The 72,089-nt window shown below is 45.8% G+C and overlaps 1 protein-coding gene across 2 annotated transcripts; it reads left to right on the top strand.

The window, feature by feature from the left end:
* The first annotated feature begins 41,594 nt into the window (after positions 1 to 41,594).
* Positions 41,595 to 71,043, top strand: serp (chitin deacetylase-like protein serp). Of its 2 annotated transcripts, none has more exons than XM_053789681.2 (7): positions 41,595 to 41,747; positions 44,534 to 44,688; positions 55,321 to 55,470; positions 56,940 to 57,039; positions 68,475 to 68,563; positions 68,930 to 69,159; positions 69,457 to 71,043. In XM_053789681.2, exons 1-7 carry the CDS (start codon positions 41,699 to 41,701, stop codon positions 70,286 to 70,288), a joined length of 1,605 nt encoding a protein of 534 aa, XP_053645656.2. In that variant the 5' UTR covers positions 41,595 to 41,698; the 3' UTR covers positions 70,289 to 71,043. The 2 variants fall into 2 exon arrangements, with proteins under 2 accessions (XP_053645656.2, XP_053645662.2); XM_053789687.2 differs by lacking the exon at positions 56,940 to 57,039 and adding an exon at positions 56,264 to 56,363 and having other exon boundaries at positions 69,457 to 70,370.
* Positions 71,044 to 72,089: the final 1,046 nt, after the last annotated feature.

The raw sequence follows: 72,089 nt of genomic DNA, 5'->3' as shown, positions 1-72,089 counted from the left end.
AATGTTAGATATAGGAGGGGTGCCCAAAGAGGTGGGAAGGGCCATTAGATACGTAATAGTTGATTACTTGTATATTTCTTGGGGGATGAGGGAGTTGGAGGGAAATATTAGGATAAAGGCGTTAACGGCGTGTTTTTATAGGACAGCGTGTAGGAATAAACTATTATATGGGGGAAGGTGGGTAACTAGTTTTCCGGAGGGATATCGTGAACTAACTGTTGAACGTCTACTCCGTTTGGCGACGGGGTGAGGGGCAAGGGGTTGGTCTCTTCAGTGGTGTGTCCTCTTGGAGTGATTGGAAGCCTGATGAGGAAGGTAGATTGGTTGGCAAGGTGGTTGATGTGGGTAAAGTTTATTTGCAGGGAGCCGTCGGGGGCACCGGGGTATTAGACCTTATGATTTTGTAAAATCACAGAGTCAACAGTTGTATGTGACCTTCTGTTTTCCTTTTTTGTTATCAGAACCATTTTGCATAGGGGGTTTATATTTATATGTATATGTGAGGATATGTTTTATACTTTTGAATATGTTGATCGAGTTATCCTTGTCATACGTATCTTTTTATATCATATTGAAGGTGTACATTATGAACTATGTACGAAAATATATAAGTATTTTTCTGGGGTTTATATATACCCTTCATTTTGTATGAAAGGTCATATTAATAAATTGAGTTTAATCGGTAACATTAACTTTGTGCGTGTGTGTGTAGGTGTGTTTGTGAGAACCAATGTCTTAGGTATAGTTCTCTTATTGAATGTAATATATTTTTATTTTATTTGGTGACTAGTCATTTAGCGTTATATTTCTATGTATAATCCAGTTTGTTCTGTCCGAACGCGTGCACATACACGTATGTGTGTATATGCATGTGTATATGTATACATATATATATGATTGTAGGACTTATTCATACATGTTTTATAATATCTCCGACTGATTGTTTGGAAGTCGGTATGTTTCTTCTCTTTTTTTCATAAACTGGGTGGGTTATTTTCAGTAGAATTTTGTTATATTTAAGTGTTAAAATGTATTTTGTGTGTACCAGACATTGTCTGCCACTTCTGTTATGGATGTTACATATTTAGTTTAGGTCCAGTTTATTTAGTGATAAGTCTTTTTGCGTATTCCTTTCTAGTATAATCTAGTCTGTTCGGGAAGAAAGCATGGTTACATACATGTAGGTGTATATGTGCATGTGTATGTACATACATATAGACATGATTATAGGATTTATTCCTACATGTTTTATAGACTCCGACGTTCTGTTTTGTAGTCGGTATGTTTTACTACGGCAGAATTTCGCTATATCAATATGTTAAAATGTTTTTTGTTTGTTTTTGTGTGTACTGACATTGTCTGACACGGTTTTTTGATTTGCTATAAATAACAAAGTGGAAAATAAATGCATATTGTAGGCTTGGTGCGTCTTTGTTAATAATAATAACAATGCATATTGTAATGTAGTTGTGTAATCTTGCTTAACATAGGTGCATGGGATATAATGCATAGAGGATGAGGGACAGTTTGTGTCAGCACAAAGTTAAATGTCTGTGTGCTTTTGACAATGAAATTGATAATTCTGTGTAAGAACTGATACTGTGTTCTTTTATCTATTTAATGTATTGTATTGTTTTAAATAAAATATAAAAAAAAAATACTTCCCAATTCCTAACGTAAAAATCATTAGGCAACCCATCTACACCTGGCGCCTTACCTAAACTTGCACGAGACAAAGCGTGCGAAATCTCACTTTCCGTGATCGGACCTTCTAATGTTACCCTATCTATGCCATCAATCTCACATTGCCCGAAACCTCCCATTTCCTTTAAAGCCTCATCTCGAATACCTCCGTTTTGTGCATATGACCTAAACCATGCATCTAGATAACCACTCATACCCTCTGTCGTCACTAATACCTGCCCCTCTCTATACCCTTCCATCCCCACATGAACAGTTAATCCCTTCATCTCCGTCGCCACTCTTCTCTTACGCTGTCTCCTCAACACGCATGCCAAAGGCCTGTCCCCCCATAACACCTCTTCCAGCCCACCCAAAACTCGCGCGCCCTCAAATCTTTCATTTTGCAAATCCCTGATACGCTCCTTTAATCCCTCAATATCGTCCACAGGATAACTAGCACTCCCACGCTCGTAGCAAGCTCTCAACTGCCCCTCAAGATAAGATTGGTACCCATACTTCAACCTGTTATATTCCCTCCCACTACGAATATAAAATTCCTTAATACGAGATTTCGCCACAGAGTCCCACCAACTAACCAGTTCACTATTCCCAGGCGCCTCCGCCACCAACTCCTCCCACAATTGAGCAAATGACTGTCGAGACTCTTCTTCCTGCAACAACTTTACATTCAACTTCCAAAACCCCTTACACCTTCTTGGCAACCCCTCCCAACCTATATCCACCAAAACACCCCTGTGATCAGAAAATACTACGTCCATTACCCTCACACTATGTATTACGACTGTCCTGGGCACGTATAATCGATCGAGCCTAGCCGCATACCCACGCTTAATAAATGTGTGCTCCACCACCTCACCTCCCTCAACATCTGTCAATCCTACTCCGGATAACAATTCTCCCAATATCCTCAAACAATGCCCTGCCCCCCTCGGTTCAACATCCTTACTCCTTATCACACAGTTCCAGTCACCTCCTATCACAGCAACCCCCGGCAATCCACGCAAATAATATACCAGAACGTCCCTCACGAATTTATTCTTTATCCTCACATCTCCCTCTGCTGGGCCATACACACACACCGTCATCTGTACCTGACCCCATAACCCATCCACACGGATCACCCTTCCCTCTCCCCCCTCACTATGCCTGACAACCAACGGCCTAGTTTCTTTCACCAAAATGGCCACACCTCCTTTCAATCTGACTGCATACTCAACATACACATTATACCCATCCACCTTCAACTCATAACCCGGTCTATAATTGTGTTCCTGCAAGAACACAACGTCAACATCATGACGCACCAAATATTCCTTAAACCACTCACACTTTCTCTGAGACCTCAAGCCATTGATGTTCAATGTCAGGCACTTAAAACCGACAAAGGGGGTTTCCCTCTTGACACTACCGACTTATCACCTGATCGTTTCATTGCTCCCTTTTCCTCCTTCCCCCCTTTCTGGCCATCCTTACCCAACCCCTGCCCCTGGGCGCCACTTGAACCTCTCCGCATTGCTTCCGCCCATGTTTTCTTCCCAGGTCGTTGTGCGGGCGTAAGCACGTCGTCGGAATCAGAAAGCACTGCTGCGCGCTTTCGCGTCGTACCCTCAACCTGCATCAAGTCATCCAGCTCAGTGCCATGATGAACCTCCACCTCCACAGTTCTCACCAACTTGGCATCCTTACGACACACTTCAGGCCAGGCTGGCATTACCACACCCTCCTCAACTGCAGACCCATAATCCAGGTCTGTACCAACATCCTGACAAGGACTCTCATTACCCAAAATGTTCTCAAACGTCGACACTATCGTCGTTTCCGCGTCGCTACCATTTGCTCCGCAATGACCTCATCCAGCACTTGTACAACGTCCAGGGAATTGATGTCGTCCCCCCACGTAGCCCCTGCCATCTCCTTTTCTTCAGCCCTCTCAACCTCCTCACTCCATGTCAAACTCTGCTGAGGCAGAGTCGAAAACAGTTGATCTTGATCCTCTCTCCTTTCCTCCACATCTCGTCGTTGCTGCTGGTCCTTATCACAACGTCTTCTTTCACATTGCGCAGCCAGGTGATCATACGACCCGCACAAACGGCAAGTGCTTCGCTGCCCAGCGTATGTTACAAAAACCTGAGTCCTGAAATCTTCCATCACCACGTACGATGGAATTGGATGTCTGAGCGTCATCTTGACAGAGAATGCACCCTCAGGTATTCCCATATACGGGCCAGCTGACCACCTTCCTGCAGTGATCGTATGTATTGTGCCGTATTTACACATAATGAACCGGATGTCAGATGCATCTGCCTCGAACGGCACATTCCTTATCTTAACCCACGTGTAATAGCTGGACACATCATGCAGCCGCACCGTCACAGCATGGTTAACTGGTATGGCCACCTCTTGAAACTTATTCACCACTGCCTCATACACAGTCGCCGAACTAAATTTTACAAAAATCCTCTTCGTACCGTTCAGTGCAAGTCCACAAATTTCCTCATTGGCTATTCCGTAGGTATCTCTGATGATTGCAGGCAAAAGCAACTCCATTGATGGCCCCGTTACAGCTCCACTGGTTAATTCAATGCAGACAGTATTTACCCTGCGCCGGCGAGCCTGCGCCATGTTGGTGAAAATAATACTGCCACCAGACAACTCCAGGGGGCAGCAGCAGCACACGTCCTCTCCACTCAAGGGTTGAGAGACGAATGACCTTATACTAATTATTAGTTTTTGTGAAGTCTCCTTTGGCTTAGAAAACATGGAAGAGACGCTCTTTGTGACCTTTCTATACTGTTATCACTCATTTACTTAGTTTTACACTACATTAAACTATACACTATTACATTTTTGCACAGGAGAATTAAAATGAATCAACAGAGCAGTAGCATATCTGATGCAAATATACCAATTATGTCGCTACATTACCGCTTTCGAAAGCTTTACTGAAATCTACATAAACAACATCATATTCTTTATGTGTTAAGTAATCAGGTTGATCTCTTTGCTAACAGAAAACTGCTTTTTATCAAACCATACCACGGGCGGGGATAGAACCCACGATCCGAGAGTCTCAAAACTCCAGACTGTCACTTTAGCCACTGGATCAGCTAGCCACAATAAGATTCGTCCAACTAGGTATATTTCTACACCATAGGAAGGTTAGCATAGGCACCGCTATGACCACAAATGCAAGTTTTTACAGACGAATCTCCAGCTACCGTGGCCATAACGAACTCTAGCTCAAGTCCCCTCAAAGCCGTTAACATGACTCACGAAATCGTAATGACACGATTGCAAACAAACCATACCACGGGCGGGGATAGAACCCGCGAACAGAGTCTCAAAACTCCAGACCATCGCGTTAGCCACTGGACCAGCTAGCCAGTTAGCATAGGCACAGTGGTGCCTATGCTAACCTTCCTATGGTGTAGAAATATACCGTCTGGAGTTTTGAGACTCTCTGATCGCGGGTTCTATCCCCGCCCGTGGTATGGTTTGTTTACAATCGTGTCATTACGATTTCACGAGTCACTGCTTTTTATCCTCTGGTCTTTGTGCTCTTGATTGAACTAACCACACCAGGATATTCTAGCTAAAATCCTAGCCCCATCTGTTATGGAGGTCAAACTTGGTATCACATGTACTTTCCAGCAACATACCGACTTGAAACATGCATCCAAGTCATCACCCAAAGAATTTTGGTAACACAAAATTTTTTTCTTTATTGGTCACTGAACATACCAGAACTAAGAGCCAATAGAAATCAAGTGGTATAAACTTAAAAAAAATGTCTATAAACAAAAGAGCAATTTCGTGAAACTGCTAAAGAGGCTTTACATGGAGTATTTTTTCTTTGTTTACAAGTTAGCCGCTCTCATCTCCAGATCATTTCAAAGTCAAACCAAATACACACTTAACCACTGAGTTAGAGGTGATTGAATGTTTTTCCGTAGAAGTTTATAAAGCTATTGAAAGGCAACATAAATTATTTCCTGAATGTTAACAAAAGCAGATGAGGCTTCACTAAGGACTGCTATCACGTGTTTGGCTAATATTAATGCTGTTTATTTTTCATGATACGTAACTACTTTGGATAGATTTTTCTAGTTGTATACAAAAATAACTCAAGAATTTGTTTCAAAAGATTCCGAGAGCGCACTTGCATCTTTTAATAACCCATCCTTACTTCCAGGTCATCAGGGGTGTGACGAAATATTGCCATTATTCTGCATACTCTCATAAATATTAAGCAAAGTAAAGTGTGCTATACTGTATACCAAAACCTTAACCCCATTGAGTTCGTATTTACAGAACACGCTTCCAATGGTTAGGACGATTAGCATGCCGGTATCACACAACCAGAATATCTCTAGGACTCAGACCACGGAGTCCAGCATCAAAAAACTAGGCCGAACGGTTTTCGTGTATATTCAGAGGTGTATATTTCATGGTTCGCATGCACTGAGAGCAGAAATGTTTTTACACAAATATTGCATATTTCAGTATTTGTACTCTCAGAGTTTACTTTAATCCCTACATTAAGGATTACTACCTAAATTACAGGATGTTATGGTATGACGTATGCTCCTACAAGCTTTGCAGAGCCGTGGATCAGAATCAGAGACTTAAGCCTTGGGGAAAAATGAAGATCTAAATTATATAGCATTGTGAACTATAACAGATATAAGCTTGGCTGATCCGGTATTATAATACTACCAAGTTGTAGAAAAACATGTATACACAGATTAAGATATTTAATAAAGCAACGTTTCGCTACGAGTGACTTATTCGGTCTGACTCAGCATGAGGACTAAAGAAACCAGGAGCGGCCAGGGGTAAAGGAGGGTGGGGAGAGAACTTTCTGCTTTAATGTCGTTGTATCAAACGTCTTGCTAATAGATGACAGTCAATTTTAAAATATACTGTTTGTCTTACCTATGTATTCCCATGTAAACAGGCGACCTACACCCTTAATGACGCTCATGTAGTCGATAAGTTTTTAAGCCAAATAAAGTAACCAACGAGTAGGCCAATGGTGGTTACAGTCATGGTCCTCCATGTGGTCACCTATTACATCACCATCACAATGGTCCTTGACACCATCATCACTGTGCCGCGCCCCCGCCAGAGGGCCGGCACCACTGAACAGGTCATCTTACGATAAACACTACTGTCATGTAATTTTCCCTGACGCAACCAACAAAATAGGACGTTCAGCCTCTCGTGTGTATACACGAAGTAGCACACAGTGTATGTGCTTTCTTATTACCATGTACTTAGGAAGATAGCGACGTACAGTGATAAAAGAAAAATAAATATATGTGCATTACAAGGCAGATATAATAAAGTCCTCATAATGAGAGTGTATCGTGAAAACCTGTATGGCATATAATGAAACATTATAGAGGTAGAGCCTATAAGTTAAACGCCAGACTGACAGTCGGATATATGACCAGGTTGAGAGTCTAGTAGATGAACAACAGCGAGGACAATGAAAGGTACGAAGAGAGATAATACGGAGGGATCAACAGTGTAACATGTTCACAAACACACTTAAAAAAGGTTTCTGATTAAATTGTATATGTCAAAGGAAGATTACTGTTTTAATCTGATACAAACGCGTGAACCAAGATAACACAACAAGACAGGTTCAAGCATCAAGTGAACGCTGACTGATTCTAATGTAATTTAATAAGAGCTAAAGAATGGTGGGAATTATTTTAGTTATTAATTTTTCGAAAAGAAAGAGTGTTCCCTCAGTCTTATGCAACATAAATGTTGTTTTCATTACTTCAGGAACTGACAAGTGACAGATTACAAAAAATGTTAATTTTTCGTATTTCATCCCTAAAGAGAACGTGGATAAGCCACGGAGGATGGAAATCTGAAGCTCAAGTACTTTCACACTTCTCATTGCATCATCAAGAGCTCTGCAACGTTGCAAGAGAGCAGCTAAAGCAGGGAGAGTTCTCAGGGTAGTGTAGTGCGGATGTGTCACCGTTCACAGTTTCCCTTAGAATGTGGTCAGTGGTCAGTGCCAACCCCAGCCTACTGCCATCCCCCTACTCCCCCATATGGGGTAGGAGGGTTTCTGAGACGTCAAGTATGAAATTATAAGAATTAATAGCCAGCCCCTAGCTTTTTCTAGTGGTTTATAACAGGTCATGTGGTTTGAATATATATATATATATATATATATATATATATATATATATATATATATATATATATATATATCTGGAGAGTTTCTGGAGAGAGTTCCGGGGGTCAACGCCCCCGCGGCCCGGTCTGTGACCAGGCCTCCTTAGGTCAGTGTCCCAGGATGCGACCCACACCAGTCGACTAACACCCAGGTACCCATTTTACTGATGGGGAACATAGACAACAGGTGGAAAGAAACACGTCCAATGTTTCTACTCTGGCTGGGAATCGAACCCAGGCCCTCACCGTGTGAAGCGAGAGCGTTAACCACCAGGCCACCAGTGCCAAACAGGTAAAATTGGTCAATTAGCAAGAACTCATTTAAAATTAAGTCCTTTCTAAAAAAAATTCTTATCAGTTTAAAGATATATACTTTTTCATTTATGTTAATGTAAAAATTAAGAACAAGCTAAATTTATTTTGGGCTAATCCAGCTAAATATATTTTAGATAAGTTTACAATCATTTAATAATAAACAAACACAAAAAAAATATGTTTTTTCGTCGTTAGGTTCAGAATGATTTTTTGCGAAATTATTGCATACACAAATTTTCGGCTGCCTTATTCGGCAAGAAGAGCGTTGCTATTTAAGCCAAAATCGCAAGTTGGTACCACACATACACATGACCAGTTGAAGAGGCGGGCCCAGGAGCTGTGACTCGACCCCCGCAACCACAACTAGGTAAGTACTACTATGTGAGTACATATTATATATATAATATATATATATATATTATATATATATATATATATATATATATATATATATATATATATATATATATATATATATATATAAAAGAGAGAGGGAGAGAGAGACTATTGGCTCATGGGGAAAGAATGCATCTAAGTTCCTTAAGGAGCTAGGCAAAAGACTCATCAGGGTAACTAGGGATCCCAGGGCAGCTAGTTTTCTGTTCCAGCGATTCAGCGCTGCTGTTCAGAGGGGTAATGCCTGCTGTATTTTGGCCACGCACCCCAGTTCTGAAGAGCTTGATGAGATTTTCGCATTATAATCATTGACAAACATGTAACAATATGTACTAGACATGTATCTCTCACATCTCATATACTGTATATGCCATCTTTTTATCAACAATGTATCTCTTAAACCTTTTGTACCATATATATATATATATATATATATATATATATATATATATATATATATATATATATATATATATATATATATATATATATATATATTGCAGAAATAATGGTTCAAAAAGACATAAGTAAATATTAATAAACAGAAAAAATAAAGTGAGAGGAAATTTCTAACGGTCTCACCCGAACGAGATTTATCAAGGTAAAGGTCACATAAATGCCAGGTATTTGCTGCTTCTCGTGAATTTCGTCGATCTTTCTACTCGCCTTCCCGTCCAATTCTTCCTCTCCTCTCCTCTCCTCTCTCCCAATGATTTTGCCAAGATTAGGCTTAAAATTCCTACGTTTATTTTACAAGCTAATCTGGTTTATTCTGTCTCATCTCATTTGCAAGCCCTATCAACATTTATGCTAAATATTGTTGTACAGCGCTTGGGGAATGCGAGGCAGTCAAGTTTGATCCAAGAGAAAGGAAAGTAGTTCTAATTCTTTAGGTGAAGATCCTTTGACAGCATCAAGGTGCCCCTTTGAAGGGCTATTAATTTTAGACTACAACATATATAAAACAGGATGAAGGCAGCTTTGAGCCAGTGCTTTCATTTGCTCACCTGATGTAGTTTCTGTAGTGTTCATAATATGAGTATTTCAAAGGCCAATCATCTGTGGAATGTTCAGGTAGGCCGTAATATGCCTCGGAAGGTACAACCAAACTGAGACAGTTAATGGGTGACCGTCGTATGGTGTAAAAGCTGGTTTCAGGCTGCAGTGATGCTGGATCAGGTGGGGGATCCTGAGAACATTGTTTTTATGGACATTATGATCATCGACATAACTTACTGAAAGCTCTGTTCAAATTATTGTTCTGAACATGATGGACCGAGGCAAGAGATGAGTCTCCTTGAATAATCTCTCTCTGCCTTACCCATAAGGGGAAAGGGGACGTTCAGGCAGTGCATACATAACACAAAGGCTAATTCGCTTTTGGTAAAGAATTCTGCAGCCTCTACAGTCCAGCAAGTACAAGATGCGCCTCAGTGCGATTTCTTAAGTTTTCTTGCATTCAAGAGTTTTAAAACGATTATTCATACTCGTTATAAACACAAATTTCACTCCAAGATATTTGCTTCATGGCTGGGGCAAATTATCCTTACAACATTCATGGTCAAGTAATAAATCCACAGTGGTCATAAAATGCCGGAAACATATAATGTAGCGACAATTGTTTGCATCAAGACCCTTCATTAGATTCAAAGCATTTCCAACAAAGGGGCTGGGTGTAAAAAAAAAGGAAAATCTTTCATGCATTATTAAACAAACTCCAATAATAACGTTGTGCTGTCTAAAGATCAGCATTTGAATATTCTGAGTAGCAGAAATAGCCTATCATCGCTTGCCCTAGACACAGTATAGCAGTCATGTTAGATTTTGTAGTACGCTGTTGATGGATAACTTACTGAGAACACTGCTCTCTAAATCAAGACAGCGCATTGTTAAGTTCTGTAATCTAAAGTGCAATCATACGCATAAAAATGAAATTCAGGGGCTGGAGTGAGACAGACATAAACACTGTACACATAGAGGCCAAGCACACTTCCTTGTACGCTAGCACCGACTTTGCAGCTTGCACACAGTTCTACGAAATCAGTCTTGAAGTTACTCAAGTGTAGACGAGTCAGAATTCTAGTGTTTGTAGTTTCGGAGGAGACTACGGTTTCATACCGAGTCGAAAGCACTAGAAGTGTCAAATACAACTACATAATTGATCTTGACGCTTCATAATGTACGGGTTTAACTGGAGATCAGCTGTTTTGTGATCTTTACTTAACAATTACGATAATGTAGCAGCAAGCACCAGCAAAATGGATTGTCATTTACTATGGTATTATTGGCATAAAAGAGTATCAGTGATTAGCAGTTGTGACAGTGATTTGTAGTTGCAAACCATTACTTCCGTATGAGCTCTGACTAATTTTGCCTTCCTCCACAAAGAGAGGAATATACCTGTGATACGCAGAGTTTGTAGATGAACTAGAACCACGATAATTAGTTAGCAGGTCCATTTTATGGTCACCTTGTCTGGCCTCGTAAACTATGTCCAGGGACTAAAGGAAATCTGCTGCTTCCTGTCTTTCTATCATCTTTGAAAAACCGACATCTTTTGCAGCTACTTGGTAGGAAAGCTGACTGCCTGGGTCTAGGAACTGTGTCTAAACATCAAGTTTGTAAGATTCCTGTTATGGATATAGGGAATTAAACCCTGAAGCTCCTTCAAGTGAGCCGTCTTACAGCAGGGAGTCATATAAGGCTTGTCGGTCTCTCTCTCTCTCTCTCTCTCTCTCTCTCTCTCTCTCTCTCTCTCGCTCTCTCTCTCTCTATATATATATATATATATATATATATATATATATATATATATATATATATATATATATATATATATATATATATATATATAGAGAGAGAGAGAGAGAGAGAGAGAGAGAGAGGGAGAGAGAAAGGAGTGAAGAAGTGAAGAAGAGCCAGCTGTGAGTGTGGGGGAAGTTCGTGAGGCTGTGGGTAGAATGAAACGGGGTAAAGTAGTTGGGATTGATGGGATAAAGACAGAAATGTTAAAAGAAGGTAGGGATATAGTTTTGGAGTGGTTGGTGCTTTTATTTAATAAATTTGTGGAAGAAGGTAAGGTACACTTAGGGATTGGCAGAGGGCATGCATAGTTCCTTTGTATAAAGATAAAAGGGACAAAAGAGTGCAAAAATTATAGGGGAATAAGCCTGTTGAGTATACCTGGTAAAGTGTATAGTAGAGTTATTGTTGAAAGAATTGAGAGTAAGACGAAGAGCATGATCGCAGATGAACAAGGAGGGTTTAGGAAGGGTACGGGGTGCGTTTACAGTAAAACACATTTGTGAACAGTGTTTAGATAAGGGTAAAGAGGTTTTTGTTGCATTTATGGATCTGGAAAAGGCCTATGATAGGGTAGATAGGGGGCAATATGGCAGATGGTGCAAATGTATGGAATAGGAGGTAGGCTACTGAAAGTAATGAGGAGTTTTAACGAGGACAGTGAGGCTCAGGTTAGAGCATGTAAAAGAGACGCCGATTATTTCCCATTAAAAGTAGGCCTTACACAGGGATATGTGATGTCACCATGATTGTTCAGTATATTTATAGATGGGGGTTGTAAGAGAATTGAATGCTCGGGTGTTGGCAAGAGATGTGGGGTTAAAAGATGAAGAATCTAACATAAAGTGGGAGTTGTCAGTTGCTTTTTTCTGATGACACTGAGCTTTTGGGAGATTCTGAAGAGAAGTTACAGAGGTTGGTGACCGACTTTGGAAGGGTATGTAAAAGAAGGCAATTAAAAGTGAACATAGGAAAGAGTAAGGTGATGAGGATAACCAAAAAAATTAGTGAAATAATGGATATTAGACAGAAGGGAGTATGGAGGAAATAAATGTATTCAGGTATTTGGGAGTGTACTTGTCAGCAGATGGGTCTGTGAAAGACGAGGTGAATCATAGGACTGATGAGGGGGAAAAGGTTAGTGGTGCAATGAGGAGTCTGTGGAGAAAAAGAACATTATCCATGGAAGCAAAGGGTGAATGTATGAGAGTATATTGGTACCAACGCTCTTATATGGGTATGAAGCATGGGTGGTGAATGTTGCAACATAGAGAAAGCTGAAGGCAGTGGAAATGTCGTGTCTGAGGGCACTGTGCGGTTTGTAATGCAGAAAATCCATAGTTTGGAAATTAGGGGGAGGTGCGGGGTTAATAAAAGTATTATCCAGAGCTGAGGAGAGGTTGTTGAGGTAGTTCAGACATTTAAAGAGGATGGAAAGAAGAAAGTCAGGGTAGAGGTCGGCCTAGGAAAGGTTGGAGGGAGGGGGTAAAGGTTTTGTGTGCGAGGGGCTTGGACTTCCAGCAGGCGTGCGTGAGCGTGTTATAGAGAAGTTAGTAGAGACAGACTGGTTTTTATGACTTGACGTGCTGTTGGAGTGTCAGCAAGGTAACATTTACAAAGGGATTCAGGGAAACCGTTAAGCCGGACTTGAATCTTGCAGGTGGGAAGTACCGTGCCTGCACTCTGAAGAAGGGGTATTGATGTTGCAGTTTTTTACTGTAGTGTAGGCGCGCCTCTAGCAAAACAGTGGTGGAGTGAATCATGATGAAAGTGTTTTTTTCTTTTTCGGTTCACCCTGCCTTGGTGGGAAATGACTGATGTGTTAATATATATATATATATATATATATATATATATATATATATATATATATATATATATATATATATATATATATATATATCTATATAAATTTAGTATCCATCTTTTCTTGGCCATTACCTTCATTTCTTCTTCAACTTTTCCATCCAAACTTTTTCTTCGTGAACACCATCATTTTCATATTTTAAGTCTTTTAAATGACCTTTTATTTTTTTCATTGTAGCTCTTGAGCCTCTTTCTGTTCCACTCAGTTATGAACATTTTCCTTATAACCTTCATTTCATTATTTGTAATTAATGTCTATTATTTGTGTGATATACCAAGGTTGAGACCTTCACCTGTACGTTGCTGAACTCTCTGACTACGTAATGTAGGAGAGAAGACGGAGAGAGAGAGAGAGAGAGAGAGAGAGAGAGAGAGAGAGAGAGAGAGAGAGAGAGAGAGAGAGAGAGAGAGAGAGGGAGGGAGGGAGGGAGGGTGGCAGGGAGGGAGGGAGGGAGGGAGGGAGGGTGGCAGGGAGGGAGGGAGGGAGGGAGGGAGGGAGGGTGGCAGGGAGGGAGGGAGGGAGGGAGGGAGGGAGGGAGGGAGGGAGGGAGGGAGGGAGGTAGGGAGGTAGGGAGGGAGGGAGGGAGGGAGGGAGGGAGGGAAGGAGGGGAGGGATGGAGGGAGGGAGGGAGGTAGGGTGGGAGGGGAGGGAGGGTGGCAGGGAGGGAGGGAGGGAGGGAGGGAGGGAGGGAGGGAGGGAGGGAGGGAGGGTGGCAGGGAGGGAGGGTGGCAGGGAGGGAGGGAGGGAGGGAGGGAGGGGAGGGAGGCAGGGAGGGAGGGAGGGAGGGAGGGGAGGGAGGGGAGGGAGGTAGGGAGGTAGGGAGGGAGGGAGGGAGGGAGGGAGGGAGGGAGGGAGGGAGGGAGGGAAGGAGGGAGGGAGGGAGGGAGGGAAAGAGGGAGGGAGGGAGGGAGAAGAAGAGGGAAGGAAGGATTTGGGGGGACTGATTGTTGAAGAGAGAGAGAAGGAAGGGGTGAAGGGGAACTCGTGAGATGAAGATGATGGGAGGGTTCGCGAGAGGGAGAAGAGGAAGAAACTTTGTGAGAAGAGGAGAAAAAAACTTCGTGAGAGAGAGAGAGAGAAGGAGAAATTTTGTGAGAGGGAGAGGATCGGAGGAGCTGATGGGAGGTAGAGAGTGGTGTTTGGATACACCGAGAATTAGTAAGAATTTTTTTTGAGTTTGACTGGTAAGGCGAAAAGATGATATTAGTGAGCGGAAGAGGAAGGGGATTTGTGAGAAGAGGAGAGGATATTGGAGACTAGAGATGATATTGGAGAGAAGAGGTGGTATTAATGAGGTGAAGGTATATATATATATATATATATATATATATATATATATATATATATATATATATATATATATATATATATATATATATATATATATATGTCGTGCCGAATAGGCAGAACTTGCGATCTTGGCTTAAATGGCAACGCACATCTTGCCATATAGGACAAGTGAAAATTTGTGTATGCAATAATTTCGTCAAATTTATTCTGAACCTAACGAAAAAAATATATTTCATTGTGTTTGTTTAGTATTAAATTATTGTAAACGTATTTAAAATATATTTAGTTGGGTTAGGCAAAAATAAATTGCTCTTGTTATAATAAGGTTAGGTAAGTTTTCTAAGATTCTTTTGGTGCAAAATTATAAATTTTTACATTAACACTAATGAAAAAAATATATATTTAAACGTATAAGAGAAAATTTTAGAAAGAACTTAATTTAAAATGAGTTCTTGCTAACTGACCAGTTTTACATATTCGGCACGACATATATATATATATATATATATATATATATATATATATATATATATATATATATATATATATATATATATATATATATATATATATATATTACGTAATATGGTACAGAAGATTTAAGAGATACATTGCTGATATAAAGGTGGCATATACGGTACATGTTGTTACGTGTGTATCACCGATTATAAGGCGAAAATCTCATCCAGCTCCTCAGAGCTGGGGCGTGTGCCCAAAATACAGCAGGCATTACCCCTTTGAACAGCCGCACTGAGCCGCTGGAACAGAAAACCAGCTGCCCTGGGATCCCTAGTTACCCTGATGAGTCTTTTTCCCAGCTCCTTAAAGAACTTAGATGCACTCTTTCCCCATGAGCCAAGGGTCTATGAGCCTATGGGAACAAACATATAATGATGGGCAAGTTCTCCATATTTTCTAGACTTTTGGGACTTCCTGAAGCTGGCAGCTGCCCCTCCTTCCTCCCTGGTGTATTAGAGATAGGTATCAGCCAAGGTAGATGCACATGTATAGTCCCACACCACCTGCTTCCCGTCTGTCCAGGCTTGAAGGGTGATACCATCTGGACGCTTCTGGCTGCCATCAGATCTGCATAGCTGGGGTGGCTCCCTTACTGCTGGGCATCCGGCTGTTGTGAGGCTTCTCTTGACAATGTTATTAACCTCCTCATGTCTTGCAATCTTTCCCTCGGATTTAATGCAGACAAGACCATGGTACCCGAATCGGTCTGCTGCTTCACTGCCACAAATACACCTGTGTTCAGGGAGAACAGGGGTGGCAAGTCGAAGGGCAACACCGATGCGGATGGTCTGTGGGTCGAGGCGTGTGCCAAGGCTGGAGTTGGGAACAGCCAACAGAAAGTCCCCTGCATGAGGGGCTTTCACTGCCAGGAGTATATATATATATATATATATATATATATATATATATATATATATATATATATATATATATATATATATATATATATATATATATATATATATATATATATATATATATATATATATAAATATATATATATATATTTATTTTTTTTTTATTATCACACCGGCCGATTCCCACCAAGGCAGGGTGGCCCGAAAAAGAAAAACTTTCACCATCATTCACTCCATCACTGTCTTGCCAGAAGGGTGCTTTACACTACAGTTTCTAAACTGCAACATTAACACCCCTCCTTCAGAGTGCAGGCACTGTACTTCCCATCTCCAGGACTCAAGTCCGGCCTGCCGGTTTCCCTGAATCCCTTCATAAATGTTACTTTGCTCACACTCCAACAGCACGTCAAGTATTAAAAACCATTTGTCTCCATTCACTCCTATCAAACACGCTCACGCATGCCTGCTGGAAGTCCAAGCCCCTCGCACACAAAACCTCCTTTACCCCCTCCCTCCAACCCTTCCTAGGCCGACCCCTACCCCGCCTTCCTTCCACTACAGACTGATACACTCTTGAAGTCATTCTGTTTCGCTCCATTCTCTCTACATGTCCGAACCACCTCAACAACCCTTCCTCAGCCCTCTGGACAACAGTTTTGGTAATCCCGCACCTCCTCCTAACTTCCAAACTACGAATTCTCTGCATTATATTCACACCACACATTGCCCTCAGACATGACATCTCCACTGCCTCCAGCCTTCTCCTCGCTGCAACATTCATCACCCACGCTTCACACCCATATAAGAGCGTTGGTAAAACTATACTCTCATACATTCCCCTCTTTGCCTCCAAGGACAAAGTTCTTTGTCTCCACAGACTCCTAAGTGCACCACTCACTCTTTTTCCCTCATCAATTCTATGATTCACCTCATCTTTCATAGACCCATCCGCTGACACGTCCACTCCCAAATATCTGAATACGTTCACCTCCTCCATACTCTCTCCCTCCAATCTGATATTCAATCTTTCATCACCTAATCTTTTTGTTATCCTCATAACCTTACTCTTTCCTGTATTCACCTTTAATTTTCTTCTTTTGCACACCCTACCAAATTCATCCACCAATCTCTGCAACTTCTCTTCAGAATCTCCCAAGAGCACAGTGTCATCAGCAAAGAGCAGCTGTGACAACTCCCACTTTGTGTGTGATTCTTTATCTTTTAACTCCACGCCTCTTGCCAAGACCCTCGCATTTACTTCTCTTACAACCCCATCTATAAATATATTAAACAACCACGGTGACATCACACATCCTTGTCTAAGGCCTACTTTTACTGGGAAAAAATTTCCCTCTTTCCTACATACTCTAACTTGAGCCTCACTATCCTCGTAAAAACTCTTCACTGCTTTCAGTAACCTACCTCCTACACCATACACTTGCAACATCTGCCACATTGCCCCCCTATCCACCCTGTCATACGCCTTTTCCAAATCCATAAATGCCACAAAGACCTCTTTAGCCTTATCTAAATACTGTTCACTTATATGTTTCACTGTAAACACCTGGTCCACACACCCCCTACCTTTCCTAAAGCCTCCTTGTTCATCTGCTATCCTATTCTCCGTCTTACTCTTAATTCTTTCAATTATAACTCTACCATACACTTTACCAGGTACACTCAACAGACTTATCCCCCTATAATTTTTGCACTCTCTTTTATCCCCTTTGCCTTTATACAAAGGAACTATGCATGCTCTCTGCCAATCCCTAGGTACCTTACCCTCTTCCATACATTTATTAAACAATTGCACCAACCACTCCAAAACTATATCCCCACCTGCTTTTAACATTTCTATCTTTATCCCATCAATCCCGGCTGCCTTACCCCCTTTCATTTTACCTACTGCCTCACGAACTTCCCCCACACTCACAACTGGCTCTTCCTCACTCCTACAAGATGTTATTCCTCCTTGCCCTATACACGAAATCACAGCTTCCCTATCTTCATCAACATTTAACAATTCCTCAAAATATTCCTTCCATCTTCCCAATACCTCTAACTCTCCATTTAATAACTCTCCTCTCCTATTTTTAACTGACAAATCCATTTGTTCTCTAGGCTTTCTTAACTTGTTAATCTCACTCCAAAACTTTTTCTTATTTTCAACAAAATTTGTTGATAACATCTCACCCACTCTCTCATTTGCTCTCTTTTTACATTGCTTCACCACTCTCTTAACCTCTCTCTTTTTCTCCATATACTCTTCCCTCCTTGCATCACTTCTACTTTGTAAAAACTTCTCATATGCTAACTTTTTCTCCCTTACTACTCTCTTTACATCATCATTCCACCAATCGCTCCTCTTCCCTCCTGCACCCACTTTCCTGTAACCACAAACTTCTGCTGAACACTCTAACACTACATTTTTAAACCTACCCCATACCTCTTCGACCCCATTGCCTATGCTCTCATTAGCCCATCTATCCTCCAATAGCTGTTTATATCTTACCCTAACTGCCTCCTCTTTTAGTTTATAAACCTTCACCTCTCTCTTCCCTGATGCTTCTATTCTCCTTGTATCCCATCTACCTTTTACTCTCAGTGTAGCTACAACTAGAAAGTGATCTGATATATCTGTGGCCCCTCTATAAACATGTACATTCTGAAGTCTACTCAACAGTCTTTTATCTACCAATACATAATCCAACAAACTACTGTCATTTCGCCCTACATCATATCGTGTATACTTATTTATCCTCTTTTTCTTAAAATATGTATTACCTATAACTAAACCCCTTTCTATACAAAGTTCAATCAAAGGGCTCCCATTATCATTTACACCTGGCACCCCAAACTTACCTACCACACCCTCTCTAAAAGTTTCTCCTACTTTAGCATTCAAGTCCCCTACCACAATTACTCTCTCACTTGGTTCAAAGGCTCCTATACATTCACTTAACATCTCCCAAAATCTCTCTCTCTCCTCTGCATTCCTCTCTTCTCCAGGTGCATACACGCTTATTATGACCCACTTCTCGCATCCAACCTTTACTTTAATCCACATAATTCTTGAATTTACACATTCATATTCTCTTTTCTCCTTCCATAACTGATCATTTAACATTACTGCTACCCCTTCCTTTGCTCTAACTCTCTCAGATACTCCAGATTTAATCCCATTTATTTCCCCCCACTGAAACTCTCCTACCCCCTTCAGCTTTGTTTCGCTTAGGGCCAGGACATCCAACTTCTTTTCATTCATAACATCAGCAATCATCTGTTTCTTGTCATCCGCACTACATCCACGCACATTTAAGCAACCCAGTTTTATAAAGTTTTTCTTCTTCTCTTTTTTAGTAATTGTATACAGGAGAAGGGGTTACTAGCCCATTGCTCCCGGCATTTTAGTCGCCTCATACGACACGCATGGCTTACGGAGGAAAGATTCTTTTCCACTTCCCCATGGACAATAGAAGAAATAAAAAAGAACAAGAGCTATTTAGAAAAAGGAGAAAAACCTAGATGTATGTATATATATATATGCATGTGCGTGTCTGTGAAGTGTGACCAAAGTGTTAGTAGGAGTAGCAAGATATCCCTGTTATCTTAGCGTGTTTATGAGACAGAAAAAGAAACCAGCAATCCTACCATCATGCAAAACAATTACAGGTTTTTGTTTCACAGTCATCTGGCAGGACGGTAGTACTTCCCTGGGTGGTTGCTGTCTACCAACCTACTATATATATATATACTATATATATATATATATACTATATATATATACTATATATATATATATATATATATATATATATATATATATATATATATATATATATATATATATATATATATATATATATATATATATATATATATATATATATGTCGTGCCGAATAGGCAGAACTTGCGATCTTGGCTTAAATAGCAACGCTCATCTTGCTATATAGGACAAGTGAAAATTTGTTTATGCAATAATTTCACCAAAATCATTCTGAACCTAACGAAAAAAATATATTTCATTGTGTTTGCTTAGTACTAAATTATTGTAAACGTATTTAAAATATATTTAGTTGGGTTAGGCTAAAATAAATTACTCTTGTTATGATAAGGTTAGGTAAGTTTTCTAAGATTCTTTTGGAGCAAAATTAAAAATTTTTACATTAACATTAATGAAAAAAATATATCTTTAAACGCATAAGAAATTTTTTTAGAAAGGACTTAATTTTAAATGAGTTCTTGCTAATTGACCAGTTTTACATATTCGGCACGACATATATATACATATATATATATATATACACACATATATATATATATATATATATATATATATATATATATATATATATATATATATATATATATATATATATATATGTGCTTCAGTTCCCTGAATTGAGTCTGAATACCTTCCATCCCCCCACATGCGTTGTGTAATCCTACGGATTTAGCGCTCCCCCATGATTACAATAATATGTGTAGTCATTATCTTTCTTATGAATGAATTTTATCGATGGTCTTCGTACTAAAGATAAGTGATAAAAGTTTTTTTTGTTTTAAATGCTTGTGTTATCAAGTGTGATACATGGAACCTCAACCTACGTACTGAGGACGGTAGGAGGAAGCGCACGAAATATGAATACCATGAGAGGTATATTTCTGCGTAAGTTTGCTGAGAGTTTACTTTAATCACTAATTTAGTGATGTAACTATACTTGGTGAACACGTGACATATAGCATTAATGACTCCCTCCCCTATCTCCTGGTGTAGTCGATAGCTTTAAACACTATTAATCAACCTTAACCTGGAGATGAGTATCCAATAAGACACTGAAAAACTAGGTAGTGTATATACACTGGGAAGTGTAAATCTACTTTAATACACTGAGAGTTTAACTTAATCTCTATTTTAGGGATTAAAGGATTCTTGAATTTCAGTGTAGAAGTGAATTATGAGCTTAATGACCCTCGTGTAAAAGATAACTTTAAAGCCTAACATATTAACTACTTATAAGCCTTAGCTTGTTTGTCGCGGGAACCTTACTTATGCTCGGGGTGTTACTGTGGTTGACCTGGTTATGACTACTGAATGAAGTACTTTTGTTTTAGTAGATACAGAAGCAAATGGAGTACGATTAGTATTAATAATATTGGAAATCCACCAAGAAAGTCCATTAAGAGGTTGCCTGAATTAATTTTCTTGCTTTTCTTCCTTCCTTCCTGCTTTCTGCAGTGTTCCTACATTCTTATGTTCTTATGTTATATTATTTTGCTCATAACTCGAGAACGCCTCATCCAATCGGCTCCAAATTTCCAACAACCGTGTACGGTAACGAGGACCAAAGTCGTGGAGCATCTGGGTTGTTCACGTGCCCTATGACCTAAGATGTTGAACACATTCCCAGCATGATGAAATTAAGACACATGTGCAACATCTGGGTATCTTTATTGTAGACGTTTCGCCATCCAGTGGCTTTATCAATACAAATTCTAGGACATAACTTGAAGACAGTATAAATATGTACAGATGAGGTAATCAGTCCCTCAACCTAGGAGTAGGTGCGAAGAGCACCGTAGTCGTGGAGATTCTGAAGCAGAAGAAAGGAGCCTGGCGCTTATACTGTCTTCAAGTTAAGTCCTAGAATTTGTATTGATAAAGCCACTGGATGGCGAAACGTCTACAATAAAGATACCCAGATGTTGCACATGTGTCTTAATTTCATCTTGTCGGTATTATATACCATTCTTACACATTCCCAGCATCCTGAAATAGCTGGGATAACTTGCAAAATCCTCAGTGGCAGAGCTTCAAGCATTTACAAATGTTGCCAAAAATACGTCGACGGCGGAGAGTGAAATTTAAAAGTGTATATGCAGATTTTCCCATTTTATGTATAAAATAGTGTGAAGGCTTCATTCCTGTTAAAGCATGTTAAATACTTTTCGGTTTACTTCTGAACAGCTTCAGTATTTAATGACTGATGCATCTTACTGTTAGGATAGTACCCACTAAGTCTAGTTATAACTGGAGAATAACTCATATAATTCTCTTCAACATTTTATCACTGGTGTGGCTTTTTATAACTGCCTTAAGTTTCAATTTACTAATTTTACTGAATATTGATACTCATTTATATTCAGTAACTAAAGAATTCTTCTTCCGACTAGTTTCAAAATATTAATGATAACGCATTTTGTAAGAAGAATGATGTATTATTAGTTTAGTATGAGTAGGTAAAAATTTTAAATTTTACTGAAATTAAAAAAAAAAAAACTTGAAATCGTTGGAATCACAACAACTAAAGAATGTCTTTACTCATAGGCTTCAAACTTTCACCGTTTCTGGGCTTTGTTAAAGGAAAGCTTGGAAAATACACCTCCTACCTTCTTCACGTAAGATCTAACAGTTTCTTTCAACACCAGACATGAGTCAATACTAGATAATCTCTTACTGGAGCCAAACTGTCAAATATCCATATACGTGATCCCTTCTAATATACCCAGCAAATGAATTTTAAATAATTTAAATAAACAAGATATAATAATAGATCTATTATTAGACGGATCAGCAGAGTTACCTTCTGTGTCTTTTAAGTAACTTAACAGGATTATAACAATGATTTAATAATCATTTATAAAACATGTAATATAAATAACAACAAATCATTAGACACATGTCTCGACAATTATGAATGAATCCCATCATGACCAACACCAACAGCCCTCCAGGCTGAGGGACTGACCACCTCAAAACTATGTCTTCGAGAGTGATGGACTAATTACATCGTCTTTACATCTCTACTTCTGCTGTCTACTCTGTATTCGACTGAAGAAGCCTACTGTGTAGGCGAAACGTTTCGAAGTAAAGATACCTAACTGTTACAGTATTGTTGTGGGTGGATATTATTATGGTTTGCGTTCCTGGTGGAGTGGTTACGTTCCTTGCGTGGTCCTTACTACAAATGTTCGCAGACCGTGCCCGCGTGCCTTGTTGTGCTCCGTGTTTTCTCATGTTTTCACGGTCTCTCTTACGTGCTAGAACTTTAATTTATGCCATCGATCTTACACGATACATCCCTCTAGCGTTTGGAACCAATCTTGGGGAGAAAATAGTATATACTGAGTCAAAAAAGGAGGATTAGCGTGCAATACCTAGCAGAGTATACTCCCAGAGGGGAATCATAGGCCAGCGTGCCGTGTGCAAAATAATAATAATAGAACTTTTCTTTGTCAGAGGAAAGAAAGTCTCCCTGATAATATTATGTATACATAGTGTTATAGTGTATACTACAGTGGCACAGTGTCATTTAAAACAGGTGTAACTGTAACTGAAGTGATAGGCCTAAAGAGGCAGGTGCCAGAAGTCGCCAGAAACTTACCACACAGGTCAGCTGTTTTAATAATCTTCCTGGCCTGCTAGTGTACCTCGATATAATCTAGTGATACCAGTGAATAGGAGAATACAGTGTTGTAGTAGCAACTAACCAGTAATATAATGGTACTTAGTGGAGTGGAGTGACTTTCGTTAGTTTTTTCTCCATTCTTGAAATACCAGACGTATACAGTGAAATTCATATAACCTGTAGTTACTAGCGGTCGCAATATACACAACGAAAAGCAGATATCACTCCAGAAAAAGTGTCTTTCCTCCAATAATTTCACCAGTCAACTATAGTGATAATATAGCATTTGTTGTGGTAGAGATGGAAAAGACCTAGAAAAGCTAGATACAGTGATCGATAAACCATCAGGCTGTATACAAGGGTTGAGGCCTCGACCGTTCGTCATTGTAGGAGCTGCCAGCAATCACCGGTTCTTCAACATGCAAGTTATACTTTTGTATCAATCTAATCACATATTACTTGGTTAAATAATTTCCAGTAGTTCCTTCATGTGTTAGCCCAAATCACCGACCAGATATGTTTTAAATAAGTGACCCACTGATCAGATCCGACTGGTTCCGAACCCTTGACTGGTCCGAACCCTTGACCGGTTTCAAACGGATTCGTTGGACAATAAAGCAGACTGTAAACAGACGGGGTTTTAGGCGCCCTTATCAAACAAAAACAATAAATATAAAACAGAAACCTACACCGGTAAGCTGTCCTAATATACAAGTACAATTAGAAATAGAAATACAAATAGCCAGATCTTCACTTTAAGGAGGTTATTAGTAGAATATTCAAGGGGTTACTTGTAGAATTACAGTAAATCAACCATTCAAATCACATTATGAAGCTCTGTGTAGTCTGCAGTAAATCAAACAAACGGGCTTCCACATGGATTACTTGCCATTTTTGTGAAAATTGGTGTCACGCCCCTTGTGCAGATATCCAAGAACTATCTACAAGCAGTATTAAATCAGGGAAGTGTTTTTGGGAATGCCCAAATGAGATCAATCTGTGGACTAAAATCACATTGGTAATAAAAGAGGATAACATCAAAGCAGCCTTCATAGAAAACCTGGAAGCATTCTATAACAGATGGGAAAATAAAAAGTCTGGGCTGGATGGCATCGCCCTTGGTGCTGGCCATGTAGTCAGAAACTGTAAGGCTGGAGATGCTGCCCTGGTAGACAGTAAATGTGGGGCTGGAAGTGCTGTCCTGGTAGACAGTAATGGTGAGGCTGGAGGGGCTGTCCTGGGAGACAGTAATGGTGAGGCTGGAGGTGCTGTCCAGGTAGTCAGTAAATGTACGCATGAGGGAATGCATATAAATGACCTCGAGAGAGACAGGAGCTGTAGTGGGGAAACAAGTGTAGTCAAGGACAAGATAAAACCAATATTACAAACTAGTAATACCACAGGAGATAGCAAACAAGGGGACTCCACTAGCAATAGTGAGGATATATTACCAGAAACAACTGGTGAGAGATCCATTGTTAGTAATAGTGAGGACAGGAATGAGACAGGTAAACATGCACCAACAGGGAATACAGTCACAGAAACCCAAGGCAAACGGAAACCAAGCCTGTGCACATACTATACACTTGGTATCTGCAGGCATGGGAAATCTGGAAAAACAGATGGGACGTGCAACTTTGACCACCCTAGAAAATGCCGTGCCCATATGACAACAGGAATATGCAAACTCCCTTCCTGTAAGCTTTTTCACCCTGAAATGTGTCCCTTTTCAGTACAGGAAAGACTGTGCTATAACTTAAATTGCCAGGCACACCATCTAAAGGGGACAAAAAGATACAAAACATCCAGGCCATGGGAAAACCTGGGTAGCCACAGCCACTCATGAGGGAGAGGCTTTTTAGTGCCAGGAAGAAAAAAAACTGTCAGGAAATGGCAGAAATCGTACGCCAAATCCAGTCATTTCTGGAGTGGAACCACAGAAAACAATATGAAGCTCAACGATGAGAAATTTCAATTACTCCGATATGGTAAATATGAGGAAATTAAAACTTCATCAGAGTACAAAACAAATTCCGGCCACAAAATAGAGCGAAAAACCGTCAAAGACTTGGGAGTGATCATGTCGGAGGATCTCACCTTCAAGGACCATAACATTGTATCAATCGCATCTGCTAGAAAAATGACAGGATGGATAATGAGAACCTTCAAAACTAGGGATGTCAAGCCCATGATGACACTCTTCAGGTACCTTGTTCTATCTAGGCTGGAATAATGCTGCACACTAACAGCACCTTTCAAGGCAGGTGAAATGGCTGACCTAGAAAATGTACAGAGAACCTTCACGGAGAGCATAACGGAGATAAAACACCTCAATTACTGGGAGCGCTTGAAGTTCCTGAACCTGTACTCCCTGGAACGCAGGCGGGAGAGATACATGATTATATACACCTGGAAAATCCTAGAGGGACTAGTACCGAACTTGCACACGAAAATCACTCACAACGAAAGCAAAAGACTCGGCAGACGATGCAACATCCCCCCAATGAAAAGCAGGGGTGTCACTAACACGTTAAGAGACAATACAATAAGTGTCAGGGGCCCGAGACTGTTCAACTGCCTCCAATCATACATAAGGGAGATTACCAATAGACCCCTAGCTGTCTTCAAGCAGGCACTGGACAAGCACCTAAAGTCGGTACCTGACAAGCCGGGCTGTGGCTCGTACGTTGGATTGCGTGCAGCCAGCAGTAAAAGCCTGGTAGATCAGGCTCTGATGCACCAGGAGGCCTGGTCACAGACCGGGCGGCGGGGGCGCTGACCCCCGGAACTCTCTCCAGGTAAACTCCAGGTGGTTATGTTCCTGGCAGCAATTACCTCCCTGGTAGAGTGATTACGTTACGGGTGGAGTGGTCGCGTTACTGGAGTGGTGACGTTCCTGGCAGAGTGGTTAACTTCCTGGTGGAGTGGTTACATTCTCGTCGGAGTAGTTACGTTAGTAGGAAGAGTCACACTGCCAGAAGATTAGCTACGTTCCTGGTGGAGTTACGAGGTTTCTGGTGGAGTACTTACGTTCCTGGCTGAGTAATTACGTTTCTGGTAGGATAGCTACGTTCCTGGCACAGTGTTTTCATTCCTGGTGGAATAATTACATTTTCTTGGAGTATAGTTACGTTCCTGATGGAGTGGGTACGTTCCTGAGGGAGGAGTAACATTCCTGTTAATGATTACGGTTTAGGAGGAGTGGTTACGTTCCAGTCGGAGTGGTGAAATGGTTATATTCCAGGCTGAGTGTTCGAGTTTCTCTCAGAGTTATTACGTATTTGGCAAAGTTTTTACGTTCCTAGAAGAGTAGTTAGGTTCCTGGCAGAGTTACTCAGGTTCTGGAAAAAATGTTAGGTTCCTGGCAGAATGGTTACATCCCTGACGGAATGGTTACGTTCCTGGGAGAATGGTTACATCCCTGGTGGAGTGGTTACGTTCATGGCAGAATGATTATTTACCTAGCGGAGTGGCTGTCTTCCTGGTAAATTTATTACGTTTCTGGAAGAGTGATTACTTTCTTGGTAGAGTGTTTAAATTTCTGGAGGAATGGTTACGCTCCTGACAGAGTGATTGCGTTCCTAGCTGGGTGGATGTGTTTCGCTTCTTGTTGAGTGGCTACGCTCGTGTCAGAGTGGTTGGGTTCCTGGCAGAGTGATTACGTTCCTTTACGTTGTCCTGGCAGACAACTTAACAATTCCCAGTTCAAATCCCGATATTCCTGTGATTAGTTTCAGGAGTTGAACAGCCCATTATTGCTACGACTTCAGTAGAGAAACCCCATTCTTGCTACTACGAGTGCCAAACTGAAGCCCCATTCCTGTTTTGAGTTCTATACTGTAACCCCCATTCTTGCGATAAGTTCCGTACTGAATCCTCATTCTTGCTACGAGAACTATTCCGAAACCCCATTCTTACTACGAGAACCATTCTAAAACCCCATTCTTACTACGAGAACTATGCTGAAACCCCGTTCTTACCACGAGAAGCATTCTAAAACCCCATTCTTACTACGAGAAACATTCTAAAACCCCATTCTTACTACGAGAACTATTCTGAAACCCCATTTTTACTACGAGAACCATTCTGAAACCCCATTCTTGTTATGAGTTCCATACCGTGAGTGTACTCATAAAACATTTTTCTTGTTATGACTTGAGAGATAAAACGCCTCATTCTGGATGAGTTGGGTGCTATAGCACCCCATTCTGGGTGTGAGTTAGGTGATACACCACACTATTCTGGGAGTGAGTCAGGTGCTATAGCACCCAATACTGGGTGTGAATTCGGTGCTACAGCACCCAATTTTGGGGGTAAGTCAGCATCGAAAGTGTGAGTGAGGTAACATTAAGGTAACATTGTTGTCTGAGTGTCAGTGTCAACACTCGGAGTGTTGTGACGCTCAGTTACCACTATATTACTGTGGCTGGGTGTTGTATGGAAATGCTGTAGTAGATGGGTATTGTTTTGGGTGAATATTGTTGCGGATGGATATTATTGTGGGTGGATATTGTTGTAGGTGGGTATTTTTGGGTGAATATTGCTGTGGGTGGATATTGTTGTGGGTGAAAATTGCTCTTGGTAGATGTTATTGGTGATGTGATACTGTCGAGTTCTACAGATGAAAAAAATTATACAGTTCTACATATATACTTACACAGTTGTATATAAATAATTATATATCTGAATATAGCTCAATTAACAAATGTACATTAATAGTAATACAACTATATATATATATATATATATATATATATATATATATATATATATATATATATATATATATATATATATATATATATATATATATATATATATATATATAGTATATACATATATACATTAAAAATTATACAACTGTATATTAATAATTAGAAAAATGAATATAAATAATAATTATACAACTGCAAATAAATTGTAAAAACCGAAGTAATGTGATTTTAAAATTTAGTTTCACAAGAAACATTTTTGTTATATTATTTCAGGGTCTAGCATGAGAGCGAGTTACTTGTGGAGGGACATGTAGTTATTCAGGGAGAGTACTTGTCCAGGGAGAGTACTTGTCCAGGGAGAGTACTTGTCCAGGGAGAGTTGTTGTCCAGGGAGAGTAGTTGTCCAGGGAGAGTTGTCCAGGGAGAGTTGTTGTCCAGGGAGAGTACTTGTCCAGGGAGAGATGTCCAGGGAGAGTTGTTGTCCAGGAAGAGTACTTGTCCAGGTAGAGTTGTCCAGGGAGAGTTGTTGTCCAGGGAGAGTACTTGTCCAGGGAGAGTTGTTGTCCAGGGAGAGTTGTTGTCCAAAGAGAGTACTTGTCCAGGGAGAGTTGTTGTTCAGGGAGAGTAGTTGTCCTGGGAGAGTTGTTGTCCAGGGAGAGTAGTTGTCCAGGGAGAGTACTTGTCCAGGGAGAGTACTTGTCCAGGGAGAGTTGTTGTCCAAGGAGAGTAGTTGTCCTGGGAGAGTTGTTGTCCAGGGAGAGTAGTTGTCCAGGGAGAGTAGTTATCCAGGGAGAGTTGTTGTCCAAGGAGAGTAGTTGTCAAGGGAGAGTAGTTGTCCAGGGAGAGTTGTTGTCCAGGGAGAGTAGTTGTCCAGGGAGATTACTTGTCCAGGGAGAGTACTTGTCCAGGGAGAGTTGTTGTCCAGGGAGAGTTGTTGTCCAGGGAGAGTAGTTGTCCAGGGAGAGTACTTGTCCAGGGAGAGTACTTGTCCAGGGAGAGTTATTTTCCAGGGAGAGTTGTTGTCCAGGGAGAGTAGTTGTCCTGGGAGAGTTGTTGTCCAGGGAGAGTAGTTGTCCAGGGAGAGTACTTGTCCAGGGAGAGTACTTGTCCAGGGAGAGTTGTTGTCCAGGGAGAGTAGTTGTCCAGGGAAAGTTGTTGTCCAGGGAGAGTTGTTGTCCAGGGAGAGTAGTTGTCCAGGGAGAGTACTTGTCCAGGGAGAGTTGTTGTCCAGGGAGAGTTGTTGTCCAGGGAGAGTTGTTGTCCAGGGAGAGTACTTGTCCAGGGAGAGTTGTTGTCCAGGGAGAGTACTTGTCCAGGGAGAGTAGTTGTCCAGGGAGAGTACTTGTCCAGGAAGAGTACTTGTCCAGGGAGAGTAGTTGTCCAGGGAGAGTTGTTGTCCAAGGAGAGTACTTGTCCAGGGGGAGTTGTTGTCCAGGGAGAGTTGTTGTCCAGGGTGAGTTGTTGTCCAGGGGGAGTACTTGTCCAAGGAGAGTAGTTGTTCAGGGAGAGTACTTGTCCAGGGAGAGTTGTTGTCCAGGGAGAGTAGTTGTCCTGGGAGAGTATTTGTCCAGGGAGAGTTGTTGTCTAGGGAGAGTAGTTGTCCAGGGAGAGTAGTTGTCCAGGGAGAGTACTTGTCCAGGAAGAGTAGTTGTTCAGGGAGAGTAGTTGTCCAGGGAGAGTACTTGTCCAGGGAGAGTACTTGTCCAGGGAGAGTTGTTGTCCAGGGAGAGTAGTTGTCCAGGGAGAGTACTTGTCCAGGGAGAGTACTTGTCCAGGGAGAGTTGTTGTCCAGGGAGAGTAGTTGTCAAGGGAGAGTAGGTGTCCAGAGAGAGTACTTGTCCAGGGAGAGTACTTGTCCAGGGAGAGTAGTTGTCCAGGGACTTGTCCAGGGAGAGTAGTTGTCCAGGGAGAGTACTTGTCCAGGGAGAGTACTTGTCCAGGGAGAGTAGTTGTCCAGGGAGTAGTTGTCCAGGGAGAGTAGGTGTCCAGAGAGAGTATTTGTCCAGGGAGAGTTGTTGTCCAGGGAGTAGTTGTCCAGGGAGAGTAGGTGTCCAGAGAGAGTACTTGTCCAGGGAGAGTAGTTGTCCAGGGAGAGTAGTTGTCCAGGGAGAGTACTTGTCCAGGGAGAGTTGTTGTCCAGGGAGAGTAGTTGTCAAGGGAGAGTAGGTGTCCAGAGAGAGTACTTGTCCAGGGAGAGTACTTGTCCAGGGAGAGTAGTTGTCCACTGAGTAGTTGTCCAGGGAGAGTACTTGTCCAGGGAGAGTACTTGTCCAGGGAGAGTACTTGTCCAGGGAGAGTACTTGACCAGGGAGAGTAGTTATCCAGGGAGTAGTTGTCCAGGGAGAGTAGGTGTCCAGAGAGAGTACTTGTCCAGAGAGAGTTGTTGTCCAGGGAGAGTTGTTGTTCGGGGAGGGTAGTTGTCCAAGGAGAGTTGTTGTCCAGGGAGAGTAGTTGTCCAGGGAGAGTTGTTGTTCAGGGAGAGTACTTGTCCAGGGAGAGTTGTTATCCAGGGAGCGTAGTTGTCCAGGGAGAGTAGTTGTCCAGGAAGAGTTGTTGTTCAGGGAGAGGACTTGTCCAGGGAGAGTTGTTGTCCAGGGAGAGTACTTGTTCAGGGAGAGTACTTGTCCAGGGAGAGTATTTGTCCAGGGAGAGTTGTTGTCCGGGAAGAGTAGTTGTCCAATGAGAGTTGTTGTCCAGGGAGAGTAGTTGTCCAGGGAGAGTAGTGGTCCAGGGAGAGTAGTTGTCCAGGGATAGTTGTCCAGGGAGAGTACTTGTCCAGGGAGAGTACTTGTTCAGGGAGAGTACTTGTCCAGGGAGAGTTGTTGTTCGGGGAGAGTAGTTGTCCAAGGAGAGTTGTTGTCCAGGGAGAGTAGTTGTCCAGGGAGTAGTTGTCCAGGGAGAGTAGTTGTTCAGGGAGAGTACTTCTCCATGGAGAGTACTTGTCCAGGGAGAATTGTTGCCCAGGGAGAGTAGTTGTCCAGGGAGAGTTGTTGTCCAGGGAGAGTAGTTGTCCAGGGAGAGTTGTTGTCCAGGGAGAGTAGTTGCCCAGGGAGAGTAGTTGTCCAGGGAGAGTAGTTGTCCAGGGAGAGTTGTTGTCAAGGGAGAGTAGTTGTCCAGGGAGAGTAGTTGTCCAAGGAGAGTCGTTGTCCAGGGAGAGTAGTTGTCCAGGGAGAGTAGTTGTCCAGGGAGAGTAGTTGTCCAGGGAGAGTAGTTGTCCAGGGAGAGTTGTCCAGGGAGAGGTAGTTGTCCAGGGAGAGTAGTTGTTCAGGGAGAGTACTTGTCCAGGCAGAGTACTTGTCCAGGGAGAGTTGTTGTCCAGGGAGAGTAGTTGTCCAGGGAGAGTAGTTGTCCAGGGAGAGTAGTTGTCCAGGGAGAGTTGTTGTCCAGGGAGAGTAGTTGTCCAGGGAGTAGTCGTCCAGGGAGAGTAGTTGTTCAGGGAGAGTACTTCTCCAGGGAGAGTACTTGTCCAGGGAGAATTGTTGCCCAGGGAGAGTAGTTGTCCAGGGAGAGTTGTTGTCCAGGGAGAGTAGTTGTCCAGGGAGAGTTGTTGTCCAGGGAGAGTAGTTGCCCAGGGAGAGTAGTTGTCCAGGGAGAGTAGTTGTCCAGGGAGAGTTGTTGTCCAGGGAGAGTAGTTATCCAGGGAGAGTAGTTTTCCAGGGAGAGTTGTTGTCCAGGGAGAGTAGTTGTCCAGGGAGAGTAGTTGTCCAGGGAGAGTAGTTGTACAGGGAGAGTTGTTGTCCAGGGAGAGGTAGTTGTCCAGGGAGAGTAGTTGTTCAGGGAGAGTACTTGTCCAGGCAGAGTACTTGTCCAGGGAGAGTTGTTGTCCAGGGAGAGTAGTTGTCCAGGGAGAGTAGTTGTCCAGGGAGAGTAGTTGTCCAGGGAGAGTTGTTGTCCAGGGAGAGTAGTTGTCAAGGGAGAGTAGTTGTCCAGGGAGAGTTGTTGTCCAGGGAGAGTAGTTGCCCAGGGAGAGTAGTTGTCCAGGAAGAGTAGTTGTCCAGGGAGAGTAGTTGTCCAGGGAGAGTTGTTGTCCAGGGAGAGGTAGTTGTCCAGGGAGAGTAGTTGTCCAGGGAGAGTTGCTGTCCAGGGAGAGTAGTTGTCCAGGGAGAGTAGTTGTCCAGGGAGAGGCAGGTGTCTAGGGAGAGGTAGCTGTCAAGGGAGAGGTAGTTGTCCAAGGAGAGTAGTTGTCCAGGGAGAGTAGTTGTCCAGGGAGAGTAGTTGTCCAGGTAGATTAGTTGTCAATGGATAGTAGTTGTCAATAGAGAGTAGTTGTCCAGGGAGAGGTAGTTGTCAAGGGAGAGGTATTTGTCCAGGGAGAGTAGTTGCCCAGGGAGAGTAGGTGTCAAGGGAGGGGTAGTGGTCCAGGGAGAGTAGTTGTTCAGGGAGAGTAGTTCTCCAGGTAGAGTAGCTGTCCAGGGAGAGCAGTTGTTCAGGGAGATGTAGTTGCCCAGAGAGAGTAGTTGTCCAGGGAGATGTAGCTGTCCAGTGAGAGGTAGTTGTCCAGGGAGATGTGGTTGCCCAGAGAGAGTAGTTGTCCAGAAAGAGGTATCTGTCCAGGGAGAGGTAGTTGTCCCGGGGGAGGTAGTTGTCCTGGGAGAGCTAGTTGTCCAAAGAGAGTAGTTGTTCAGTGAGAGTAGTTGTCCAGGGAGAGCAGTTGTCCAGGGAGAGTAGTTGTCAATGGATAGTAGTTGTCAATGGAGAGTAGTTCGCCGGGGAAAGTAGTTGTTCAGGGAGAACAGTTGTCCAGAGAGAGGTAATTATCCAGGGAGAGGTAGTTCTCAAGGGAGAGTAGTTGTCCAGGGAAAGTAGTTGTCCAGGGAGGGGTAGTGGTCCAGGGAGAGTAGGTGTTCAGGGAGAGAAGTTGTCCAGGTAGAGTAGTTGTCCAGGAAGAACAGTTGTTCAGGGAGAGGACTTGTCCAGGGAGAGTTGTCCAGGGAGAGTAGTTGTTCAGGGAGAGTACTTGTCCAGGGAGAGTACTTGTCCAGGGAGAGTTGTTGTCCGGGAAGAGTAGTTGTCCAAGGAGAGTTGTTGTCCAGGGAGAGTAGTTGTCCAGGGATAGTGGTCCAGGTAGAGTAGTTGTCCAGGGAGAGTAGTTGTCCAGGGAGAGTACTTGTCCAGGGAGAGTACTTGTTCAGGGAGAGTACTTGTCCAGGGAGAGTTGTTGTTCGGGGAGAGTAGTTGTCCAAGGAGAGTTGTTGTCCAGGGAGAGTAGTTGTCCAGGGAGTAGTTGTCCAGGGAGAGTAGTTGTTCAGGGAGAGTACTTCTCCAGGGAGAGTACTTGTCCAGGGAGAGTACTTGTCCAGGGAGAATTGTTGCCCAGGGAGAGTAGTTGTCCAGGGAGAGTTGTTGTCCAGGGAGAGTTGTCCAGGGAGAGTTGTTGTCCAGGGAGAGTAGTTGCCCAGGGAGAGTAGTTGTCCAGGGAGAGTAGTTGTCCAGGGAAAGTTGTTGTCCAGGGAGAGTAGTTGTCCAGGGAGAGTAGTTGTCCAGGGAGAGTTGTTGTCCAGGGAGAGTAGTTGTCCAGGGAGAGTAGTTGTCCAGGGAGAGTAGTTGTCCAGGGAGAGTAGTTGTACAGGGAGAGTTGTTGTCCAGGGAGAGGTAGTTGTCCAGGGAGAGTAGTTGTTCAGGGAGAGTACTTGTCCAGGCAGAGTACTTGTCCAGGGAGAGTTGTTGTCCAGGGAGAGTAGTTGTCCAGGGAGAGAAGTTGTCCAGGTAGAGTAGTTGTCCAGGAAGAACAGTTGTTCAGGGAGAGGTAGTTGTCTAGAGTGAGTAGTTGTCCAGGGAGCTGTAGCTGTCTAATGATAGGTAGTTGTCCAGGAAGAGGTAGTTATCCAGGGAGAGGTAGTTGCCCAGAGAGAGTAGTTGTCTAGGTTGACTTTGTCTGTCTAGGGAGAGGTATTTGTCCCGGGAAACGTAGTTGTCCAGGGAGAGGTAGTTGTCCAGGGGGAGGTAGTTGTCCTGGGAGAGGTTGTTGACCAAAGAGAGTAGTTGTCCAGGGAGAGGAAGTTGTCCAGGGAGAGGTAATTGTACAGGAGAGGTAGTTGTCCAGGGAGAGGTAGTTGTCCAGGGGGAGGCAGTTGTCCAGGGAGAGGTAGTTGTCCAGGAGAGGTACTTGTCCAGAGAGAGTAGTTGTCCAGGGAGAGGTAGTTGTCCAGGGATAGGAATTTGTCCAGGGAGAGGTAGTTGTCCAGGAAGAGGTAGTTATCCAGGGAGAGGTAGTTGCCCAGAGAGAGTAGTTGTCTAGGTTGAGGTAGCTGTCTAGGGAGAGGTAGTTGTCCCGGGAAACGTAGTTGGCCAAAGAGAGGTAGTTGTCCAGGGGGAGGTAGTTGTCCTGGGAGAGGCTGTTGACCAAAGAGAGTAGTTGTCCAGGGAGAGGAAGTTGTCCAGGGAAAGGTAATTGTCCAAGGAGAGGGAGTCGTCCCGGGAGAGGTAGTTGTCCAGAGGGAGGCAGTTGTCCAGGGAAAGGTAGTTGTCCAGAGGGAGGCAGTTGTCCAGGGAAAGGTAGTTGTCCAGGGAGAGGAAGTTGTCCAGGGAGAGGTAGTTGTCCAGGGAGAGTAGTTGTCCAGGGGAGGTAGTTGTCCAGGAAGAGTAGTTGCTCAGGGAGAGGTAGTTGTCCAGGGAGAGTAGTTCTCCAGGGAGAGTAGTTGTCCAGGGAGAGTAGCTCTCCAGGGAGAGGTAGATGTCTAGAGAGAGGTAGTTGTCCAGGGAGAGGCAGTTGTCCAGGGAGAGTAGTTGTCCAATGAGAGTTGTCCAGGGAGAGTAGTTGTCCAATGAGAGTTGTCCAGGGAGAGTAGTTGTCCAGGGAGAGTACTTGTCCAGGGAGAGGTAGTTGTCCATAGAGGTTGTTGTATAGGGGCAGGTAGTTGTTCAGGGATAGATAGTTGTACAGAAGCAGATAGATGTCCAGGGACAGGTAGCTGTCCAGGGAGTGGTAGTTGCCCAGGGGCAGGAAGTTGTCCTGGAGCACGCATTTATCATGGGGCACATATTTGTCCTGGGGCAGGTAGTTGTGCTGGAGTAGGTAGATGAGTTGGGACAGGTAGAAGTGTTGAGACAGATAGTTGTGCTAGAGCAAGTGGTTGTTTTGGGACAGGCAGTTGTGCTAGAGCAGATAGTTGTGCTGGAGCAGGTAGTTGTGCTGGGACAGATAGTTGTGCCATACCGGGTAGTTGTGCTAGTACAGGTAGTTGTGCCGAAGCACGAAGTTGTGAAGGAGCAGGTAGTTTTGCTGGGACAGGTAACTGTGCTGAGACATGTAATCTCTGAACCAGTCATCTACACATGTAGTTGTGCTGAGGAGGTAGATGTGCAGGGACGGGTAGTTGTGCTGGGACAGGTAGTTGTGCTGGGACAGGTAGTTGTGCTGGGACAGGTAGTTGTGCTGGGACAGGTAGTTGTGCTGGGACAGGTAGTTGTGCTGGGACAGAGAGTTGTGCTGGGACAGGTAGTTGTGCTGGGACAGGTAGTTGTGCTGAGTAGGTAGTTGTGCTGGGACAGGTAGTTGTGCTGGGACAGGTAGTTGTGCTGGGACAGGTAGTTGTGCTGGGACAGGTAGTTGTGCTGGGACAGGTAGTTGTGCTGGGACAGGTAGTTGTGCTGGGACAGGTAGTTGTGCTGGGACAGGTAGTTGTGCTGGGACAGGTAGTTGTGCTGGAGTAGGTAGTTGTGCTGGGACAGGTAGTTGTGCTGGGACAGGTAGTTGTGATGGGACAGGTAGTTGTGCTGGGATAGGTAGTTGTGCTAGAACAGGTAGTTGTGCTGGGATAGGTAGTTGTGCTAGAACAGGTAGTTGTGCTGGGACAGGTAGTTGTGCTGGGACAGGTAGTTGTGCTAGAACAGGTAGTTGTGCTGGGACAGGTAGTTGTGCTGGAACAGGTAGTTGTGCTGGGATAGGTAGTTGTGCTAGAACAGGTAGTTGTGCTGGGACAGGTAGTTGTGCTGGGACAGGTAGTTGTGCTGGGACAGGTAGTTGTGCTAGAACAGGTAGTTGTGCTGGGACAGGTAGTTGTGCTAGAACAGGTAGTTGTGCTAGAACAGGTAGTTGTGCTGGGACAGGTAGTTGTGCTGGGACAGGTAGTTGTGCTGGGACAGGTAGTTGTGCTAGAACAGGTAGTTGTGCTGGGACAGGTAGTTGTGCTGGGATAGGAAGTTGTGCTAGAACAGGTAGTTGTGCTGAAGCAGGAAGGTGTGCAGGGACAGGTAGTTATGTAGGGGCAGGTAGTTGTGCTGAAGCAGGTACTTATGCTGAGATAGGTAGTTTTGCTGAAGCAGGTAGTTGTGCTGGGACAGGTAATTGTGCTGGGACAGATAGTTGTGCCAAAGCAGGTAGTTGTGTTGGTACAGGTAGTTGTGCCAGCTGTGCAGGGGCAGGCAGGAGCAGGGGCAGGCAGTCAGGCAGCAGGTAGCTGTGCAGGGGCAGGTAGTCAGTGGGACAGAAGCCAAGCTGGGGAGGTAGCAGCCATTGGGGCAGGTAGTCAGCTGGGACAGGTGGTAGCTGTGCTGGGACAGGTAGCAGCTGCAGAGTTTGGCCAGCAGCAGCAGTCAGGGGCCAGCAGGCAGTCAGGCCAAGGGGCAGGTAGTCAGCAGGGGCAGGTAGCTGCTGGGACAGGTAGTGTTGTGCTGCAGTAGTCAGCCAAGCAGGTAGTCAGCTAGCAGAAGCAGCAGGGGCAGGTAGTGTGTTGGGGCAAGTAGCAGCAGGGCAGGTAGTGTGCCAGACAGGCAGTCGCTGGGGCAGGTAGCTGCCAGCCAGGCTAAGTCAGCTGGGGGCAGGTAGTTGTGGCTGGGGCAGGGGTATAGTGCTAGCAGTAGCCAGCAGGGGCAGCCAGCTAGCAGGTAGCTGTGCTGGGGGCAGGTAGTCAGGCTGCAGGTAGCCTGTGCCAGGGCAGGTTAGCCAGCTGGGGCAGGTAGTCAGCCAGCAGGTAGCTACAGGCAGGCAGTGTCAGGGGCAGGCAGTGCAGGCTGGGGCAGGTAGTGTGCTGGGACAGGTAGCAGTTCCAGCAGGTAGTCAGGCTGGGGCAGAGTGTGCAGGGGCAGGTAGTTCAGCTGGGGCAGGTTGTCAGCTGGGGCAGGTAGTAGCCAGCAGGTAGCTGCAGGGCAGAAGCAGCAGGGGCAGGTAGCTGTGCTGGGGGCAGGTAGCTGTGCAGGGGCAGGTAGCAGCTGGGGGCAGTAGCAGTTGGGGCTAGGGGCAGGTATTGTGCTAGCAGGTAGTGTGTTGGGGCAGGTAGTCAGCAGGGGCAGGCAGCTGTGCTGGGGCAGGTAGCTTGTCCTGGGGGCATAGCTGTGCAGGGCAGGTAGTGCAGCAGGGGCAGTTGTGTTTAAGCAGGTAGTTGTGCTGGGACAGGTAGCAGCTTGGGACAGGTAGCCTTGTGCAGGGCAGGTAGTTGTGCAGGGGCAGGTAATTGTGCTGGGGCAGGTAGTTGTGCTGGGGCAGGTAGTGCCTTGGGGCAGGTAGTTAGCTAGGGGCAGGCGGTGGGGCCAGTTAGTGTAGGGGCAGGTAGTTGTGCAGGGGCAGGTAGTGTGCAGGGGCAGGTAGCAGTGGCCTAGTTGTGCAGCAGGCAGCAGTGTGCTGGGGCAGGTAGTTGTGCAGGGGCAGGTAGTTGTGCAGGGGCAGGTAGTGTGCAGGGCAGGTAGGCAGTAATTAGGCTGTGCATGGGCACAGCAAAGCTGGGGCAGAAGAACAGCAGGGCAGGGGGCAGTAGCCAGCAGGCAGTTCCAGTGGGGCTAGCAGTCAGTGAAGGCAGGTAGTTCAGTGCAGGTAGTCAGCAGGGGCAGGAAGTTGAAGCCAGCAGGCAGTCAGCAGGTTGTGCTGGGGCAGGCAGTCAGCTGGGCAGGTAGTGTGCTGGGGCAGCTAGTGTACCAGCAGGTAGCAGCTGCAGGCAAGTTAGCTTAAGTGCTAGCCAGGCCAGCATGAGCAGCTGGTAGGTGTGCAGCAGGTAGCCAGCAGGGCAGGTGATAGTTAGGCAGGTAGCTGTGCTGGGACAGGTAGCAGCTGGGACAGGTAGTGTGCAGGGGCAGGTAGCCAGCAGGGCAGGTAGTGTGCTGGGGCAGTAGTGGGGGCAGCAGCAGGGGCAGGTAGTCAGGCCAGCAGTAGCCAGCAGGGGCAGGTAGCCAGGCTGGGGCAGGTAGTGTGCTGGGGGCAGGAGTCAGCAGTAGTGTGCTGGGGCAGGCAGTTGTCAGCTGGGGCAGGTAGTGTGTTCAGTAGGTTAGTGCTGGGGCAGGTAGTTGTGCAGCAGGCAGTCAGCATGACATAGTTGTCAGCAGGGGCAGGCAGCTGCAGTAAGTAGTCAGGGGCAGGGGTTAGGTTAGTCAGCCAGTTAGCAGTCAGCTGGGGCAGAAGTTGCTGCCAGCAGGCTGTGGCAGCATAGCAGCAGGGGCAGCAGCAGTGGGGCAGTCAGCCACAGGCAGGGTCAGCTGGGGCAGTAGGCCAGCTGGGGCAGGCAGCTGTGCAGAGGCAGGTAGGTCAGCTTGGGGCAGGTAGTCAGGCTGGGGCAGGTAGTCAGGCCAGCAGTTGTAAAGCAGGGGCAGGCAGCTTGTGCAGGGGCAGGTAGTCAGCTAGCCCAAGGGCAGTCAGGCCAGCAGAAGGCGTAGTTGTGCAGAAGAGTGTGCTGGGGCAGGCAGCAGCAGGGGCAGGTAGCTGTGCAAGGGGCAGGTAGTTGTGCTGGGGCAGGTAGTCCAGCAGGGGCAGGTAGCAGCAGTTAGGTAGTGTAGGGCAGGTAGTTGTGCAGGGGCAGGTAGTTGTGCAGGGGCAGGTAGTTGTGCAGGGGCAGGTAGTTGTGCTGGGGCAGGTAGTTGTGCAGGGGCAGGTAGTCGGTTGCCTGCAGCTAGCCAGCTGGGGCAGGCAGCCAGCTGTTGCTGAGCTGGGGCAGGTAGTTGTGCTGGGGCAGGTAGTTGTGCTGGGGCAGGTAGTTGTGCTGGGGCAGGTAGTTGTGCTGGGGCAGGTAGTTGTGCTGGGGCAGGTAGTTGTGCTGGGGCAGGTAGTTGTGCTGGGGCAGGTAGTTGTGCTGGGGCAGGTAGTTGTGCTGGGGCAGGTAGTTGTGTTGGGGCAGGTAGTTGTGCTGCGACAGGTAGTTGTGCTGGGGACAGGTAGTTGTGCTGGGACAGGTAGTTGAGCAGGGGCAAGTAGTTTTGTTGGGGCAGGTAGTTGTGCTGGTAGAGGTAGCTGTGCTGGGAGAGGTAGCTGTGCTGGGCAAGTAGATGTGCTGGGAGAGGTAGCTGTGCTGGGAGAGGTAGCTGTGCTGGGCAAGTAGATGTGCTGGGAGAGGTAGCTGTGCTGGGAGAGGTAGCTGTGCTGGGAGAGGTAGCTGTGCTGGGAGAGGTAGCTGTGCTGGGAGAGGTAGCTGTGCTGGGCAAGTAGATGTGCTGGGAGAGGTAGCTGTGCTGGGAGAGGTAGCTGTGCTGGGAGAGGTAGCTGTGCTGGGAGAGGTAGCTGTGCTGGGGCAAGTAGCTGTGCTGGGAGAGGTAGCTGTGCTGGTAGAGGTAGCTGTGCTGGGAGAGGTAGCTGTGCTGGTAGAGGTAGCTGTGCTGGTAGAGGTAGCTGTGCTGGGAGAGGTAGCTGTGCTGGGAGAGGTAGCTGTGCTGGGAGAGGTAGCTGTGCTGGGAGAGGTAGCTGTGCTGGTAGAGGTAGCTGTGCTGGGAGAGGTAGCTGTGCTGGTAGAGGTATCTGTGCTGGGAGAGGTAGCTGTGCTGGGAGAGGTAGCTGTGCTGGGAGAGGTAGCTGTGCTGGTAGAGGTAGCTGTGCTGGGAGAGGTAGCTGTGCTGGTAGAGGTAGCTGTGCTGGGAGAGGTAGCTGTGCTGGGAGAGGTAGCTGTGCTGGGAGAGGTAGCTGTGCTGGGAGAGGTAGCTGTGCTGGGAGAGGTAGCTGTGCTGGGAGAGGTAGCTGTGCTGGGAGAGGTAGCTGTGCTGGAAGAGGTAGCTGTGCTGGGAGAGGTAGCTGTGCTGGGAGAGGTAGCTGTGCTGGGAGAGGTAGCTGTGCTGGGAGAGGTAGCTGTGCTGGGAGAGGTAGCTGTGCTGGGAGAGGTAGCTGTGCTGGAGCAGGAAGTTGTGTTGGGACAGGTGGTTGTGCTGGGACAGGTAATTGTCCTGGGACAGGTAGTTGTGCTGGGACAGGTAGTTTTACTGGGGCAGGTATTTGTCCTGACAGGTAGTTGTGTTGGGGCAGGTAATTGTCCTGCGACAGATAGTTGTGCTGGGGCAGGTAGTTTTGCTGTGGCCGGTAGGCTTGTTGGGACAGGTAGTTTTGCTTGGACAGGTTGTGCTGGGACAGGTAGTTTTACCGTCGCAGGTATTTGTCCTGATAGGTAGTTGTGCTGAGGCAGGTAGTTGTGCTGAGACAGGTAGATGTCCTGGGACAGGTAGTTGTGCTGGGGGAGGTAGTTGTGTTGGGGCAGGTAGGTGTGCTGGGACAGGTAGTTGTGCTGGAGCAAGTAGTTGCGCTGGGGAAGTCGTTGTGTTGGGGCATGTAGTTGTGCTGGGACAGGTATTTGTGCTGAGACAGGCAGTTGTGATTGGACAGGTAGTTGTGCTGGGAGAAGTAGTTGTCCTGGGGAGGTAGTTGTGCTGGGACAAGTAGCTGTCCTGGGGTAGGTAGTTGTGTCTGGTTTTTGTAGCTGTGCAGGGGAAGGTAGTTATCCTGGGGAAGATAGTTGTTCTGAGTCTGGCAACTGTGCTGTGGCAGGTAGTTGTCCTGGTGTAGGTAGTTGTCCTCTGGGCACGTAGTTGTCCTGGAGCTGGTAGTTATCCTGGTTCTGGTAGCTGTGCATGGGAAGGTAGTTGTCCTGTGGCTGGTAGCTGTTCTGGGACAGGTTGTTGTCCTGGGGTTGGTAGCTGTGCTGGGGCAGGTAGTTGTCCTGGGGTTGGTAGCTGTTCTGGGACAGGTTGTTGTCCTGGGGTTGGTAGCTGTTCTGGGACAGGTTGTTGTCCTGGGGTTGGTAGCTGTGCTGGGGCAGGTAGTTGTCCTGGGGCAGGTAGGTGTCCTGGGGTAAGCAGCTGTCCTGTTTCAGGCGCATGGCCTGCGAAAATTTTGTTCGATACTTCGGTAAAGAGGTGTTTTCCTGCGTCAAGTAGGAATTATTCTATTGATAATGAATGTGTGCCGTCTTGCGGGAGGCAGGCGTGTGTTGTCCTTTTGCAGGAGGGTGTGTGTTGTCCTTTTGCAGGAGGGTGTGTGTTGTCCTTCGGCAGAGGTGTATGTGTTGTCTTGCGGCAGCCCTCTGTCGGGTATCCTGCGGCAGGCGGGCGTGTGTTGTCCTGCGGCAGGCGGGTGTGTTTTCCTGCAACAGGAGGTGTGTTTTGTCATGCGGTAGGCGAGTGTGTGTTGTCCTGTGGTAGGCGAGTGTCTTGTTCTGTGGCAGGCGGGTGTGTTGTCCTGCGACAGGTAGTGTGTGTTGACCTGCGGCAGGCAGATGTGTGTTGTCCTGTGGCAGGCGAATGTGTTGTCCTGCGGAAGGCGGGAGCGTGCTGTCCTGCGGCAGACGGGAGCGTGTTGTCCTGTGGCAGACGGGAGTGTGTTGTCCTGCGGCAGGCGGGTGCTGTCCTGGAGGGCGGCCGCCGTGAGAGTAGCGCCACCCGTGGGTATATAAAGCGGCGGCGGCTGGAACTCGGCTCAGTGCACGGTGTGGCTGGGAGTCATCATGACCAGATTACGAGTTGCGGTGGTAGCGCTTGCCCTTCTTGGCATTGGTAAGTAGTGGGTACTGGACCTCTCAGTGACAAGGCTGGAATTCAGTGTCAAGATGCCCCCATTCCCCCTCGCAGTGAATACTGTACTACCATCAAGAAAGTGTGTCGTTTTGCCCAGTGATTTATCCATTTTTTATAGTCTTAAAAAAAACTGTTGCAAGTGTTTTCATATTGCATCAGGAGAAAGTGAACCAGTGTCTCACCTTCACCCGGCTAAGCAAAGCATTTTCACGAATGCTAAAAGTGACCGTAAACATTAGGGAGGTGAGAATGGCTCCCGTCCTTTAGAGAGTTGAAGTCACCAGATGTTAGGCGGTCACAGCTTTCACAGTCCCAGCGAGAACGTTCTTCACAGTAACCACCCAAGATTAGTTAATCATTATATGTCACCTGAGAACTTGCGATAAAATTGTATTTTCGTATAAAAAGAAAAGATAATCTTCACACCAAAAACCAAACTTGAATGGAGTAGTGCTGCGTATTTCCAAAATTTATGTACAAACCCACATTTGAACTTTTGCTTCTTTCTGAAAACAGTAGTTTTGACTTTTAATAGGGAAAACTGTTCGTATTTTGAGACTCATCCACTTTGCTATTGAGGACTGGTGTGATCAGTAACATCTGTTAATACACGCGTCATGTCTGCGACCTTACTTTCATCTAGTAAAATAAAAAATAAGCCGATAATAAGAAATTGCAGTTAACTTATTTGCAAAAAACATTGTTGAGAGAACCTTCCTCCAATTTCTCAACTTTGTTAAGTATTCTTTAAAATTGTCATAAGAGCAGTGAGAAAATTTTCCTACCACCTACATGTATATATATATATATATATATATATATATATATATATATATATATATATATATATATATATATATATATATGTCGTGCCGAATAGGTAAAACTGGTCAATTAGCAAGAACTCATTTAAAATTCAGTCTTTTCTAAAAATTTCTCTTATACGTTTAAAGATATATTTTTTTCATTTACGTTAATGTAAAAATTAATAATTTTGTACCAAAAGAACCTTAGAAAACTTACCTAACCTTATTATAACAAGCGCAATTTAATTTAGCCTAATCCAGCTAAATATATTTAAGATAAGTTTACAATAATTTAATAATAAACACAATGAAATATATTTTTTTCGTTAGGTTTAGAATGATTTTTGCGAAATTATTGCATACACAAATTTTCGCCTGCCTTATTCGGCAAGAAAAGCGTTGCTATTTAAGCTGAAATCCCAAGTTTTACCTATTCGACACGACATTTATATATATATATATATATATATATATATATATATATATATATATATATATATATATATATATATACTGTGTCTGTGTGAGTGTGTGTGATAATCAAACCAGAGCTTTTATATTCACAATTGAAACATAGACGATAGGCTATTTTTTGTCACACTTGATAGAATTATTCTACGTCGTAGTCAAATTTCTCTCTACATGCTGAGTGGGTCTGGCTGGAGCCTCTGCGCCTCCAGACCAATTGTCGCCTCTCACTCTCACTTTCACCCCTTCAACACCCCTCTGATAACCCCCACCCCCTTCCCCAATCTACACAAATCCCACCCAAACCTTCCCCGCCCCTCACCTCCGTTCCACCCATCCACCCAACTTCTCCAACCTTCCCGACCCACTTTCCTTCGCTCTGGCCTCACCCGATAAACCCGCACCGGCTTTATCACAAGGGTCCTGTTTATGAAGTGAATATATATATATATATATATATATATATATATATATATATATATATATATATATATATATATATATATATATATATATATATATATATTCCCTGAGAACTCTTCGAAGATTTTCTCTATTTATTGCTTATCGAAAATAAACGCTGATATCAAAGAATCGCACCTTAAAATATAAACTTGAAAAGAGGGTTTTAATTTGTCATATTTTCCATATTTTACTGCTAGTAAGTTGCAATTTGCCTTCGAGTACTCGGTAAGAAGTCAAGCATGGGCCAGAAAGTTTATTCCAGTGCTGCTTTATTATAGTACGTTCACACAAAAAGTCAATCCCTACAACGCTTGATTATATACAATTTCACCGTCAAGAACCTCCGAATTTACTTTTTATGACAGAAGTGTATGCATCTGCGAGGCCCCGAGGCCAGCTCGTCGAGGCTGCAGCTAAGTTGCCCTCACTCGTAAGAGAAATTTCCCCGTCCCACACAGCAAGTGGCCAAGCGACAACTTTCTAGGGTAGAATCTTTTTTTTTTTTTTTTTTGATGCCCGATCTTTTCAGCGGTAATCTCTCCTTCCCTTGCCAACTCCGAATGGAGTTAAATGACAAAGATGATATTTATATACGAGTTAATAATAAGTAGCAAAGTGAATCAGAGATTAGCATTGATAAATATTGCAAATGATGAATTAGGAATAATGATATTATTAAAAATTAAGTGAAGCAAACATTACGGAAACAAACAGCAATGGTTAATAAGCATGATTTAACCTAATAATATTGACTACTTGTCTTATAAAGCGTAATTTCTCATTATTATTATTATATATATATATATATATATATATATATATATATATATATATATATATATATATATATATATATATATAATTACTAAACAGTAGAGACAAAGAATAAGTATCTTTTTGTATTTTACAGCATCTTTCATATTTTATTCTTTCCCCCAAAACAGTATTTACATAATTATCAACGTTACTCATTAACATCCATGTGGTTGAATGGTGTAAGTAACAGTGTTGTCTGCCTCCTTGCAGCATCCAGCACAAGAGTGAAGCGACAGGGCGTAAGCGAAGCCACAGAGGAGGAAGCCGAAGCCTTCGCCAAGGCGTTGTGTACGAACAAGGGACCCGGGGAGTGGTTCAGGCTCGCTGTCACGGATTGTCGCGATGTGATCCAGTGTACCGAAGCCGTGAGTAGCCACACTTATGTTTCTATTTTATAGTTTCTACATTATATAGCATATGTAACTACACGTTTATTTATTTTTATCCTTTTTCTCGTGTAGTTGCACGTCTCCCCCATCTTCCTTTTCTTGCTGGTTTCCATTTTTTCTTCTCAAAACTTTCCACAAACGCTTCAAGGTCTTTAAGAATCTATAACCCCGTCCTTATTAACTCTTTCCTACCCATACAAGGAGGATATGTCGATGCTGGCAATGGGCTCTTGATTCATGGAATTTGAGCTTACCTCTACTTGGATAAAATTTGATTGCCTCCCATTTCCCAGATTCAGCGGATCCACATAAATATAACAATAATCGCCTGCACCCACGTCAGCGTTTTAGACGAATAAGCAAGATGCACTCAGAGCCACGTCAAGTTGCTACACCCCTGCCATTGATGTAACACTACGCTACGCCTACAAAATTTACATACAAGAACCTCACCTCCACAAGTTTCCTTGCAAGGAGCCTCACACCCACAAAGTTTTCTTGTAAGAAACATCACACCCACATCAAGTTTCCTTCCAAGAAACCTCACACCCACATCAAGTTTCCTTCCAAGAAACCTGACACCCACATCAAGTTTACTTCCAAGAAACCTGACACCCACATCAAGTTTACTTCCAAGAAATCTGACACCCACATCAAGTTTACTTCCAAGAAACCTGACACCCACATCAAGTTTACTTCCAAGAAACCTGACACCCACATCAAGTTTACTTCCAAGAAACCTGACACCCACATCAAGTTTACTTCCAAGAAACCTGACACCCACATCAACTTCCACATTTCCCTCGGTTCTTGCTGCAGTAACGTACATTTTTTCCCCATTAAAGGTCACTGGTAGACATGAGTTCCATTCACTTTGGTGGCTCTTGTCAGTCACCTCTTTCACTTTAACGTTTCCTCCTCTTATCTTCCTTCTCTATTTCTCTCATGCCCTTTTGCCACGGGGTCGTGGTCGACAGTCACACTAGCATAATTCACGGTGAACATTGGCGTTGTGTATGATCCATATACAACACCTAGGGATCATACATTGGAATGGGAGGTAATTAGGTTTGATCCTTGGAAGGGAAGGGTAGCTTCATTTCCTTAGATGAAGAGCCTTTCACCAGTATCAAGGCTTTGCTCACCTTGAAGGTGGTTACATAATAACAAGGTCCGCTGTGGCTGACTACGAGAAGTGACAATAACAGTAGATGCAGTGAGAAGGTGGCTAAATTTTGTACTCATTATTAACGATCGCGAGGATGTCTACGGGTGTTTCTGTTCTTGTGAATATCGACAGCTGTTTTTTGTTGTGGAACCTGATAGGAGATTTTGTTGCTGTGGATACCGACGGCTGCTGGATGCCGACAGCTGTTTCTATTTCTGCAGATACCAACATTTATAGTATCATTTAATAATGATAGTGGGTGATGGTAGTGGTGATGATATTGGTTGATGGGTAATCTTAATAGGTACCGGTGTTGGGCGATATTATTAGTGGATGGTGGTGGTGATGGTGGTGGTGATGTCATCCTTCAGCTATTTCCCGCAGTGGCGGGGAGGTGGTTATTGAGCAATCTCCTGGGAAAGAGAGAGAGAGACGAAGAGAATAGGGGAGAGGCAGTAAAGAAAAACAATAAAATGCAAGAAGGAGTCATGAAAGAGAAGGGAGGTAAGATAAATAGTTGACTTTTAGTTTGAAGAAAAAGTAAGTACACAGACAGATAGATAGATATATAGATAGATAAAGATAGATAGATAGATAAATTGAGAGAGAGAGAGAGAGAGAGAGAGAGAGAGAGAGAGAGAGAGAGAGAGAGAGAGAGAGAGAGAGAGAGAGAGAGAGAGAGAGAGAGAGAGAGAGAGAGATGGTGAGGACAAGGTATGAAGGATGGGGAGAAATATAACTGGTAGTCATGTAGAAAGTAGATATAATCATGCAAATATAAAAGATAAATGGCTGTTAGAGGTCAAGTTAACTTATCTTCTGCAGTACTTCTGCTTACGAGGGTGTTTGCATAATGCAGCCGAACAGGTCCACTGAGGGCATTTCTACAATCCTCTGTCAAGTAGAACCTACGAGGATGTTTCTGCACTGCTGTCACGTAGATCGCAAAATTACCATCCAGCTATTTCTGTTATTAAAGATGAAAGAATATTAGTAAAAAGATCAAGGAGACCCACAAGTTCTCCGTGATGAGCTAGCTACGAAAGGAAACCGCATGACCGCAACAACGGAATCATCATGATCACAGCACGTCAGGTGGAGTCATGATCACAGCACGTTAGGTGGAGTCATGATCACAGCACGTCAGGTGGAGTCATGATCACAGCACGTCAGGTGGAGTCATGATCACAGCACGTCAGGTGGAGTCATGATCACAGCACGTCAGGTGGAGTCATGAAAATGTTAAGTAGAATCGTCATGACCACGGTTCTTGTCAGGAGGAAAGAGCTTCCGAAGGCGGTTGCATTTTGGAAACTTTCGTTCGCATGGGCCTCCCAAGGTCTGCCGGCTCCTGATAGTGGGCAACAGCACTAAGGGGAGGGGTAAGGGAGGCAGTTGGTGAGGGGCAGCTGGGGACGGTGTCAGAGAGGGAGGCCACGTCAAGTTCTTAAGTGCAGAGAAGGGAGGACTCTGTTGGGGGTGCTGGGGCTCAGGGGTATGAGGAGATACCGGTCTTGTAGGTAACGAGTGTGGGAGGGTGATGCACGAGAGAGGGAAGCGATGATGGAAGAAGGAGACTGGTGCTGGTTAAAGGACAATGGATTTGGTAGAGGGGGTTTTGGTGTAGGAGAAAGCATCTTAGGAATGAGGGTAGATCAGATCAGTGTAGTGGTTGGTTCCTGTTGGAAAAGAAGAACCATTCTGATTATGTTTTTACCAGTCAAAATCAATAGTTACAAACATACCAGCGTCTCTTTCATGACCGTAGTGTGCGCCACAGAATGGGGAGAGAACCTTCTACATTACTATGTCGACCTCATGTACTCCGACAGGAAGAAAGCAGTTCAGACAGAAATTTGGTTTTCTCTTCAAATAACTTCAGTAGAGATCTGAAGGTTTTCTGCTATTACTATTTATCAAACACACACACACACACACACACACACACACACACACACACACACACACACACACACACACACACACACACACACACACACACACACACACAGGAACAGAATGTTTCAGAGATAGGGCACAGCAACAATGGGTCAAATGGAAGATGAAAACTCAGATGAGTCGCAAGGATATTAGGAAGTATTTCTTCAGTCACAGAGTTGTCAGAAAGTGGAACAATCTGGGGAGTGATGCAGTGGAGGCAGAAGCTATACATAGCTTTAAGAAGAGGTATGATAAAGCTTTAGGAGCAGGGAGAGAGTGGACCTAGTAGCAATCAGCTACTAGGTTCACTCTCTTCCTGCCAGGAGTTGTGAATCCACTCTCTCCCTGCCAGGAGTTGTGAATCCACTCTCTCCCTGCCAGGAGTTGTGAATCCACTCTCTCCCTGCCAGGAGTTGTGAATCCACTTTCTCTCCCTGCCAGTTGTGAATCCACAAATAGGTGAATACAAATAGGTGAGTACAGACACACACACACACACACACGCGCGCACACACACGCACACACACGCACACACACGCACACACACGCACACACACACACACACACATACACACTAGTAAAACCAAGATAGTTTATCTGATGATATGAATCATTAGTCCACACAAATCTTTGATGTAACATTCACGATGGTGGACTGCGATAGCACTAACTTGTTATAGAAATATTTAATCTGCAAAGTTTTCAGTTTCGGCTATATTTTTTTTTTATTTCTGTATAGTCCTTGTGGCTTAGCGCTTCTTTTTTATTATAATAATAATAATTCGGCTATATTTGCAATACATGGTAACTTTCAGGCTTATACATAATCTGTAGGTTCTAAAAGTGTCCATTACTGGAAACAGGTGAGAGGTTCTGGAAATCTAAGCCAGTCTTAAATGGCCTATGCTGTATAGCCCTTGTGGTTTAGCGCTTCTTTTTGATTATAATAAAATAAATTAAATGGCCTACCATAATTCACTAGCGACTCCTTGATTCTGAAAGCTTCTGAAGGCTTTACAAGCAACTGACGTTCGGGTAGATAAGTCTCCTGTCTTGCGGTCCGTGATTTGCCCGCGACGTGACAGTCACAGATCCATCAGCTGACGAAGACATCGAAATAACAAAGTTGAGAGTGGCGAAACTCCGGACACCCGCTTAACTACTTTCTCCCTGCTTGACGCCAGATGGCTAACCTCCTGCTGACGGCAGCGGACTCCTGCTGGTCTGCATACCTGTTCCTCCCTAGCCTGCCACAAGGACCTGCTCGCCAGCCTGCCTGACCAGTCCAGCACCTCATGGATGACGCAAGCTTTGGTTCTGCTTCACTCGTTACTTCTAGAATTCTCAAACGGGTTAAATTTCTTTGGCTTAGAGTCCTAGGCTCAATTTTAGGGATTTTAGAGATTGCTCTAAAAGATTATTTTGCTCAATGATATCTTCGGCCAAGGTTTTGGCGCTCACTCTGTTCCTTCACAGAGATCTTGTTGATAAAAATATGGTAAAATGATGCTGGTTTAGCTGCTTCGTGCTATTGTTTGAGGATGATGACGGTGGTGTAGTGACCGAAGGCAGAATATTAAGCTTTTGAGTTACGTCAATGTGCGATACAGTGAGTCTTTCATTAAGACGTCTTACGAGAGTCACTGCAAGTCTTGAACTACTGACTCAGCTAATCCATGGTGTTAAATTTTTATTAAACATTTTATTTCATCGCCATCGTTCGTGGATCTTACTACGAAGGTAATGATTTTAGGTTCTAATGGCCTCTTTAAATTCGTCTAAAAGAATGCAAGTAATCAGTATTTTTCAAATGAAAGATTCTGTTCCCTTACCGTTTGTGGAAATCTCATGTTTAAGAGGGGGTGACAGTGAATGTTGCATATGCAAGCTTGAGGGACTCCCTGTAAGCAAGTGTACAGTTAAAAGTGAAGGTATTCAGGTTTGAGGAACTTCCTGCACGACTGTTCAAGTGTACAGTTAAGAGTGAAGCGGGACGCGTCTCCTTAGTCAAGGTTAGGTGGAGGTTACATGACAGCCTCTCTCTTTCTCCCCCCCCCCTCACTCACATCTCACCCCCCTCTCACCTCATTCCCTCATGGTTTCCCTCCTTCCTTTCCTTCCGTCCCGCCCTCCTTTCTTCCCAGCCTCTCCTCCACTCCTACATCTTTCTTATAATTCCCTCTATTCCCTGACTGTTACGTAACACCGCCACAACTCTGAGTGCACGAACTTCAGATCTGCTTGTTAAGTAACGCCGCAACACCTTGCTTACCTTGCCTGCGCGATTACACTGGGGATGATTGTCTTACTTTTTCCTCCCTGTATATATTTTTTTGGAGAGAATTCGTCATTTATCATTGACGGATATATTTAATAACTAGATTTTTATTAATGAGGATAATGCCATCACTTTTGACGACAAGTAATTAAGCTGCCTTAGTCAGACAGAAAATATCAATAACATTTAGTGCATTTCCCCTGTGCTATCAGTACTCTACCGAGAGAGAGAGAGAGAGAGAGAGAGAGAGAGAGAGAGAGAGAGAGAGAGAGAGAGAGAGAGAGAGAGAGAGAGAGAGAGAGAGAGAGAGAGAGAGAACCATGCAGTATACTGAATTTTCAGTGTATAATAGTTAACGAATTTTTCCATTACCTCACATTGATATATAAGAGTCACGTCCCAATGACGGTTCCGAAGGTTCTTTGCTGGTTCTAATTTTCATTGTTTCGCTGTCAAAGAATCAAATTCACCAGTGACTCAGGTTCGTCACAGTCGGTGTCCAACCTGTTAGTGTTCACTGAGATGCCAGATAAAGCCTTTTTTATACCGAGGTTATCTGGTGGTGGTTCTTGTTGTAATAGTGACAGTAATGTTGCAAGTTGACTCAGGAGTTCAGATGACTTTACACAAGACGCATCGTACCCCCCCCCCCTTCTTCCTTTCATTTTTCCCCTTTTCCTAAATTTCCCCCACCTTCCCTCATTTTCAAAAACCTTACACTTCTCGAAACACTTCTGTTATGCTACTCACAGGTGTACTGCTGTTTACCTTATGTGACAGACAGAATTGGTAGAGTGTCACTTGCCTACTAGGGATGGTATAGTGATAGTGTGTCATGCACATGCTAAGTACAATATAGTGGTAGTGTGTAATGCACATAGTAAGGACGGTGTATAACGAGTCAGGGGCTGTCACTAAATGGGTAGAAAACTCTTTCTGTGTGCGTTCACTGTGTACTCACATACTCGAGCTTGTGAAGATCAAGTTTCAGCTCCTGGTCTCTCTCTTATTGTTCAGTCACACATATTTGATTTATAGCCTTTTGGATCCACTCACGTCTATCCCTTGGTTTAGGTTTCTCTCATATTACTGCCCCTAATTATCTCTCTCTCAATCGAAAAATAGTCTTCTTACCCCTTTCTTGATTTGTTTCATTAATGTCAGCTTCTCGTAATAGTTCAGTAGATTTTTAACACGGTGTTGACAATGTCTAAACACATGTGGGTATTATCGTGATGGGATCTCTTATCTTCTTGTGGTTTACTAGCCACATCATAATTGCATTTTCCATCACTTTCCACAGAAGGCACGTCAAGGATACTGACCTTTTGCTTAATACTTCCTTTCTAATTTAATGTTGGTAAACTAGGAGCAATGTGTGCTTTCCAGCTTTACGACAGTTTCCCTGTCTCAAGCGTCTTGTATATGCTCACTATTGGCTCACACAAGGCTTCACCTCTTTTTAGTATCCATGGCGATTTCTTGTCTATACTACAACTTCATGCAAGAGTATTATGAAGTTCTCCAGTTCTGCTTGACTTTGTGGTTCCCCTTTCACTTCATGAACAAGTTTTTCTCTCCTTTATGGAACATCCATTAAAATCTTCAGTTGAGTTCATCAACCACACATTTATTTTTTTTTGTTAATATGTCCTCTTACAGCAATCTTATTACTTTAACTTTCTTGGGTTTTTTGCCTTATGTGGTTATTATATTCATGGGAAAGTGCTAAACCCGCAAGTCACACAGTACCTTGGGAATCGAAGCTAATAGGGGTTTTCCTCAATGAATGGTTTATGTGGCTACATAATATTTTCAAATCTTTTTGGTTTTGTTGTCATTCTCCGAGTACTTCTCTGTCTCTCCTCACTCGAACACAGCATTTAATCCTGCCTTTCCTGCATAGTTTTTTTATTTATTTTATGTCGTGATTTACGCACTATTTCTTCCAGGTTCATGTATGTTCCACTTTGGCTTCATAGCATCTAATTAAACCATGCACTTCCCTGGTATTCTTCATTTCGTTCTTTCCTAAGAGTGTTAATTTTTTAAGCCTTCTATCACTGTCTGTTTCTACAAGGGCCTATTTCTTCCAGTCTACGCACTGTTACCCTCTGGATAATTAATACAGTAGTGTTGTTTTCATATTCCTGCTTGGGTCTCTCTTGTATGGTTTGCGATTGTTTGTCATGACACCTGTCATCGCCTTGGGAACATTTATCATTTCTGCTACATTGTCCATTAAGATCATATTGTTCAGGCTTTCCATTCTATATTTTCTCCATTTAATACTAACCATCAGGGCCATTCCCTCTTTATTAAAGTTTTTATGTTTTCTCAGTATGTCTTTTCGTTACATTACATAATTTATTAAACACAAAAAAAATCACTTGTTGTGGGTCTTAATCATGAAAACTTATTAAAGTGTACCACTGTTTACCCTTCCTGGGATGCGGCAGAAAAGCAACTGCTAATTTACTTGTGCTGTTATGAAGTGGGGATGTATACGATCACGTACGTAAATAAGGATAGACATTGGCCTGATAGCAAACACAAAACCTCCTGGTTGAACAATGATGGAGTCCTCGAGGATCCGAAGGGGTTATTATGTTATATCACTCTAAAAAATATTACAGTTGTTGTTACACTATGTTACTGAGATAACTGTTTTGTGTTAGTTACATTTATACACTCTGATTCTGCCACCCAGTAATGAGTGAGGAGGGGGATGATGTTCTAGACTGGTTGATCTTTAGGACTATTCTAAGAGACAGTAGGCATGCGTAGGCTGGAGGAGCAGTGGGAAGGTGGTGTAGAGAGCTTACTGCTGAAGATAGGGTAGAAGAGAGTGATGAAATTGTGGAGGGGTGGTCAAAATTGGGAAAGGGTGCAAGAGGGAAGGATTAACCTTCTTTTAGATGGGTATTTAGAGTGGGAATAGGTACTGTGAGTGAGACATATCTGTGATATACTTGGGAGAGGTTTCGGGGGTAAGAAATTGTGGTGTGTTGTCTGGGAAGAAGGTAATTAACAGGGGCAGTGATAAGTTGAGCCTGTTTGTGCGCATGCGCGTGTTCATACAAGTGTGAGTGATAGGGTGTGTACACACCTAGGGATTTATAGAGGTTTTTCTTGCAAGGGTCAAGTTTTAGGCTCCTGGCCCCACTTTTAATTTAAAAAAAACTTTCATTGTTAGTTTGTATCCTCTTTGGTCTCTATACAGTGTGTGTGTTCCCACAACCTACTGTTTCCACGTTTTTTACTACCCATATACCCATCCTTAAACCTAATCTGGGTGTCCAGTTTCCATCTTTGCTCTCCTGTTCTTGATCCTCTTATGTCAAACACACGCTTCTGTCTACCTTCTCTCTCTCTCTGTGTGTGTGTGTGTGTGTGTGTGTGTGTGTGTGTGTGTGTGTGTGTGTGTGTGTGTGTGTGTGTGTGTGTGTTTGTTTCCATCCGTCCGTGGCCGTCCTTAGTGGTGCCAGCAGCAGACAAATCTTTATTCAGTTCTCCTCACTTTCACTATTGTTGCCAATGAGTGAAGAATGCCGTAATTTTAAGCGCCTGCCAAACAGTGCCTAGAGCGGCAGAATGAAACTTGTGTGATGAATGGTTTGAAAAACCGACACGATGAAAATTGAGACACTTATGCAACATATGGGAATCTTTATTCAGGAAACGTTTCGCCACACAGTGGCTTCATCAGTCCAATACAAAATAGAAAGGCGTAAGGAGAGGAGAAGTTTGAGGTAATCAGTCCCTCAGCCTGGAGTCGATGTGTTCAGTCCATCTTGTACATTCTACAAGATTGATGGACTGAACACATCGATTCCAGGCTGAGGGACTGATTACCTCAAACTCCTCCTCTCCTTACGCCTTTCTACTTTGTATTGGACTGATAAAGCCACTGTGTGGCGAAACGTTTCCTGAATAAAGATTCCCATATGTTGCATAAGTGTCTCAATCTTCAGAATGAAACTTATTTCTTATTCTTTCTGTTTCTTCGTAGTGTCTGAGATTACTAGTCTGACGATTTGAAGGATATAAGAAGACATGCTAAAAGTATTTGGCTTCAGTATTTTTTTGTTTTTCAATTAACTTTAATTCAAGGCCCAGAATTATCTTTATGAAATTTCATCTTAAAACAACTATACGCACAATCTGTTCCAGAAAGAGATGTGTGGTAAAAAATACGAACACGAACTACCAATGGCCGCCACTCACATGCGCTGGGCTTGGCTCCGTCAAGGCCAAGTATCATGTAAAGAGCCATGCAAACACATCAGTCAGCCAAGCAACGCTTCGACTGAGGCATTTAAACCATGATTAAGCAAATTGTTTGGTTACTTAAGGGGTAGGAGGATGAGTAAGAAGGTGGGGGGCCAAAGATGAGGAGGGTAGGAATGAAGGTGGGAAAGAGTAGTTAAACGTGATATGAGACTGCTGGCAAAGAGGATGATTGGGAGTTAATGAGGGTGAAGGAGCCTAAGGAATGAAAATATGGGGAGAACAGATAAGGTGGGTAGTAAATTAAATAGAATGGGGTACAACTTATAATGGAGGAGTGGATTAAAGAGGCTGGCTTACTGAACACGGTAGTCTGTGGGGAGCAAGGCTGGCAGAACGGTACGGTACGGAATTCAGTACGGTATAATTGATTTTTTTTGTTGTTAAAAAGTACGGTACGAAATTACAGTACGATAATTCCTTAAGGTATAGTACGGAATTCTTCAGGAAAAAAAAAAAGAATAAATACATTCATTACCTTACCATACTGTCAGTCTTGACAAGCAGACACTATGGTGGTGTCCTTTGTTTGCTCTGTTTGCCTCTACGTTTATTGTCTACATTCGTTATCACACGAACGCGATAGACAGTGATACAATTACGCCTATACATTACTATGGGACGGTATACAGACCAATGGATTACACGCAAAGGCATACACGGACATTCAAATAAAAATCTAATTCAGCAAAGCTATTTCATTCGGCCTTAGCCTTAGGGCTTAATTACTCTAATCTGTAACAACCACCGTTTCTCGTAACTGTATCTACTGCCAACCACAACAACCGCTGCCTCCCATAAACATTACCTCCTAACAACAACAACAACAAATTCTTACATCCACAGTAATTACCAAACTACTAATGTCTCTCACCACAACGCCACTGCCTCCCAACAAGCGCTAACCGCAAACCTTTCTCGCCTCCAACAGGGTCTTCAAGCTCTGCGCTGCCCCCACGGGCTGGCCTTCGACTTGGAGTTGCAGACGTGTGACTGGAAGGCCAACGTCAAAAACTGCGCCGACAAGCAAAAGATCAAGAAGGCAAAGCCGCTCTTCAACACCGAAGAACCACTCTGTCAGGTAACACCTCGGCATACAGTCACACCTCCCTGGTACTGCCGTGATCACATATACTGATTTATATACATGGATACATAATTTTCTCTTTAAATGACTTGTTCTTTTTTCCGTCTGTGGTTTACAACGCTACTGTTGACCTTAATTGTAACTTTCAGGTACCTCAAGAATGTCTGTCAATTGCTGTTAACTTTTTAGATATGATTTCATCATTTGTGTCATATCTTACTAAATTAATAATCTTTATTAAACAATACGTAGATTTAAATAATTTATTTTGTGTTGTTCGTGTTTAGTAAAGCCTACGTCTACAATAGGCTGTGATGAAAAATTACCTTGTAATTATGTATGCTTAACGAGTCGCAGTAAACGAAGAGATCTTTAATGACATTTGCTCTACTAATACTGGATATTGATGTAGGATTTATATGGGAAAGGAACTGAAATTACACACTGTTGATTACATTAGAATAGTAGTTAATGAAACACCGGTTGCACTAGGATAATAGCTCCTGCACCATTACGGACAGCGTTAGGAAAATAGCTATTGAAATATTAATAGTTGTCTTAGGATATTAGCTAATGAAATATTAGTAGTTGTATTAGTTTATTAGATACTAAAATAGCAGTTGCAGAAAGAAATTAGCTACTGAAAAAACTGCTAGTGTCATTAAAATGTCTACAGAATCGCTGTTGTAATTTTAAGTTTAGATGAGCGAATATTATTCTAAAACTGTAAGAGCAAATAGATGCTGCCATAGATATTAGGATGATTATCTCTGTCCCATAATGATAGGAGAACCAACTAGCATGCGGTAACGGCGAGTGTATTGAACGTATCTTGTTCTGTGACGGCAAACCCGACTGCAAGGATGAGTCCGACGAGAACGCCTGCGGTAAGTTGTCTGACTCCCATTTCACTACTGACGGAGCTCACAACACTACAAGAAACAACAGCAAACAAAATAGAATCACGATGCTTTTGCGATTATCGACACATCTATTTTGGTAATATCTTAAGTCATTTAATGTGGCAAAAGAAATATTTAGAACAAGGTCAGATCAAGTAAATGTCACTAGATCACCTACGACTTCTGCGGTGTCATTGGTGCTCTCTGGGATCACCATTATGGGGGTAGCCGAAGAATGGGGTCATCTAGTATTTATTGAATAAATGTTGAACTGTCTCGAATTCACGAAAGCATCGAACACACGCAAAAAAGGGCTTCGGAAGAAATAGGAGGAACAGACACATCGAGGAAATGCTGCTCATCCACCGTCCACTGCCTCAGAGCCCAGGGATCCCTCAGTGTTTACTTGAGGCGTTCTTGGCTCCTGATGCAGGGTAGTAGCGTAGGTTGGTGTAGGAAGCGTAGAGGTACTAAACGGTATTTTGTGTAGTTCACGGACCCCATTCACTGTACTACTTCCCTCTCCCCAACCTGACACCTGGGCTGTGGCTTAATTTACAGGAAAACTTTTTGGCGTGTGGAGACAGTACCTGTATGGACAGGACTCTCTTCTGTGACGGCAAGCCTGACTGTAGCGACGGCTCAGACGAAAACGCATGTGGTATGTACCCATGCTTGTGTTGATGGCCCGTTACAGCCGCCCATCCTCACTATCACGCCAACTCTAGCTCACTCTCCTGACTTACTCACATTTAAACTTCTACTGTAATTAACTACACTGCAACTTTTGGACTGCTTAAAGTAAAAAAAAAAAAAAAAACTCTCATTCTTCTTAAGGATCAAACTACTGGCTTAAACAATAAATTCCTAGTTTATCAAAGATGTAACTGCAGCCTTCACTAACAATTTAGCCCTGAAGCCTGTGACTTACCAGGAGTGGAACTGGAGGGGTTCTGTTCCCGTATGAAACCCCCGAGACTCACTAACCCACAAATTCTACCATAACTCCCACTGACTAAACCCGCTCTCTCTCTCTCTCCCTTTCTCCCGCTTTCTCTCTCTCTCTCTCTCTCTCTCTCTCTCTCTCTCTCTCTCTCTCTCTCTCTCTCTCTCTCTCTCTCTCTCCCACTCTCTCTCTCTCTTCAACGTCCCCTAGCTCATTCTACAATTTTATTTAAACATCACATAAGTAAGAGCATTTATGAAGTCAAGAAATATTCAAGTACGCCACTACAACACTGAAAAAATATCATTAAACATAATATGATTTTTCGATTCCGGGCCTTCCAAGAGCCGCTGCTTCAATTATAAAACACATATTTTATTTATCAAATAAAAGGCAACAATTTTGCTTACCAGCACTATAACTCAATTATTAAAAGTTAACATTACCATACACACATACACACACACAAACCAGCGCGCGCGCGAGCGAGCACACACACACAAACAACTGCATCTGTAAATAGGTGAATACACACTTGAATGAATGTAAGTGCTCTCACGCACCAAGACTCCTCCACCACCCTCACTCTCCTCCTCTACTCTACCACCTTCCATCTAGACCCCTCACACTTCTCCATCACCATCAATCTCTTCCACCCTCACTCCCTTCACCCTCACTCTCCTCCACCACCCTCACTCCCTTCACCCTCACTCTCCTCCACCACCCTCACCCTCCTCCACCACCCTCACTCCCGTCACCCTCACTCTCCTGCATCACCCTCATTCCCTTCACTCTCACTCTCTTCCACCGCCCTCAGTCCCGTCACCACCCTCACTCCGTTCACCACCCTCACCCTCCTCCATTACTACTCTCACCCTCCATCACCACCCCTCACTCTCCTCCATCACCACCCCTCATACTCCTCCATCACCACCCCTCACCCTCCTCCATCACCACCCCTCCCCCTCCTCCATCACCACCCTCAACCTCCTCCATCACCACCCCTCCCCGTCCTCCATCACCACCCTCACCCTCCTCCATCACCATCCCTTCCCCATCCTCCATCACCACCTCTCACTCTCCTTCATCGTCTCAACCTCCTCCATCACCTCCCTCACTCTCCTCCCTCACCACCCCTCACTCTCCTCCATCACCTCCCCTCACTCTCCTCCATCACCTCCCCTCACTCTCCTTCATCGCCACCTCTCAACCTCCTCCATCACCTCCCCTCCTCTCCTCCATCACCATCCCTCACCCTCCTCCATCACCACCCTCACTCTCCTCCATCACCACCCTCACTCTCCTTCATCGCCACCTCTCACTCTCCTCCATCACCTCCCCTCACTCTCCTCCATCACCACCCTCACTCTCCTCCATCACCGCCCCTCACTCGTCCTCCATCACCTCCCCTCACTCTCCTTCATCGCCACCTCTCAACCTCCTCCATCACCTCCCCTCACTCTCCTCCATTACCTCCCCTCACTCTCCTCCATCACCTCCCCTCACTCTCCTCCATCACCTCCCCTCACTCTCCTTCATCGCCACCTCTCAACCTCCTCCATCACCACCCCCTCACTCTCCTCCATCACCACCCCTCACTCTCCTCCATCACCACCCCTCACTCTCCTCCATCATCACCCCTCACTCTCCTCCATCACCTCCCCTCACTCGTCCTCCATCACCTCCTCTCACTCTCCTCCATCACCTCCTCTCACTATCCTCCATCACCACCCCTCACTCTCCTCCATCACCACCCCTCACTCTCCTCCATCATCACCCCTCACTCTCCTCCATCACCTCACCCTCACTCTCTTTCATCGCCACCTCTCACTCTCCTCCATCACCTCCTCTCACTCTCCTCCATCACCTCCTCTCACTCTCCTCCATCACCTCCCCTCACTCTCCTTCATCACCTCCACTCACTCTCCTCCATCACCACCCTCACTATCCTCCATCACCACCCCTCACTCTCCTCCATCACCACCCCTCACTCTCCTCCATCACCACCCCTCACTCTCCTCCATCACCACCCCTCACTATCCTCCATCACCACCCTCACCCTCCTCCATCACCACCCCTCCCCGTCCTCCATCACCACCCCTCACTATCCTCCATCACCACCCCTCACTCTCCTCCATCACCACCCCTCACTCTCCTCCATCACCACCCTCACCCTCCTCCATCACCACCCCTCCCCGTCCTCCATCACCACCCTCACTCTCCTCCATCACCACCCCTCCCCGTCCTCCATCACCACCCTCACTCTCCTCCATCACCACCCCTCACTATCCTCCATCACCACCCCTCACTATCCTCCATCACCACCCTCCTCTCCTCCCATCACCACCCCTCCCGTCCTCCATCACCACCCTCACCCTCCTCCATCACCACCCCTCCCAATCTCCATCCCACCCTCCACCCCTCCTCCATCACCACCCCTCCACTCTCCTCCATCACCACCTCTCTCCTCATCACCACCTCACTCTCCTCCTCCCACCACCCCTCATATCCTCCATCACACCACCCCTCCCCATCCTCCATCACCACCTCACCCCTCTCCATCCCACCACACCTCACTCTCCTCCATCACCACCTCACCCTCCTCACCACCTCCCCGTCCTCATCACCACCCTCACTCTCCTCCATCACCACCCCCCTCACTCTCCTCCATCCACCCACCCCTCACTGTCCTAAACCTGCACCCCTCACTATCCTCCATCACACCTCCCCGTCCTCCATCACCACCTCTCTCCTCCATCACTACCTCCACCTCCTCCATCCACCACCTCCATCTCCATCACCGCCTCCTCTCCTCCTCACCACCCCCTCACTATCCTCCATCACCACCTCTTTCCTCCTCCATGCCCACCCCCTCCCCGTCCTCCATCACCACCCTCCTCTCCTCCATCACCACCTCTCCTCCATCACCACCTCCCATCCTCCCTCACCACCCTCCTCTCCTCCTCCACCACCCCTCACCTCTCCATCACCACCCCTCCCCATCCTCCATACCACCTCACTCTCCTCCATCACCACCCCTCACCTCCATCACCACCCTCACCCTCCTCCATCTGCCCCTCCCGTCTCCATCACCACCCTCACTATCATCACCACCCCTCCCCGTCCTCCATCACCACCCTCACTCTCCTCCATCCCACCACCTCACTCTCTCCCATCACACCTCACTCTCCTCCATCACGCACCCCTCCACCCTCCTCCATCACCACCCCTCCCCATCCTCATCACCACCCTCACTCTCCTCCACTCCACCACCCCTCACTCCTCCACTCCACCACCCCCCTCCGTCCTCCATCACCACCCTCACTCTCCTCCTCCCACCACCCCCCTCACTCTCCTCACATCACCACCTCACTATCCTCATCACCACCCCTCTCTCCTCCACTCCACCCACCCTCACTCTCCTCATGCCCCCTCCTCTCCTCCCTCCCCACCTCACTACTCCTCCACTCCTACCTCCTGTCCTCCATACCACCTCCGTCATCCATCACACCTCACTCCTCTCCTCCATCACTACCCCTCACTCTCCTCATCACCACCCTCCACTCTCCTCCATCACCCCACCCCTCACTGTCCTCCATCACCACCCTCACCCTCCTCCATCACCCCTCACTATCCTCCATCACCACCCTCCCGTCCTCCATCCACCACCTCCTCTCCTCCATCACCCCACCCCTCACTCTCCTCCATCACACCACCCCTCACTCTCTCATACACCACCTCACTATCCTCCTCACCACCCTCCTCTCCTCCTACCACCTCACTCCTCCATCACCACCCCTCACTATCCTCCATCACCACCATCACTCCCCATCACCACCACCCCTCACTACTCCTCCATCACCCCCTCACTCTCCTCCCATCACACCCTCACTCTCCTCCATCACCCACCCCTCCTCCTCCTCCACTCCACCACCCCTCACTATCCTCCATCACCACCTCCACAAGTCCTCCATCACCACCTCACCCTCCTCCATCACCACCCCTCACCCTCCTCCATCACCACCCCTCACTATCCTCCATCACCACCCTCACCCTCCTCCATCACCACCCCTCACTATCCTCCATCACCACCCCTCACTATCCTCCATCACCACCCCTCCCCGTCCTCCATCACCACCCTCACCCTCCTCCATCACCACCCCTCACTCTCCTCCATCACCACCCCTCCCCGTCCTCCAACACCACCTCACCTCCTCCATCACCCTCTCCTCTCCTCCATCACCACCCTCACCCCTCTCATCACCACCTCCTCTCCTCCTCCACCACCCACCACCCCTCCTCCACTCCCACCACCCCTCCCATCCTCCCTCCCTACCCTCCTCTCTCTCCACTCCCCACCCCTCCTCTCCTCCATCTCACCCCTCCTCTCCTCCATAACCACCTCATATCCATCCCACCACCCCTCACTCTCTCCATCACCCCTCATCTCCTCCATCACCACCTCCCGTCCTCCATCACCACCCCTCACCCTCCTCCATCACCACCCCTCACTATCCTCCATCACCACCCCTCACTATCCTCCATCACCACCCCTCACTATCCTCCATCACCACCCCTCACTATCCTCCATCACCACCCCTCACTCTCCTCCATCACCACCCCTCACTATCCTCCACTCCCACCACCTCACTGCCTCCTCCATCACCACCCCTCACTATCCTCCATCACACCTCACTATCCTCCTCCCACCACCTCACTGCTCTCATGCCACCCCTCACTCTCTGCTCACCACCTCACTCTCCTCCATCACCACCTCACTCTCCTCCCTCCACCCCTCCTCTCCTCCACTCCACCCACCTCCTCTCCTCCACTCCCCACCCTCCCCGTCTCCATCACCACCCTCACCCCTCCTCCATCACCCCACCCCTCCACTATCCTCCATCCCCACCCCTCTTCCTCCATCACCACCCTCTGTCCTGTCCGCCACCCTCCTCTCACCATCACCACCCCTCCTCTCCTCCATCACCCACCCCCCTCTATCTCCATCACCACCCCCCTCCTCTCCTCCATCACCACCCCCTCCTCTCCTCCATCACACCCTCACTATCCTCCATCTACCTCTCCCCTCACCTCCATCACCACCCCCACCTCACTGCTCCTCCCATCACCCACCCCCTCACTATCCTCCTCACACCTCCCCATCCTCCTCACCACCCCTCCTCTCCTCCACTCCACCACCCCTCTCTCTCCATCACCCCTCACTATCCTCCATCTCACCACCCCTCACCTACTCCTCCACTCACCACCCCTCCATCCTGCATACCACCCTCACCCCTCCCACCACCCCTCCGTCCTCCATCACACCCTCATATATCCATCACCACCCCTCCGTCCTCCATCACCACCTCACCCCTATCATCACCACCCCTCCGTCCTCCATGCACCTCACCCCTCCTCCATCACCACCCCTCACTCTCCTCCATCACCGCCCCTCACTCTCCTCCATCACCTCACTGTCCTCCATCACCATCCCCTCACCCTCCCTCCATCCCCCACCCCCTCCCCGTCCTCCAACACCACCCTCATCCTCCTCCATCACCACCCCTCACCCTCCTCCATCACCACCCCTCCCCTCCTCCTCACCACCCCTCATACTCCTCCATGCCACCCCTCCCTCTCCATCCCCACCCCTCACCTCTCCTCCACCACCCTCCCACCTCCTCCACTCACCACCCCTATACTCCTCCACTCCACACCCCTCGCTTCTCCTCACCACCCCTCACACCCCTGCTCATCACCACCCTGCCCCCTCCTCCATCCTGCCCTCCCCTCCTCCATGCCACCTCCTCCTCCGTCACCTCCATTCATCATCACTTACCCCTCATGCTCCTCCATCTCACCTCATGCTCCTCCATCACCACCCCTCGCCTCTCCATCACCACCCCTCCCCTCCTCATCACCACCCTCATGCTCCTCCATCACCACCCACCTCATACTCCTCCATCACCACCCCTCACCTCCTCCCATCACCACCCCTCTCCCCCCTCCTCCATGCACCACCCTCACCTCTGCATCACCACCCCTCCCCCTCCCTCCATCACCACCCTCAGCCTCCTCCATCACCACCCTCCCCCCCCTCCTCCATCACCCACCTCAACACTCCTTCATCGCCACCTCTCAACCTCCTCCATCACCTCCCCTCACTCCTTCATCACCACCTCTCAACCTCCTCCCTCCTCCCTCCATCTCCTCCATCCTCCCCTCACTCTCCTCCATCCTCCTCCTCTCCTCCATCCTCCCCTCCATCTCCTCCATCACCACCCCTCCCCTCACTCTCCTCCATCACCACCCCTCACTCTCCTCCATCACCACCCCTCACTCTCCTCCATCACCTCCCCTCACTCTCCTCCATCACCACCCCTCACTCTCCTCCATCACCTCCCCTCACTCTCTTCACTCTCACTCTCCTCCATCACCTCCCCTCACTCTCCTCCATCACCTCCCCTCACCTCCTCATCTCTCCTCACACTCACCACCCCTCACTCTCCTCCATCACCTCCCCTCACTCTCCTTCATCGCCACCTCTCACTCTCCTCCATCACCTCCCCTCACTCTCCTCCATCACCTCCCCTCACTCTCCTCCATCACCTCCCCTCACTCTCCTCCATCACCACCCCTCACTCTCCTCCATCACCACCCCTCACTCTCCTCCATCACCACCTCTCACTCTCCTCCATCACCTCCCCTCACTCTCCTCCATCACCACCCCTCACTCTCCTCCATCACCTCCCCTCACTCTCCTCCATCACCTCCCCTCACTCTCCTCCATCACCTCCCCTCACTCTCCTCCATCACCACCCCTCACTCTCCTCCATCACCACCCCTCACTCTCCTCCATCACCTCCCCTCACTCTCCTCCATCACCACCCCTCACTCTCCTCCATCACCACCTCTCACTCTCCTCCATCACCTCCCCTCACTCTCCTCCATCACCACCCCTCACTCTCCTCCATCACCACCCCTCACTCTCCTCCATCACCACCTCTCACTCTCCTCCATCACCTCCCCTCACTCTCCTCCATCACCACCCCTCACTCTCCTCCATCACCACCTCTCACTCTCCTCCATCACCTCCCCTCACTCTCCTCCATCACCACCTCTCACTCTCCTCCATCACCACCCCTCACTCTCCTCCATCACCACCTCTCACTCTCCTCCATCACCTCCCCTCACTCTCCTCCATCACCACCTCTCACTCTCCTCCATCACCTCCCCTCACTCTCCTCCATCACCTCCCCTCACTCTCCTCCATCACCTCCCCTCACTCTCCTCCATCACCACCTCTCACTCTCCTCCATCACCACCCCTCACTCTCCTCCATCACCTCCCCTCACTCTCCTCCATCACCACCCCTCACTCTCCTCCATCACCACCCCTCACTCTCCTCCATCACCACCTCTCACTCTCCTCCATCACCTCCCCTCACTCTCCTCCATCACCACCCCTCACTCTCCTCCATCACCACCTCTCACTCTCCTCCATCACCACCTCTCACTCTCCTCCATCACCACCTCTCACTCTCCTCCATCACCACCTCTCACTCTCCTCCATCACCACCTCTCACTCTCCTCCATCCCCTCCCCTCACTCTCCTCCATCACCACCCCTCACTCTCCTCCATCACCACCTCTCACTCTCCTCCATCACCTCCCCTCACTCTCCTCCATCACCACCTCTCACTCTCCTCCATCACCACCTCTCACTCTCCTCCATCACCACCTCTCACTCTCCTCCATCACCACCTCTCACTCTCCTCCATCACCACCTCTCACTCTCCTCCATCACCACCTCTCACTCTCCTCCATCACCACCTCTCACTCTCCTCCATCACCACCCCTCACTCTCCTCCATCACCACCTCTCACTCTCCTCCATCACCTCCCCTCACTCTCCTCCATCACCACCTCTCACTCTCCTCCATCACCACCTCTCACTCTCCTCCATCACCACCTCTCACTCTCCTCCATCACCTCCCCTCACTCTCCTCCATCACCACCCCTCACTCTCCTCCATCACCACCTCTCACTCTCCTCCATCACCTCCCCTCACTCTCCTCCATCACCACCTCTCACTCTCCTCCATCACCTCCCCTCACTCTCCTCCATCACCACCCCTCACTCTCCTCCATCACCACCTCTCACTCTCCTCCATCACCTCCCCTCACTCTCCTCCATCACCACCTCTCACTCTCCTCCATCACCTCCCCTCACTCTCCTCCATCACCACCCCTCACTCTCCTCCATCACCACCTCTCACTCTCCTCCATCACCTCCCCTCACTCTCCTCCATCACCACCCCTCACTCTCCTCCATCACCACCCCTCACTATCCTCCATAACCACCCCTCACCCTACTCCATCACCACCCCTCCCCGTCCTCCATCACCACCCTCACCCTCCTCCATCACCACCCCTCCCAGGCCTCCATCACCACCCCTCACCCTCCTCCATCACCACCCTTCCCCATCCTCCATCACCACCTCTCACTCTCCTTCATCGCCACCTCTCAACCTCCTCCATCACCTCCCCTCACTCTCCTCCATCACCTCCCCTCACTCTCCTCCATCACCTCCCCTCACTCTCCTCCATCACCTCCCCTCACTCTCCTTCATCGCCACCTCTCAACCTCCTCCATCACCTCCCCTCACTCTCCTCCATCACCACCCCTCACTCTCCTCCATCACCACCCCTCACTCTCCTCCATCACCACCCCTCACTCTCCTTCATCGCCACCTCTCACTCTCCTCCATCACCACCCCTCACTCTCCTCCATCACCACCCCTCACTCTCCTCCATCACCGCCCCTCACTCTCCTCCATCACCTCCCCTCACTCTCCTTCATCGCCACCTCTCAACCTCCTCCATCACCTCCCCTCACTCTCCTCCATCACCTCCCCTCACTCTCCTCCATCACCTCCCCTCACTCTCCTCCATCACCTCCCCTCACTCTCCTTCATCGCCACCTCTCAACCTCCTCCATCACCACCCCTCACTCTCCTCCATCACCACCCCTCACTCTCCTCCATCACCACCCCTCACTCTCCTCCATCATCACCCCTCACTCTCCTCCATCACCTCCCCTCACTCTCCTCCATCACCTCCTCTCACTCTCCTCCATCACCTCCTCTCACTCTCCTCCATCACCACCCCTCACTCTCCTCCATCACCACCCCTCACTCTCCTCCATCATCACCCCTCACTCTCCTCCATCACCTCCCCTCACTCTCTTTCATCGCCACCTCTCACTCTCCTCCATCACCTCCTCTCACTCTCCTCCATCACCTCCTCTCACTCTCCTCCATCACCTCCCCTCACTCTCCTTCATCACCTCCTCTCACTCTCCTCCATCACCTCCTCTCACTCTCCTCCATCACCTCCCTTCACTCTCCTCCATCACCTCCCCTCACTCTCCTCCATCACCTCTCCTGAATCTGCTCCTCTCATCTTTCACTTTTCTCTCTCTCTCACTTCCTTCTTCTTTACTATCGTGATACACATCTTATCTTCAAGTCTTCACTATTACCTATGAAATAATATTTATAAACTGGTATTATTTACATTATAATATTCCCGCCGCACATTGCCTCTCACAGTATTCACTTGTTACTTATAATTTAGCCCTTTCACGCTGACATTATTTATGGTGCATTACTCCTACGCTAGTATTCCTTGTAATACAGCATTTTTCGCTGGTATTTATCATAACACAGCATTATCACGCTTTTATTACATATGTTACGATAGTTTCACGCTGATATTAATCCAAAATACAGCATTTTCACTTTGATTTTCCCAATGATACAGTTTTCCATTCGATCTGATGTCCCACGCACAACTTGCATGTTGCCACTAACATCCTCACTGCTTTGTTGCCCCACCGCAGCTTGCACACCCCAGCCGCAGTTTGCGCACTCCAGCACCCATCATAGACCGCAAAACATCCTCCATCTACCCTCTGTTCACCTCTACATGTTTAATCCATTCAAGATTCTTTTGGATGCATTTGGATAATATTAAACTTTTCGAAATCAAGTAAAATCTTTAGACCTATTGTAAACCACTGATCATTAACTTTTATAGGTACATTATTTTTATTTATAAATCTTATACTCTTGATAATGTTATCAATTCATATAATGTAATCATTTATCAGTGAAGGTCTCTCTGGAATTTGTGAATATATTGTAACTATATTAAATATTAAAATCAACACTATCCACCCTTCTTTCCAATGTCCACCATTCCTTACCCTTGTCACTAATGTCCACCATCCCCTACCTTTGTTACTCATACCCATCACTTCTAAGTTTTGTTATATATAGCCACAATTGTTCTTCCTCACTCCACCAACCCCTCTCACTCGCTCCCTCCACCAACCCCTCTCACTCGCTCCCTCCACCAACCCCTCTCACTCGCTCCCTCCACCAACCCCTCTCACTCGCTCCCTCCACAAACCCCTCTCACTCGCTCCCTCCACCAACCCCTCTCACTCGCTCCCTCCACCAACCCCTCTCACTCGCTCCCTCCACCAACCCCTCTCACTCGCTCCCTCCACCAACCCTTCTCACTCGCTTCCTCCAGCAACTCCTCTCACTCGCTCCCTCCACCAACCCCTCTCACTCGCTCCCTCCACCAACCCCTCTCACTCGCTCCCTCCACCAACCCCTCTCACTCGCTCCCTCCACCAACCCCTCTCACTCGCTCCCTCCACCAACCCCTCTCACTCGCTCCCTCCACCAACCCTTCTCACTCGCTTCCTCCAGCAACTCCTCTCACTCGCTCCCTCCACCAACCCTTCTCACTCGCTTCCTCCAGCAACTCCTCTCACTCGCTCCCTCCACCAACTCTCGTCCAAGTACACCTATCTTCCTCGTCTGCAAAATAACCTGCACACAGAAGAATGCAAAATATAACGACGTTTCGGTCGGACTTGGACCATTACCTAGTCCAAGTCGAACCGAAACGTCATCATAAGTTTCATTCTCCTATGTGCGGATTATCTGTGTACTGTTCAAATCACAGTATTGTGCTTTTTATCCTTATCCACACAGTCTTCTACAACCATCTATTCACAGTTAACTCTCTTCCTCACTATCATCATCCCAACTAAGACCGCCCACCCTCCACCTGCAGATATAAACACTGACCCCAACAGCGCCCCTCCCTGCAACCCTGATGAGTGTCGCCTCCCTGACTGTTTCTGCTACAACAATCCCAATGAGGTAAGGGCAACCCACCTCCAAGGTCAGCCTTGTTTCTTTGTCATGGTTACCAAGGTTATCACAAGACAAATCATTCTTTTTGTTATTACTATATAAAGAAGACTATATTTTATTTGGAAGGTAAAATCACATCAGAATTATTCCCTCACAATTATTTAAAAGTCTTCGGAAATTGAACTGGTTCCCTCTCAAAAACATGTTTATTCGCTTTAAATTAAATTCATATAATACATTAAACGACAGATACTATTTCATACTAATACCGAATGGTTGTATAACGAACTAGATTTTGTGACGTGCTCGGTACATATAGATCTGTAAGATACGGAGATGAAGCCAGTCTACTAATTCTTCTCTCTGGTGTAGATCCCACACAAGATGCAGCCGAGCTCCGTGCCCCAGATGATCATGATCACCTTTGACGACGCCATCAACAACAACAACATGGACCTCTACCAACAGATCTTCGACAGTCGTTTCAACCCTAACCAGTGTTCCATCAAGGCTACCTTCTTCGTCTCCCACAAGTACACCAACTACTCCGCAGTTCAAGAGATGCATAGACTGGGTCATGAAATTGCTATCCACTCCATCAGGTGAGGTTGAAGGAGGTTAAAATTTAGATCAGGTTTAGGAAGCAGTACGTAAAAATTCATGTCAGGGTGTAAAAATTAATGTCAGATATTATCTTGCATGAGGTTGATTTCGCTTTACCCTTTAAAAAGTTATAACCGCATGTGAAAAAGTGAAATAAAACGCACAAAATTTTATTATGACTGAATAATACAAAAAACTTATAAGAATTTCTCTTCACAGAAAATAAAAGTGTAAGTTGATATAAATATTCCACGACGTTGTGTTTTACTAGGCATAACAAGTTTTATTTCCTACAGTCATAACGACAGCGAGAGCTTCTGGAGCTCAGCCAGTTATGACGAGTGGGAGCGTGAGATGGCCGGAGCGAGAGTTATCGCTGAACGTTTCGCAAACATCAGTGACAACTCCATCATCGGGCTGCGTGCACCTTACCTGCGTGTTGGAGGTAATAACCAGTTCAAGATGATGGAGACGAACACATTCCTTTACGACTCAACCATCACAGCGTCTCTACAAAACCCACCACTGTGGCCCTACACTCTGTACTACCGTATGCCTCATTCCTGCCACGGCAACTCCCAGAACTGCCCCACTCGCTCGTTTGCCGTTTGGGAGATGGTCATGAACGAGATGGATCGCCGTGAGGAGCCAACTATCCAAGAAGACCTGCCTGGCTGTGCTATGGTCGACTCTTGCTTCTCCAGTAAGCCCACCTCCGACCAGTTCTACCAGTTCCTGACAAACAACTTCGAGCGCCATTACCATACCAACCGCGCTCCTTTCGGTCTCTTCTTCCACTCTGCCTTCCTCAAGAACAATCCTGAAATCCTCGATGCCTTATTCTACTGGCTGGACGAGACGCTACAAAACAACGATGACGTGTACTTCGTGACAATGACTCAGGTGATCCAGTGGATCCAGGATCCTCAGCCCGTCAACCAGCTTAAGAACTACGAACCCTGGAAGGAGAAGTGTAACCCCACCGGTTCTCCTTTCTGTTACGGTGGCACCAACTGTGAACTGAGCACTGACGAACTTCCGGGAGAAACTATACGCCTTAACACCTGCATGCGCTGCCCAAACGAGTACCCCTGGTTAAAAGATCCTTTGGGCGAGGGATACTTCTAAACTATTCCGCTGCCGGTATACCACTGTAGCCTGCTTCCCTGGGCGAGCCAGGCCCCCTCCCCTTGGGTGCAGTTTCTTTTATGTAAATATTGTTTTATAATTTGTACATGATTGTGTCTAGGCAAGCGTTATCGCGTTCCAGATTGACAGTCGTCCGTCAGGCCAAGGCGTATGGAGCAGCTGCTCAAGCACGGTACCGTAGCAACAATGGCACCCTGAAAAGCAGTACCCAGACAAGGACGGTACGTGGCAACAATGTTGCCCTGAAAAGATCGGTACCCTGACAAGAACGGTACCGTGAAAAACTGGGGCAGGTTCCACTGCCGGGGTCAAGGTGAGGTCGCCTTAAAGGCGGGTCTCCACTTTTTTTGGATGCTCGCAGCGGCCCCTTCATATTTACTGGTGCTGGAGACGCCCTTCCCTCTTCCTTAGGCCACCCACAACTCCGGCCCTTCCATGCGGCCGCCCACACTGTCGTCCTCACTCTAGGCGGCCCAACCCCCTTCCCTCCTCACACCACCGGGCTTTCCTAGGCGGCCGCCCACACCGCCGGCCCCCAGGCGGCCGCCCACACCACCGGCCCCCAGGCAGCCGCCCACACCACCAATCCCTTCCTCCCCAGGCGGCCGCCCACTCCCCACGCACATCTGAACTTTTACGTAGCTGTGATGATCGTCTAGAATTATAGCGTCACTTGTTTTTACCTTCCATATTATGTTTAATGTTACTCAATAAAGAAAAACAATATTCCTCAACACTGCTTTTATTTTCATACATATATCTTCACAACCTGGTGTTGTATATCTTATTATTATTAGCAAATCATCTGCAGGAGGTTTGAAGGGCATTTCCTGAATTATTACCTGCATATAATTTGGGTGAGGTAAGTGGGACTTGAGTCACAGTAGGTCACAGAACTGAAACTCCTTCGATTACCCACTTGTACACCTCTTTCACAAAAAACTAGACCTAACATTAAATTAATAATTATAATATTAAAACCAGCTATGGTAAAATTATGATTAAGTGGACTGTATGAGATTAGGTTTGCTGGATGCACGAAAATATAACTATTAGTACATAGAACTTTGCATTAGCACTCACCATTCAGTTGTTGGAAGACACACAATGCTGATGGAACACACCCTAACCTAACCCCTAACAGCTAGGATTTACGATGGTCAACGCAAAAACTACTGTAAGTATGGGTAAGCCACTTAGCTAAGGTGTGTTGATAGGAAGGATTCATTGAAGTCCTCCATTTTGGTCCTCCACACGCCATTCTTGAAGTCCCGTTAATTTCCTATCCAAATTCTTCAGCAGAAACTTGTCAGCAATTTCTAAATTACAAATTGAAACCGATACATTCCATTTAGGCCTCAGAAAACGCCGAATTCCTGGTGCAAAATTCCGACCAGTGCTCACACAATTAAATTCAACACAGCGTCTCCCCCGGCGTTACTCAGCAGCTCAACTACCTCCCCCGTCACTCGAAATTTCTCGAAGGGTTAATTAAAGCAGCAACATATTTTATCACAATTATTATATTATTTCTTTATATGTTCTACATTTACGAAATTATGTAAAAAATTTCCACACATGTATTGTTACACAGTTTGAAAAACAGAAGTAGTTTACAAAATTATAGAGTGTATGAGGCTTGGCACGAGAGGCAGGTGTATTTAAATCGAAAATTTTCTTTTAGGCTGCCTCCAAAAACACATGAAACTTAATGAAATATCACTTAAAGTCTCAGGAAAATTTACATTATGGTTTTATATTTCCATGTGATGCAGAAATT

Source organism: Cherax quadricarinatus, chromosome 31 (genome assembly GCF_038502225.1).
Source record: "Cherax quadricarinatus isolate ZL_2023a chromosome 31, ASM3850222v1, whole genome shotgun sequence".
Taxonomy (NCBI): domain Eukaryota; kingdom Metazoa; phylum Arthropoda; class Malacostraca; order Decapoda; family Parastacidae; genus Cherax; species Cherax quadricarinatus.
The sequence above is the reverse complement of the archived record's forward strand: the minus strand, read 5'-3'. Positions and strand labels throughout refer to the sequence as shown.

Coding starts and splice junctions, on each gene's coding strand:
- serp (XM_053789681.2), top strand. CDS start 41,699: ATGACCAGATTACGAGTTGCGGTGGTAGCGCTTGCCCTTCTTGGCATT. Junction 41,748..44,533: donor GCTTGCCCTTCTTGGCATTG/GTAAGTAGTGGG, acceptor GCCTCCTTGCAG/CATCCAGCACAAGAGTGAAG. Junction 68,564..68,929: donor GCTACAACAATCCCAATGAG/GTAAGGGCAACC, acceptor TCTCTGGTGTAG/ATCCCACACAAGATGCAGCC.